The sequence below is a fragment of the Durio zibethinus genome, chromosome 9 (genome assembly GCF_047325235.1).
Source record: "Durio zibethinus cultivar Kanyao isolate XHJ-2024 chromosome 9, ASM4732523v1, whole genome shotgun sequence".
Lineage (NCBI taxonomy): Eukaryota > Viridiplantae > Streptophyta > Magnoliopsida > Malvales > Malvaceae > Durio > Durio zibethinus.
This window is the reverse complement of record NC_143170.1, coordinates 8,986,300-9,058,388: the sequence shown is the minus strand read 5'-3', so window position 1 is coordinate 9,058,388 and position 72,089 is coordinate 8,986,300. Positions and strand designations below refer to the sequence as shown.

At 29.5% G+C, this 72,089-nt stretch overlaps 2 protein-coding genes and 1 long non-coding RNA gene across 3 annotated transcripts; 1 reads left to right on the top strand and 2 right to left on the bottom strand.

Annotated features, from left to right (window-relative positions):
• Positions 1-21,642: 21,642 nt before the first annotated feature.
• LOC111303094 (lysM domain-containing GPI-anchored protein 1-like) lies at positions 21,643-61,558 on the bottom strand. The gene is made up of 5 exons (XM_022899126.2): positions 60,831-61,558; positions 40,612-40,726; positions 39,257-39,421; positions 24,794-24,825; positions 21,643-22,035 (listed from the first exon to the last, which is right to left on the bottom strand). Exons 1-5 carry the CDS (start codon positions 61,495-61,497, stop codon positions 21,773-21,775), a joined length of 1,242 nt encoding a protein of 413 aa, XP_022754861.2. The 5' UTR covers positions 61,498-61,558; the 3' UTR covers positions 21,643-21,772.
• A 272-nt stretch (positions 61,559-61,830) lies between these two features.
• LOC111316844 (uncharacterized) lies at positions 61,831-64,147 on the top strand. The gene is made up of 3 exons (XR_016345389.1): positions 61,831-62,590; positions 62,942-63,002; positions 63,103-64,147. It is a non-coding gene; the product is annotated as an uncharacterized LOC111316844 (long non-coding RNA).
• A 778-nt stretch (positions 64,148-64,925) lies between these two features.
• Positions 64,926-66,094, bottom strand: LOC111303086 (uncharacterized). The gene has a single exon (XM_022899113.2). The coding sequence runs from the start codon at positions 66,092-66,094 to the stop codon at positions 65,255-65,257; it is 840 nt and encodes a 279-aa protein (XP_022754848.2). The 3' UTR covers positions 64,926-65,254.
• Between the last annotated feature and the right edge of the window lie 5,995 nt (positions 66,095-72,089).

The following is a 72,089-nucleotide window of genomic DNA, read 5'->3' as shown; positions in this document are numbered from 1 at the left end:
TTTTTAAACATCATTATTGACTTCAATTTTAGGCTGCTAGACTAGGATCAAGCTATGCCCTTTAGGGTAACAACAAGGCCTTTAGACATCAGAGCTTCATCTACACCCTGTATCATCATATTAGTTTTATAGAGTTTTAGATTATCAAAAGGATCAGAACTACCATCATAAGTTTCTAAAGTCAGCATTTTAAATCCCTTTAGAGGTATAGCTCTGTCAATTTCTATAGTGAAAAGTGAGGTCTCTAAAAATTTGAGCTTATCTTCAAAAGCTACCGCATTTGATTTTAGTTCTTTTTTAATAGTTTGCATCCAAGCTTTTAAGTCTTTATTTGGTTGGGGTTTCAAGTTGATTTGTTTTGACTTTTAGGTTATGGCATGTGTAAAGTTGTGTAGTGATGAGCAATTGGAATATCATGCTCTTTTTCTCTGAAGGCCAAGAAGGCTTTTACCTCTTCATAGCTTGATTGTTTTTCCATGACTTATTGGCTAAGGGTGATAAGGTTAAACACCTTTAAGCCCTGTGGTGGGGTTATAGTCTGTAACATTTACTTAAGAGCTTGTATATGCTCGATTAGATCCTAGAATTACTCCATGGTTGGAACAACCTGTTATAGGGTAGGTTGATCTTAATGTTGGGTATTATGTATTTTTGTTTCAGTTGAGACAATCGTATTTCCTTTCTATGCGGCATTGTCTTATGCTCAGCTAATGAATAGAAAACCCCTACTTAGCACGCCAAATGTTGGTACTGAGCTTTAATATGAGGGTATTCCTAGAAGGATAAGAAAGGAAAGAAAATGATTAGGTGCAAAGGTAGGAAGTGTTCCTTGCGTTTGTACTTTGACACATAAATCAGAGATCAAAATGAGAGAGATTGGAAAGAGAAAAGAGTAAAAAGTAGGGGATAGGATGGAACTTACGATAATAATACTTGGATGTCCATATTTATAAATGAGAAGTAGGGGACCAATGGGGGACAACAATGACGTGACTGAATTGATGTGGTATTAAATGTGTCAGGCCAACTTGACAAATATGTAAAATGCTCTTGATTGTCAAGTAAAAGCCTCTAATAGGGAAATAGATCATCATACCCTTCGAACCACTAAATACCCTTAACAAGACTCATTTCATATCTCAACAAACAATCAACATCGAATAGAAAGATTTTCAACAATATACAAAATTTCATTACAAAAAAAAAAAAAAACCTTATCAGCTCATCCCTTTCTCAGTCATCCATTGTCAATTATGATTCCCATCCTTGCCTAGCTAACTAGTATCAAAACCCTTACTGCACCAACCTCATCAATCCTCTATCGCCATATGTGATTCCTATCCCTGCCTAGCCATCCAATATCTGAGCTTTTATCACACCAATCCCCTTAGTCATTGTTATTGCCTTTCCACTACCACTAACACCATATGCATTTGGCCTAACTCAAGAGTCACAGAACCAACAACACATCACAATATACAACAATAAAAAAAAAAAAAAACAACTAGAGAAAAGCCAAAGTCATTTCTACTTAAACCCAAACGTCATCAACCTTTCTATTAGAATTGTCATAACCATTACCATTACTAACTGCAATAATTACAATGCCACCATTATTGTACAATAGTAACCACCATCACCATTAATTGAGACACCACACCATTTAACACCAAATTTGAATGACCTTGCCTCATGAGCTTGTAAACAAAATAGGGGCCATTTTTTTAAGAATATCAAAAAAATGAAATAAACCCATATAATAATAATAACAAAACTTGGAAAAAGCAACTGTAAAACTAAAAAAAAGAATCAAGCCTTAAGATTCCTAATCTAAGTAGTCCAAAATGATTTTAGAACTTGAAATGAGGTAAATAGGCAACTAAAAGGAATGAGAGCAACATACCTTAAGGTAGTGGTTATCGGAGTAGCAAAAAAAAGTGACAAAATTATGACTTTGAATAAGATTTATGCGATTCTAATAAGTTTTTAAAGAGATCAACTTGATCATACAAAAGAGGAGACTAGGGTGAATTGTTAGGCAAATTTTGGGACCAAATTGGTGCTGGCAACAACAATCAATGATGGAAAGCATAACGGTGAGGTGATTCTTTGTCAGATTTTATGCTTTTCAGTTCTTGGGTTATTGTTTGAAAGAAAAAGTCAAAGATTTTATTAGTTAGAGATAGAAGAAAATATGGACAATGAAAGGCAAAGGTTGAAAATGGGAGTTTTATGGTAAGTTAAAAATGAAGTCATTTTAGCATTAAAAGGAATCAGGCCCTTTCATCTTGCGCCTAAGGACTCGGTTTAGGTATAGACTAATCACAACAATTTGCCTCAACTTGTGGTCCATATTGAAGAAATTCAAGCCTAATCATGTGCCCAATTCATCTAGCCCTTTTATTTCAAGCTTGGATTAGGATTTAGTTTAGGCTATTTAAAGCTCAATTTGTTTGGACTTCGAGTTGGATTTAGTCCAATCATTGGTACAATTTTTTTTACTTTTTGCTTTTATTTATCTTATTCTATTTTTATTATTTATTGACTTTGATTATTAATGTTTTAAAAATATATAAAAAAATTGTAATAATAAAATTTTAAAATTTAAATCCATAAAGTTATATTAAACTACTAGAGCATTTTCATCGATTTAGAAAATTTTAGTTTATAGATTCTACCAAACTATTGGAAGATTTCATAAATAATTTCAATTTAAAATGTTTTTAAATTAAATCATTTTGGAAATAAAATTTTAATACACTATTGGAAGATTTTATTAAGTTTTGGAAAATTTTATTGAATACGATAACACAGCCTTTTCAAGAATGATAATAGTCTCTCTAAATACTTTTTGAAGTGAGAAAATATTCTTAAATTGCTATCAAACTATTAGAATAATTTTAAGAATAATTTTTAAAATTAAATTATTTGGTAAATTTTATAAAAGTTTAAAGGCTTTAGACAACACGAAATCGACTAGTACCATCCTTTGAATGGGTGTTATAGGGTTAATTTAACCTTTCTTACATGTAATCATACTCCCAGACTTTATTTGGTTTCGTAGACTAAAATTTACCTTTATAAGGAACCTGAGTCAAATTTAGGATCCCTCTTTAAAAATAAGAAAGATTTAGTTAGATGGTCAATCACACAAACAAAAAGGATTGGTAACGACTCCTGAGGTTGTGTCTAGTGATAATAAATTCATAGGCTTATATGTTATAATAATTTGGTGACTCCATTGAGGACTATTGAGAGTGAATCTAGTAATAGATTCTATGTTATCCAACCTTTACCATATTTAATAAATTTTTTTTCATATTTTTTGTTTGTTTTACTTTTTGGCACTTATTATTTTGTCATTCATGTAGTATAAGCATAACATGAATTCTATACTCAAACTTCATTCCACTAAGAGGGAGTAAAGCACCTAAGTTTTCATGAGATTTCATGCATTCATATGAGTTAGCTAAATACTCTTGCTCATATTGATCTTTGTGCGCATTTAGCTTATGATAGGTGATGATTAGGGTGCCTTACTAGTTTATTATGGACAATTATGTGGATAACAATGTAAGAACCTTTAGATTGTGAAAATCCAAACCATTCATGTGGAGAACCATAAAAGACTTAACCTATAGGTAGAACCATGTTCTTCCATTTTGTAGAAATAACCCAAAAGTAGGTTACATAACTTTTACTATACATGTGTTGTGTACTAATTTGTGTTGTTTTATTTCTTTCTTTATATTGGACATTAACTTAGTGTTTGTTTATTTTTCCTTTTTTTTTTTTTGCATGAATCATGTTAACGTCAAGAAAATTGCAAGTACTTTTAAATCCATTTCATGCATCTCACTCATTCATATGTCATCATTTATACAAGCATTCACCATAGCATTACATAATAAAAAAGTCATTTGCTTTAATTTAGGGCAACAGTTTAGAAGAGATGGGAGATCAATTGGAAACATAGATTTAGGCCTTAGAACTCAACTTATAAGAATTTGGATGTGACTTTCAAGAAGTAAAGATGTAACTTACTAAACTGGTGAAGATGGTTGAAAATCTTAAAACGATCCATTCTCAAGAGTCCTTATCAGTCCCAACCTATTTGTGTATCAAGCAACCAGTGTGTCAAGACCCACAAATCTTTCACAATATTGATGCATACTAGTGCATCTAATGACCCAAGTAAAGACCAATCAGAAAAGGGGCAGAAAAGATAAGGCCTTCTAATTTCGCATAAACTTCACAAATTGATTCACACCCAAATTCCTTATTCCCATCCAATCATTCTTCAACAACCCTTTTTGGCATCTCAAACAAGACTTGCTCCTATCCAATCCCTACAAATTAGCCTAAATCCTTACTCTTATCCAGCCATGTACAATGTTTACCAAAATCCTAATGCTTATAAGCTAATCCAACAACTTAGTTTCCAAACGAGCCCTTAAGCATATGCACTTAATTTTGTTCTAATACTTGTATCTACTCAACCCAAAAAATAGTTAAGTAAAAAGAAAGAGCTATCATCAATCCAATCCTTATGATTTACATTAAGCTATTCTCATAACTCTTTAAAAATCATTTGATTGCACCACTTTCTATGGAGCCACTGAAACCTCCATATCTTAAGTCATATGAACCCGATGCTCGATATGATTATCACTTTGAGAATATAGGCCATTTGATAGAAAATTACCTTCCTTTTAAATATACAGTACAAGATTTAATCATGGCTGGCCTATTGAGTTTTAAAAATGAACAAAAGCCCAAAATTTCTAAGAATTCATTGCCAAATAATATTGGTTGAAGAACTTATCAATGGCAATACCATGATTTTGAAGCTAAAACATAAGACCAGGCAATAGTTTTTATAATTGTTTAGAAATGTTATTTGTGAATCTTGTCAAAATAATTTTTAATTTTTAATTAAGGACTTTTCTTTTTACCAATGCATGGTCCTATGTTTTAGCTTCAATGTCTGGTAATAAAGGTCCTATGTGATTTTGAAGAACTTATCAATACCAGTACCATGATTTTCTATATGTAATAGCACTCAGTGCATGCATCCATTTATTCATTCATATAGAAAATTTTCTTTTTACATCATCATCTTAATTCTTAATTATGATGATAAAGATTCAAGAGCTTGATTGCCAAAGGTTTCTCCTCATCACGCATGCAACACCCATAAAGCAAGAACAAAATAATCGAATTGAGAAAGTTGAGAAGGCTCAAGATGAAATAAAAGGAGACTAGGCTCAGATAATGGGCATGCTGAAAAATCTGAATAGTGGAAAAAAAGTAAAGGAAGCTGACATTGAAGGAATTGATACCTTTTATACCCTCTTGGTTTAGTTTATACCAAACCTAAGCATCCCAAGGGTCACAATCACAATAAGCACTACTTTGGGGCATACCCTTATCCTAGAATATCCTTATCTTGGAATACTCTAAACCATTTATTTCAATTGATCTAAAAAATAATAGAGACAAGTGAAAAGAGAAAAAAAAAATTGTTTAATCTTATCTTTTGGATATATTAAAATCAATTGTTAGAAAAAAGAATAATTTTTTTTTTTATATAAGTTGATCTTTTCCACATATATGTATGTGTGTGTGTGTGTATATATGTTAAAGATGTCACACTTATATATATATATATATATATATATATATATATATAGATATAAGTGTGACATCTTTAACATAAATGAAGCTCTTTAACCCAAATGAAGCGCATTGAGTTTATCTTACTCTAGAAAGGAATTTTCTTGCTATGTGATTTGATTGCTTTATCGGAAGTGGTATTTGTGTACATTAATGGTATTTAGGAACTAAAACATTGACTAACATTTTTTAAAAAAATGAAAATTGAGATTTTTATTTTCATAATCATAAAATTGAGATTTTTATTTCCATGATCATAGAGTCGTTAAAAATAACCAGTCAGAAGTAATTTCCATACAAATTAAGCAGCATAGAAAATCTTTTCTTATAGTTATCATAGCTTCCTATATCTATATATATATATATATATATATATAAATATATATATATTTTTATTTCTCTTCCCCTAATATTCCCTTTGGTTCTTTGACATGGATGGTGTTTTCACACACTAGACAGATATAGTTTTGTCTGCCAAGTCTCTGGTACTATCTACTACCGATATATTCATACAGATATATATATATATATATCTATATATGCCAACAACATTAAAAAAGGAATCAAAATCATAGTACGAAGCTGTTGTCAACTTGATGAAGATGTTATAATATCTAACACAAACTGTTGGAACAATTCATGTGCCCTGGCAAAAAGGCTGTGCATTTTCGTCGAATCGCGTATAGCTGTGGATTGTTTCGATGAATCATTTGGCTCAGCCTGATAAGTCCTTGATTTTTGGTAGCATACTGATGAGATAATTTCGGATATGAAATCATGTGGATGAGGCTGAAAAACAATACCTTTTCACAATTCCATATCATGAAAGAGATTTGTGTGGCTTTGTATATATATCAACACAGTCCTCAGGCTTACTCAATTTCTTAAGGGTAAATTACATAAAATCACTTGTGATTTAAGATAGATTGAAAGTGACTCTTGGAATTTAAAAGTTGATATTTAACTATTATGTGATTTATTTTATTATTTTTTTGTTCAAAATCTTAATTTTTTCCAATAACTTTTTCTCTTTTATTTTTTTCTTCTTCAAAAATTTACTCTTTTTCTCTCTCTAAATCTAGAAAAAATTTACGCTTTTTCTTTCTCTAAATCCAAAAAAATTTTAAACTCAAAAAAAAATAATTCTCAACCATTCAATTATTAATCCAAATGAACATCCCACATTAATTTATCAAATTTCTCCATTTTGCATAAATGATATAATTCAAAGCTCAACGCTAATTATTATCTTAAAAGCAAGACTAATAAAATAATAATAATAATAATAATAATTCAAACAATTAATTTTCGTATATCATAAAAAAGTTTCATAATTAGAATAGATGAATAATTTTATAAGAACAATTAGAAACTCAATCCTTAAAAATCTAAATAGCTAATATCATACTCAAATTCTTATTTAATTTATCTAAAAAAAACTAATAAAATCTCAATTTGAACAAAATCCCACATTCAGAATACACAAAAAATTTGCTTTCATCTAAATTTTAACTTAAAAAACATTATAATCATGATCTACTACAAACTCTATCCAAAAGAGAAAAAAATAAAGCCTGCATCCACATCCAAAAATTTAATTAAAAAACTTATTATTCAATCCGCCTCAAATCATAAGATAATTTTATGTAATTTACTCATTTTATAATTATACCCTAGAATTTTCAATGACAAAACTTCAAAATTGTATAGTTTCATTCCCTGGAATATTATTTTCCTCTGCATATGGTAATTTCCTTGGATGAAATGGGGTTTAAATATTTATTCTCTTTTTTTAGGAGGAGGATAGACGTTGAGGAGTGCCGAATTTGTAACTAAACTATTTTAAATACGACGCTTGTTATGTATTAAAAAAAATACGTATCATCTACAGTTATTATACTAAAATCTAAAATCGTAACATTTCAATTTCTTATTCACATCATATTGTCACTGTCACTGCCACTAATGTTATTGGTGTCCAATGCTGACTAGCAACAACTTCATTCATTATAACAATTAAATTTGCATAATTATCCCTGGCCACAACAATTATTCTAACTAGATAGCAGTCCGCACTTAGCAGCGGAAGTGTAATAAAAATGTATTTGACATATATATAAATATTTAGATATTCAACAGTGAAGAGGAGAAAAAGATTTTTTTTTTTGTTAATTTTTCATGCTATGTTCTATAAAATATTTAATATATTTTGACAAAAAATATTAAAATTAATAAAAATTTAGTATTTCATAAATTATAATTATATTTTTTTGTTAATTTTTATGCTACGTTATAACTATTGTATTTTTTTATTAATCATTTGATCATATGTCTATTTTTCAATTTATTGTAAAATATAAAAAAAAATTTGTAAAGTATTTTATAAATAAAAGTAACTTAAACCACAACTCACCTTATCTCAATGCAATCAAAATCCAATACACCATTACCTACCAAATCCAATAATTTATTTCACTTCTTTATCAGCTAATAGCTATCTGACAAATAAAAAGCAATTTAGTAGCTCACAATTCAAGAGTTCCCAACTTAGGGATAACTTTGTTGTATGTTATTAATTAATTTAGGTGTAGAGAAGGTATTAACAGTCTCACAACATCCATCCAAAAACAATATCAATTAATTTTATATTATTTTAAAAGGGTCCTAATTAAATGATAATTTCATTAATTAAAATATTTAAAAATTTTTAACTTTTCTACAATATTATGACAAAATTTTTAGAAAATTCTTTTATATCAAAAGTATTCAAAAAATTTATTTGTTCCAATTAAAGAGGCACTGTGTCGATTAATTTAAAATTTTATGAAAAATTTTTTTAAATTTATTTTGACTTTACCAACATTTATTTTTTACTAAATAATTTATTAAAAAATAAAAAATTTTATTGAAATATTTCCATAATCTTTCCAACTCTTTTGGTAACAAATTTGTTTTAATTTCATCATTAGAATAATTTTCATTTATTTTCAAAATTTTATAAAATTTACATGATATAAATAAATAAAAATAATTATAAAAATTATGAATTTATTTGTCTAACTCACATTTTAGCTTTTTATATTTTCAAATAATTAAAGTCATTCTTAAAATAAAATTTTAAATATTTATGCAAATAAAAATAAAAAAATCAATAAAAAATAAAACTAAAAAGAAAATGAGAAAAAAATAAAAGAAAAAAAAATGAGTTGACAACTTTTAATATACGACAAAGACAAGTATATCCATTTTTTTTTGTAAAAAACAATTATATCCTTAAATATAAGCATTAGCTCCAAAAATATTTCTCAAAATATTTTTTAAGACAAAATTGATGTGATTATAAAATTATATGTAGGGACAGCGTTAATTTGTTTGTATAAATTAGTTATCGAGAAATGTTACAATATTCCTCTACACACTTGTTGGAGTGACATTTATTATAAGGCAATAATTTTTTTTTTTGGTCATTCAGCGAACAGAATCTTATATTATGGGAAAGGGATAAGGCTCGAATTTCGATCTTGATGTCTTTTTTAAAATTATCTTGACTATTAAGCTAAGCAATTGAAGACAATAAATTTTTTTGTTTAGGACAATTACATAGACATTTACATGTACAACTTGTCTTCATGACACGAAAAACAATTCATTAATTTTAATTATTTATTAAGTAATTTTATTTAATTAATTATTTTTTCATTATAGTTTTATTAAATAATTTTATTCAATCAGTTATTCAAGCATAGAAAAATTCAACATTTAAAAATTTAGGCTTATCTAAATTTTAGACCTATCCATAAAAAATTATAATTTACTTTTTTATCCGTGTATGAAATTCATAATTCAAATAGTTTTAAAATTAATGAATTGGTATTTAATATATTATTAGTGTAAATTTTTAATCCACAAATGGTGTTAAGATATTAATACATGTATTATTTTTTTATTTTTTTAAATATACTCTAAGTTGTGTCACATTTAAATCCTACTTATGGAGTTTAAAAACTCTACTATCAATATATATAATAATTTCTTAAAATTAAATCTTTATCTCCAAATCTAAAGAACTATGAAATTCATATCCTATTTAAATTAATAATTTATAAATTTATTTAAATAAATAAAGTAAATGGTTATAAATAAATAAATAAATCATCAATCTAAAATCAAAGATTATACAATTCAAAAACTTTTAAAAATACAAATGGATTAAGATTTTGAAACTTAAAAAATTCATCTTATTTTATTCAAATTCACTAACTATTTAGGGGATCATATCACTTATAATAATTGTATTATAATTAATCAATTACATTTTAAAATTATGTAGGGTCTATCAAAATATTATGTGGAGTCCACTCTTATAATTGGTCGACCCTCACATAATTCTTGATTGTGATTGGAAAAGTATAATATTATAATAAAATAATTGTAGTTGAAATGTGCTCGCTATTTAGATATATCTCTTTTTAAATTTAAAAATCTCAAAAAGATATTTTTATCTTTATAAATTTTTTTATAATTCTTTAGATTTTTTAATTTTTTAAATTTAAAAACACAAATATCACTTGTTATATTATTTTTAAATTCAAAAGATATTTATCAATTTCAAAATTATCTAGACACTGTAATTCTCATCCAATAAGTCTATAATTGGAATGTGTTACATAATTTTTTTCAATTTATAATTTTTTTTAAATGGTATTCTATTACTTTTATGCTTTTATTCTTATAAAAATTATATTTGTTTGCAATTCATTTTCCCCTAATACGGACATTTACTTTTTAAATATTTTGTTCAAAAATTTAATCAAAATCAAGCGAAGGTAAGTGAATTTTTTTTTTTTTTAAGATTTAATTCGTTATTCAACCAGGTATTCTCTTTTCTTCTTAAAAAACAGTAATATTCTAATTTTTTTTAGTATTTGATCACAATCCTAATAGTGAAGACATGTCAATACTCTTTTTATGATTTAATTAATTTTTATTCAATTGTTTTGAGAGAAAAATCTGACCTGGGAATAAACTTTTCATATAATTGAATAGTGATACGATATTAAAATTTTACATAATATTAAAATTCATTTTTACCCTTTTGTCTATTTTTTTTTTTTGTTCTTATCATAATTTTATCATGTTATCTATTTCGTTTTTTTTTTTTTTTAACAAACTATGCACTTTTTAAAAAAATCGATTTGAATGGAGTAATCAAAATATAAAATTGAGCCCGCTATGTCAAAATGCATAACAAAGATTAACATTTGTTTTTAAAATCCTATCACCTTTGGAAAGTGTTTGAGGACAATGGTAGCTTTCAACAGTGTACCTAATGAGGAATAATTCCTTAGAAACAAACTGGCATGTCTCAAATTAACAATATTTTTAAGGGGGCATAAAATAGTTTCTCAAATGTATAATATATAATTGCAAAAAAATTAACAAAAAGATTATAATTGCAATATATAAAATACTATATATATATTTTAAATTTTAATACTTTTATAATATTTTTGTTTGTTTTATTTTTATTATTTTATAGTAAAAATAATTATAAATATATTAAAAATAATTTTAAAAATTATAAAAAAAATCCACCGCATTGTAACGGGGACCAATTCTAGTTAATTGGATAAACTAATACATCAAATTAGTTATGCCACACGTGTATTTAGTAGTTTAATCCTATTCATATTTCAAATTAATAAAAATTTCTTACAATTTACACTATTGGTCCTTAAATTATGACCGTCAAATTTTGCTAGAAAATAAATAAAAACATTGCATCTTTGTTTATTTTAGGATGGTTTTTTTTATCTTTTGTAAAAAATATCTTTTCTATTCTACATGTTTTTATCAATGTTTCCTCCATCTTTTCATAATTTTTTAATTTAACACAAAATAAACTTACATGTAGAGGTGTTTATGGATTAAGAAAATTTTGGGCCAGGTTTATATTTAATATTAATAACTTATATACTTGCTCTAATTCTATCTGATATTTCGGACCTCAAATTTTTCTTAAGCTCAACCCAACTTGAAAAAATAAATCTCAAATTCACCCATTAAACCTAACTTATATAATAAAAAATTAAAAAATAAAAATTCTCTTTTTTTAAAAAATAAAATATTAAAATAAAAATTCTCATATATATACTTATATAATTATAATATTTTAATTATATATTTTGTTCAAACCAAATCAAACCTGAACTTTTATTCTTTTGTCCAAAGCCTTGTTTGAAATTTAAATAAGTTTAAAAATTGTGCTCAAGCCCATTTAACGAGTCTTAATTTTTTGATCAAATTCTCTCAAAACTTAGATAGATCTTCGGGTTTAGACGGATAGCTTAGACTCTTAAATAGCTTTACTTATATGTCTATAAAAGATAAAGATGGTATAAATGGATGAAATTTAATTTTAGCCATTAAAAAATTTTATTTATTTTATCAGTATAATTTTGTTACAATAATTTTTTTATGGTTTGTTTATTGGATATTTATTTGGGTTTGTTTTTCTTCTTGCTCCATACCATAAAATTTAAAGACTTGGATATATAAATGTGTAAAAAATATGAATTTTTCTGTGTAGACACATTTAAATAGATAATGGTAGAAAATATTTTCAAAATATGAAAATATGATTAAGTAACAAACTTAATCAAAGAGAAATCAAAGTTAAGTTAATAAATTAAGGTTCAATATTCAATTAAGGATCTAACATTTGCGATTTTTTCAATTAAAGATATCATTTTTAATTTGATTCAATTTAAAACTAAATGTTTTCACTTTGATTCAAAATAGGATTATGTTACAGAGGTATATTACATGCACCATCAAATTTAATATCCATTAAATTTTGCCGTTAAAATCTTTTTTTATATAAAAAACCCTAATTACTTCAAATTTTTTAAAAAATAATTATGAAAGCAATGTACCTAAAAAGTTATGCTTTTTTACTAGTTAATTACATCAATACTTACGAAATTTGTTACTTATGGATTGAAAAAAATCTCTTTTTAACCATCGGTGATTCCTCGTCATGTTTTTTCTCTTGCTTTCTTTCTTTATGTTTTTTTTTTTTTTTTGTAAATGTGGGGACAAAAATAGAGCCATTAACTAAAGTTGAATATATTTTTTCAATTAAGTTAAGCTTTGATTTCTTAAACCTTAACAATAAAACTTGAAACTTGGTGGCTAATTTCAATAATGAAATGAGGAATCGAGGGGGCTTTAAGTAAAAAAAAAAAAAAAAGTTTGGCTCAATGGGTACAAGTCTTCTTTTAAGGAATAAATCATCAGAAAGAGATAAGGTTAAGTATAGATCAAAATGATAGTTGCTAAGGCCAAAAAAAAGTGTAAAATTGAACTTCCTTTCACCATCCAAGCCTTTTTCTTAATTTTTAGATTAATCTAATCTAGATCTTGATTTCAAGTTTGTTAAGGAGTAAATATTGATCAATCTCATCTTTTATTCCCCTAAATTTTCATTTTTTTCAAAATTTTTTATATAATTGTGTCTAATGGATGAATCTGAGGTGGGTTTTGTGATTTCCTGTTGATGGATAGTAGTGGACATTTCATGCTATGATTATGATTGCTTTGGCTCTGGGCAAATTTGGTTTTTATAGTTTTTGTGTGTAATTTTTCATGTTAGTAAAAAATGAATATGATAAAAAAAGTTTTTATAAAATTTAGAGATTTCAAGGTTTTTCAAAATCTCATGTTTTCTAAAAAATTAAACATTTAGCTTCTTCTTTTTTTTTCAAGTTTGATTCTTTAATAAGATTGATTACATAATACAATTTCATTTTTGGATTTGAAGTTCTTTTTTAGTTTTTTGATAAATTTTTAGGTGTTTAGATGTTGAAAAAGTGTAAGAAAATGATAGATTCGTAGAAATCTCTTAAGTATTAATCTTTATTATTTTCTTTCATATTAATTAGTTGAAATTTTAGAAATTTGATAATACCTAGGTAGGTTGCCTTTTAATGAAAGCTTCAATGTTTTTAAAAAATGTTGCCTTATCTATTCTTTGCTCATTGGGATGTCTTAGCTTAGCTTTTGGGAAAACAAAAATGGTAAATATTCATGTTAAAAAAATTTTAAGTTTTTACGATTTTTATGTTAAAAATACAATTATTTTTTATTTTAATCTTTGTTTTCAAAAAAAACATTTCACTTTTATATTCAAAATACAATTTTATCCTTGTTTTCTTTTCAACCAAAGACATAATTTGTTTCACTATATTTTTCACACATGTAATACACATCTGTGATGGAATCCTATTTTGAATCAAATCGAAAACATGTAGTCTTACATTGAATCAAATTAAAGATGATATATTTAATTATTAAGAAAACTCACAAATGTTAGATTCTTAATTAGGCATTTAGCCATAATTAAGGTAAACTCATAAAAGGTCAAATATATGATTTTAAACTAAAAAAAAAATCATATAAGAAGACTATATAAGAGAGTAATAGAGTGTATGAGTCATCTAGAAAGAGCAATCAATTGCCAAGAATATGAAGTCAACTGCTTTGACAAACAGAAACTAAATAAATATTTTCTGTAAGATAACAGCTGATTACCTTTATAAAAGCAATTGACTGCTATGGTTGAAAATGGGTGAAATTGGTTCCTAACAATAATGAATCAACTTCCAATGTGTAAAAGACTTCTTAAAAATTAATCAAGGCCATGGCAACCTATTGCTTTTGAGTATAAATCAATTGCTTGAAGAATTTCGAATGTGGAACCTTTTTTAAAAATTGAAAGGAATAATTAACTATTTATGAATAGTATTCATTCGAACATGTGAGATTAGTTTATTGCTCTTATGAAAAGTCAAATGCTTTGCTTCTAAAAGTATTTAAAATTGAATTTACAAAAAGGTAGTCGAGTGCCAACTTTAAGCAATTGCTGTTTTACTTGAAAAGTTATAATTTTCATAAATGTGAATGATTATCTCTCTTTTTTTTATTATTCAAATGAAAAAAAATGTTTATAATCTTTCAAAGAGACATTTATAACTAAAAGGAAATGATTTTTATTGAAATAATATAATCAAAGAGTCACAACTTTATGATTAAATCTTTATAAATATAGATTGATATGAGCTCATTTGAACATTTAATTCATTTCTGAATTACTCTTGTTTCTCTTATTTCTTTCTCACTTAAAGGTAAGTTGCTTTAGTGTTGTTTATAGCAAAAAACCTTGCAAAGACAAGGTATTTTTGTTCTTACTAAGGTGTGTTTAATGGTTTGTTATACTAATGTAAAGTACAAACAAACAAGACTTTATTATGTATTGGAGGAGTTTCATGTCACCCTTTTGCATACAATAACTAATTAGGGTGAAATAATCCTTAAGAAATGTGACATTTATGGTACGCCTTGAAACAATTTCATTTGTGATTGAAAGTTAATAATTGTTTAACTCTAATTATTCAACAAGGAGACTATATAAAGTTCACAAGACAATCAAGTATCAAGTTGTTTCTTAAACTTGTAATCCAATTATCTTTCTAATAGATAAAATTAATTCGTGCATGGTAGTTATTCAATAATTAATTTTGACCATAAAAATATATGGTAACATTAAAGAGTACAATTGGTACACTTGTTAATAAAATCCAAAAACTTTAACTAACTTAACAATAATAATCGGATCTTTTGTTATGCTATGCATACAAAGAATATCAAAAGAAATCAATTAGACCCCCAACCTTAGCATTATGAAATATGAGTTATAAAATATATATACATTAAAAACTACAACCGATATGCTTGTTAATAAAGTCCAAAAAATTTAACTAACTAAACACCATTAATCGGATCTTTTGTTATATTATACATACGAAGAACATCAAAACAAGTGAATTGGACCCTCAACCCTAGCCTTCTAAAATATTAGTTATAATATATATATATATATATATATAGTTAGCTAATGTTTAGGTTGGAGGTATGATTATTTAACTTTATTTGGAATACTATATATCTATAATATAATATGTATGATCAATAGTACATGACCAAAATCTATGCCACATGTCACCTCTTATGTTTTCTTTTTTTATTACTTGTTTTTTTTTTTTTTTGCTTTTTTCCCTTTTTTTTCAAAATTTTAAATATTTAATGAATTTTTTTAAAATGGGACTCACTTTACACTAAACTTTTTTTTATTTTTTTCTTTTCTTTTTATTCTTTTTAAGATTTTAAATTTATTTTTATGAGATTCAGTTTATATTTAAGGTGTGCTATGTGTTTTTTTCCCTATTATTTTATATTTTATATATTTAATAAATATTTTTTATATTTAAAAAAAAATTTCTCACCAATAATGGTGGTATGTCATGTGTTAAGTTATTTTTTTACCTTTTAATCTCTTTTTTGTTATTTTTTATTTACTTTTTCTTTCTTTTTTTTTTAAATATTTACACATTTTTATAATATTTTACTTTGAAATGGGTTAAGTGGGTACTTTGTCATTTTATTTTAAAAAAAATATACCTTGAGACAGGTTAGATTTTTTTTAAAAAAAATGAGCTTGGGTCAAAAGTATATTTAAAGTGCTTTATCTTAAGCTATTTTGAGATATAAATAAAATTTTATATTTTATATTTATTTAATTTTATACATAAATATGAATTATATTAATAAAGTTACTTTTTATCTTAATTTAATAAATTAATATTTTAAACTCAATCAAAAGTGTCAATATGGTATCTTCTGTGAGCTTTTTTTCTTTTTTTAAATTTTAAATTTTTCTTTTGCACTTTTTTCAATCTTTTTATTTTTATTTTTTTATTTGATAAATTAAAAAAATAAAATCAATTCAAATATTCACATGCCATTCTTGTTTGCTTTTTATCTTTCATCTTTTTTATTTAATTAGATCAATTTTATAAAATTATATGATGAATAGAGATGATAAAATAAAAAGTATTTTATTCACAGCAACACGCATGTATTTTTTTTTATTATTTATCCATAACATTAATTTTGATATTATACAGATCAACAATGTTTATCTATTATAGTGCCACATGTCAACTTATGATTGGTCCTTTTTTTTTTCTTTTTGTGTTGTTATTTTTGTGTTGTTTTTACTTGTTTCTTCTAAAAATAATAATTTTTTTTAAATTATAAAAAATATATATTTGCAAAGATTATATTTTTATGTATGGGACTCACTTATATCAAATTTTTTTTTGCTTTTTCTTGTTATACAAGTAATTAAATTTTTTTTTATTCTTTTGGGATGCACTTGAATGATATTCAATTTATAGTCTCATTTCCTTTGGTTATCATGTGTCATTTTCTGAGTTCTTTTTTATTTTTTTGTTGTTTCTTTGCTTTTCTTTAAAATTACTTAATAAGTACTTTTAGAAATTATAAAATTATATATTTTTTAAAATAATTTTTATATTTAAGACCCATTTATATCAAACATTTTTTTCTTTTTTATCTTTTTTCATATTAAAATTTTTTATTTAATTTTTTCATAAGACCCACTTGATACTAATTGTATGTTGTGTGGTTTTTTTTTTTTCCTTTTTCTCCCTGCCATAATTAATTAAAATTATTCTAATACCCCTCTTACCATAATTATGAAAATGCACCTCATATTATATTTTACTAAAATTACTATAATATCTTTTAGTCATATTTACAAAAAAGGCCATTTTGATTACTTTATCAAAATTATAAAAATACTCCTCATAATATCATTGACCGAAGTTACTATAATGTCCCCTAAGCATAATTATGAAAATATTTTTTATTTGCTTTATCATTACACATTAAATTTTAACATTCATACAATAATATGAAATTAATCCATTTAGAAATGATCATAATATATTTTTAATTACTTGATAATTGAATTAAATACATCTAAATTAACTATAATACCCCTCTTTTTATGATTAACTAAAATTATTGAAATGTCCCTCTTAATACAATTACTAAAATTTCCATCTTACTATAATTAGCCAAAATTACTATAATGCTCATACAACCATAATTATAAAAATGTTCTCCTACCAACATTTGTCAAAATTATTTTAATGCCCTTCCTATCATATTTACGAAAATTCTCTTCTTATTATAATTTACTGAAATTATTATAATATTCTCTAACCATAATTACAAAAATACCTTTTTACTCTAATTATAAAAATACCGCTTATATTATAATTGATAAAAATTATTATAATACCCTCTAACAATAATTATAAAAAAGACCCTTTTTGATTGTTCATATTATGACTTTCCAAGCATAATTAAGAAAATAACCTTCATATTATAATTGGCCAAAATTATTGTATACCCTCTAAGCATAATTACAAAAATACCCCTTTGATTGTTTCATAATTACTCATTAAATTTTGACATCCATATAATAATAATAAATGAATCCCTTTAGAAATGATTATAATACCTTTTAATTACTTGATACTTGAATTACATGCATCCAAATTAATTGTAATACCCATTTTCTTGATTAACTAAAATTACCATAATATCTTTCTTAACATAATTACTAAAATGCCCTTCTTACCATAATCGGTAAAAGTTACTATGTCTTTACAACAATAATTATGAAAATATACTCTTATCATAATTATGAAAATGTCCATCATATTATAATTTACCAAAATTACTATGATATCCTCTAACCATAATTATGAAAATATCTTCTTAACATAAATACGAAAATATCACTCATATTATAATTGACCAAAATTACTATAGTACCTTTTAAACATAATTATGAAAATATCTTTTTGATTGCTTCATAATTACGCATTAAGTTTTAACATTCATATAATAATCTAAAATTAATCCCTTCTAAAATCATCATAATACTTTTTTAATTACTTGACAATTGAATTACATACATTTAAATTGTGTATAATGGCCTAATATGTATGATTAACTAAAATTATTATAATGCTCATTTTAACATATTTACTAAAATATCCCTCTTACCATAATTGGCCTAAGTTAATATAATTCCCCTATAATCATACTTACATAAATGCCCTCCTACCATCATTTGCCTAAATTATTATAATCCACCTATTACCATAATTATGAAAATAACCATCATATTATAATTTGTTAAAATTACTATAACACCTTTTTATCATAATTATAAAAATATTTTTTTATTACTTTATAATTACATATCAAAATTTTAAATTTTTTTTTTTGTAACCCGAACGTAACCAGATAGTTTTTCTAGGGTTTTTAAAAAATAGGAAAAGACCATTTATTTTTCTAATACAAGAATTTCACAAACTCACATAAAATATCAATTTTTAAAATTCTATTATAAGTCATAAAAATTATATTACTTTTCACTTAAGTCCATAGAATAAGAAATAGAAATTTATCGAGTCATTTTGGATATAAAAAATAGAATAATTTTGAGTTTGAATTAAGTCAAGTTTGTATCAAGGAAATTTTTTACCATTTCAGATTTTTGGATTCGAGTCAAATCAGATCGATTGAATTTATTAGAATCCTTTTGGGTTATGATCAATTTGAGGACGAATCATTTCGAATTCAAAGAAATTGGGTTTGCCTCATGTTTTGTAAATCATGATGGAAGAAAGAATAAAAAGAGAGATTTTAATTGAATAAGCCTTTTTATTTAAAAAAAAAAAAACATATTTGTACTTTGCTCTTTGAATGAAAAGATTATATTTATTTAATCATTAAATCAAATACTCGAATATTTCACTTAAATTAACTTACATATTTGAGTAAGGGTTAAATTAAAATTTAAAAGTTTTTCCAACAAATTGCTAGAAATATTAAATAAATTTCAAAAGATTTGGTGATTTGTTTAGATTTTTTTGGATTCGTTAAAAATTTTGGAAATAACAATATTCTAGTATATTATTGTTAAAAAATCATTTTTTAAGAGTTGAAAGTACTATAAATATGTAATTATAGACCAGTACAAATATGCAATGTCTGCCAAAATTTCATTAGAAATTACTAGTATGAAAAATTGCAAATGCATTGCCGTTAATATCCACTAAAGAAAGGATTTAACCTTAAATAATAGCAGAATAAAATTGTTCGTCCAAATGAACATTGCATTCTAAAGTAATAGAAATTAAAGTTATTCGTCCAGTCCTGTTCAGGGACCCGCGCTCCAACCCACTTGAAGATCTTCTTACCTACGTCGGCCCAGTTACAACAGCCCGCTCCAGCTTTCTTTTGCAGAACCCAGGCTCATTCTTGAGCCTAATTCCTTCGGCCTTTTTTTTTTTTTATTTAAAGCATAGATCAAGATTTTGAGCCATTCAAGTTCAATCTTTTGGACTTCAATTTGGACTGGATCCAAGAATTGGCATAGATTTTTTATATTTTCTGTTTGTATTTATCCTATATTACTGTTTATTATTTATTTTGATTATAGATGTTTTAAAATATATAAAAATAATAATAATATTTTTTTAAAAAATTAATCCATGATGTCTTACCAAATTATTAAAAATTTTTTGTGAATTTAAAAAAAATATTTTTTAGTATGAATTCTATCAAACTATTAGAAAATCTTATTCAATTAAAAAATAAAATTTTCAATCCTACTAAATAATTAAAAAATTTAAATCTCAAATTAAGTGCTACTAAATGATTAGAGGACTTAATAAATTTTTTTAAAAATTAATTTTCAATATTACCTAACGGTTGGATAATTTAAAATTTTAAATTAAATATTACTAAACTATCAAAAGATTTAATGACTTTTTATTTTTTAATTTTCATAAAAAAATTTCGAATAAAATCTTACTAAATTATTGAAAAATATGTATCGATATAAAATCTTACCAAAAGGTTGGAAGATTTTATTAATTTTTTCAAAAATAATTTCTTGGAAAATACATTCATGGATCCAACAAAAGAGCCTCTTTAAAGTAAGACATTAATCTCCATAATATTTTTGAGATGATAAAATTATCTTAAATTATTATCAAATTATTTGAGTAATTTTAAGATTAATTTTTAATAATTAAATTATTTGGTAAACTATAAAAATAATTTAAGATTTAGATAACTTGAAATCAATCTAATATCATCTTTTGGGTTGACGTTGTGAGAGTATTATAATTTTTCTCACATGTAATTATACTCTCGAACCTAAATGAGATTCTGTAAACTTGAATTTATCATTTAAAGATACCTAATCAAACTTGAGATTTTTTTAAAAAATAAAATGGATTCAATTAGGAGACAAATCATATCTAAATAAAAAAAAAGTTAGTGATGCTACTTAAATCTATATCTAACGATAAGTACACAAATTTATACATTATAATAATAATTTTAATCTAAGGTTTCAAAAAATATATAAGAGTTACCTTAGAGTAAGTGCATCCCTCCTATATATATTTTTGTATGTAAAAATATGAACTTCAAAAATATCAAAACTGAATTAAAGGGATTCAATAGGTTTAGGTGGCATTACCTCCAATCCTTTTCATTATCCATAGATCGTGACCTCTTTTGTAAAAAAAAAATTAAAATCAACTTGACTTAAATACCTCTTTATATTAACTTAGGTTCCAACCAATTTATGTTATATACTTATATTTATTATTTTTAATTATATTATTATATAGAGTAAAATTAAATTATTTTAATTTTAGATTATTTCAATTAAGTATTTTAAGTTCAAATTAATTCAAATTCGAATCAATTTAAGTTAATTAAATTTGATAAAATTTAAAGCAAAACAAATTTGAATAAATTTGGATTCAAATTCAAATTAATATTATTGATTTTTTTATCGACTCAAATAAATAAAATGTGAATTAGAATGGATTAGACAAATATTTCAAATTGAATCAATTTTTGTCGCCTCTATGTAATTACATCCTTTGAATGCAATGCTTTAGTGCAAGTAACAGTGTCCTAAATTATAACAAGAATCTCAAATTGCTAATTCCGGATGTGTATATTGTATAATTATCAGGATTAATTCTACTAAACATAATCCAAGACCACGTATTGCTAATTAACTTCAGAAGAAAATTATTACACAAACAAGAAAAATAAATACCAAGAATTACAAGAAAAATGAAAGGGCCAGTGCCAACCCCAAGGGCAGTAGTAAACTGTAAAATGAAGCTCCATGAGCATGAGTGAGCAATAGTAATATTGTTCCTTGGCTAGAAACGTTAAACAAGTTTTGTACGGTTGTAGTATTTGATTTGGTGGGATTACTGGACCCAGCAGCCGGATTGGAGGGCGATGGTGAGGAACATATATTAATATTAACGAATGAAGAGGGAGATGGACTTGGTGACGCCGTGTTGTAACTTTGATTACCTGAAATAAAAGTGAGATTTTTCTTATCTGAAAGAATTAATTAATTAATTAATTAACTAAACAATAAATTTTATTAGTGTATTATACACTACATTTCTTTAGATGTGCCACGTGGCAACATTCCTTCTTTTCTTTTTTTTTTTTATTTTGTTTTTATGGGTTTTTTTTTTGCTTAATTAAAATTTGTAATTTTTATCAAATCTTTTAAAAATTTTTTGCAGATTTTTAAAAAATTTTGCAAAATTTTTTTCAAAGATTTAAAATATTTTTAAAATGGGATCCACTTTATCAAGTTTTATTTCTTTTCTTCATTTTTTTAAGATCTACTCATTGGGTAAATTTTATTCTTTACGGAGTTTAATCCGGGTGTCATGTGCACACCCCAATTTTAATTTTTTTAAAATTTTTATGTTAAAACTCTTTTTTACTTTTCTTTTACAGATTTTTTTAAAATTCTACAATTTTTTTTTTAAATTTTAAGATTTTAAAGTGAGACCCACTTTATCAATTTTTTTTCATTTTTGTAAATCTATCCGTTAGATAATTTTCGCTTTCCATGAAGGTTAACCCGGGTGCAACATGCACACCCTCAAATTTATTTTGTTTTTTACTTTTTATTTCCAAACTTTTTTTAATATTTTATTACTTTTTATTTTTATTTTCTTTTTTAAAGATTTTTTATATTTAATAAATATTTTTATTTAAAATTTTAAAGGTGGAAAGTTTGTAATAATCCATTTTTTTCTTTTCTTTTTCTTTTTTTCTTTTTTGCTTTTTCTTTTTAAACTTTTTTAGCAATATTATTTAAAAGATTTTAAATTCTTTTTTTGAGATCTACTCAATACCAAGGGTATGCCACATGTTTACTGTTTTTTCCCTTTTTTTTAAACTTTTTCTTATTTATATTATTTTTCTTTTTTTAAATTTAATAAATATTTTAAGATTTTAAATTCTTTTTTTTTACTTGTTTGATATCAAAGGTATGTCATGAGTCAGGTCATTTGCTTCATTTTTCTTTTTTCTTTTTTTATCTTTTTTATATTTATATTTTCTTTCTTTTTTTAATATTTAATAAAATTTTAATTAAATTCAATTAATTTAAACTTCTATTTGATATTTTTAATTAAATTTTTTATTTTTTATTTGATCTTTTTTTTTTAAATATTATGAAAGTATTGTCGTAATATAGGATTTTGATTTTTCAATCTTTTTTATATTTTATATTTTTTTCTTTTTTAAATTTATGATGTAAATATATGTTTTACTTCTTCATTTATTTTATATTTATATATATTATATAATAAGATAATTAGTTAATACTTTAATTTAATAAATTCACGTAACATTTTCATTTGACTTCTATTTTTTTATTATTTTTCATCATTTCTTTGTTTATACTTTCAATCATGCATATGTACAAAGATTCTATATACGAAGCATCAAGTGCCAAGTTAATACATTTTTTTTCTTTTTTTTAATATTTAATCAATATTTTATATTTTTAAGCTTTTTATGTATGAACCCATTTAATATTATTGAGTAATGATGTATATTTTCCTTTTCATTCTTTTTTAATTTTTATCTATGGTGTTTCAATTTCTCTGAATTCAATAAGTGCATTTTTTAATTTGAGATTAAAATAAAGTTTTTTTTGAAAATTTACGTCAAGTCGGATGTGAGTTTAAGATATTTCGCCTTTCGAGACATATAAAAATATATATTTTGTTATTTATTTTAATTATATATATATGTATTATATTAGTTAAACTATTATTTAATATTTCAATTTAATAAATCTACATTGCATCCCATTTGGCTTCTTTTTTATTTTTTTGCCATTTTCACGTGACACTCGATAATATCTTTTTTACTTTTTCTTTTTTTTCTTAGTTTATTTTTTTCCTTTTCTTCTTTATTTTTTTTTATTTTTTAATTAATAAAATTATTATTTGTACTTTAATTTAATAGATTAACATTTTAAGCTCAATTTGGATGTCATTTTGCACCCCAATAAACCCGTTTTTCCCTTTTTTTTATTTTCATTATTTTTATTTTTATTTTTTTAATTTAAATTAATTTTTTTGAAAAAAAAGGGTCAATGATAATTTTGCATAGCATCTCTATTTGAACTTTTTACTTTTTACTTTTTAATTTTTAACTGGATAATTTGCAATAGAAGGTTTCTATTGATATAGATGCTAAAACAATTCTTGATAAGTTTTGATCTATCTTAATCCAATGATGGGTGATTTTTTCAAATCAAGATTGAGTTGGGATTGATCATGTTTTATCAAGATGAAAGTGTGTTTAGGGTGCTTTGTCTTGCGTTATTTCATGGTACATATAAAAAGGTATATGCTTTATTATTAATTTCATTTTATATATTATATTAATAAAATTATTATTTGACACATTAATTTAAAAAATTAATATTTTAGGCTCAATAAGAGTGTCAATATGACTCCCTCAGTGAGCTTTTTTATTTTTTTCTTTTATTTTTCGTTTGTCTTTTTCACTTTTTTACTTTTTTCATTTTTTTTAATTAGATAAAATTTATAAGAAAATAAGGCAATTGAAATATTCATGTGTCACTTTTATTTGGCTTTTTTTACTTTTTTTCGTTTTTATTTTTAATTAGATAAATTTTGTGATAATGAATCAATAAATAAAATGACAAAATAATTTTTTTTTGACAAATGATAATGCACAGTAATCATGCTAGTATATATAATAAATTCTACAAGTTTAAACTCCTTACCTGGGCAAGTAGCCTGCCAAGCATGAGTTAAACTGCAAAATCAAGCATATATACAAATTGCATTAACCCCGTGACACAATATTAATTCTTATAATTGTCACTTTAAAAAATTAATATTTTATCAATTAATGTTAATTTTTATAATGCATCACATATTGAGTTAAAAAAAAAAAAAACAAAATAATAAAAGGTAAAAACACAAGCAAAAAGAGCCTTAGCTTTCCTTTCAAAGATTATATATTAAAGAGAAGCTTTAACTTGAACCATCAACCTTTGAATCGATAAATTTTTCGTTTGCTTTTTACGTAGTTTAAAATGACATGATAAAATTTAAGCTAGTATGTACTAATATTTTGGGAGATAAAATATTTTTTGGTAGAACTATATTTTGTTGATCACCATATAATTGGAGGCCAAAAGTATATTCAATTTAATATTGAAAATCTTCTCAACAATGAAAGCGCACACTTTGATTTTATCTTATTTTTTAAATACATTAAATACGAAATATGATGTTATTATTTAAATTAATTCTATTCATAACATCATCAAATCTTACTCTATCATAATTTTATATATCAAATATGATCTAAATATATATTAATCATTAAAAAAAAAACGCGTGGCAAGTCTCCTTACGGTTTGACTCTATAGGAGGAGTTTTAGTTTCGGTTGAGTATAAAGTTTCCATCTTCGAGATCTTTTCACTGAGTTATCTTGGGGGTGGCTTAGTTACCTTAGTAACTAATGGTCATTAGTTTGTTTACCATTAGCGATGGCGAACGAGCTAGAAGGGGCGTGGAATAACTTAACGCTCATAGAAGAAGAAAATAATTGGTTTGATGTAAGGGAATAACCGAGCATGATAGATATGGTGGAAGGGGAGAGATGCCTAGTGGGTAAACAACTAACCAACCGTTCTTTTTCAACATAGAAGCCATGATAGGGACGTTTAGAGTCATCTGGAAGTTTGGAACAAAGAAGGATAAGCTAAGGGTTACGGATGGTTCTATTTGGTCCTTCAAAAGAACCTCTTAGTCCTTGCTGAGTTTGATGGAAATTTGAGGCCATCAGAATACAATTCAATGGCGCTATCTTAGGTAAAGATTTATGATCTACCTTTAAAATGGATTGACAGAAATGTCACGGAGAGCATGGGAAAAAGATCGATAACTATAATGGAGTTGACTCAAACATGGACTACTCGGAGTGAGGAAGGTTTCTCAAGGTGAAAGTTGAATTGAACATAAGGAAACCCCTGAGGAGATTTGTGATGCTAGGAGCTCAGGGTGATGGAAAAGTGAAAAGGGGAAGGCTTAAGTATGAGCGGTTAACACTGGGTCATACAGTCGCTTAGTGCGAGCTGATGGACAATAAAGAAGATGCGGCAGTGGTTGAACCTCAATATGGCGCTTGCTTGCATTCATCACTTGTAAAAAAAAGTATATGCTTCCTTTATGGTGAATACAAGAACTGACAAGAAGAACTTTGGCACTGGAACTAGCCACAGGTATTCAAAGGAAGAAAGGGATGGCAGCAACAATGGATCAACAGTGAATGCACCACAAAGGGGAGACGCTCATTGACTATTGAATTCCGAACAAACTGCTAGTGATACGGACAGTCAAATTGAAGCGGGAAATCAGCTAGATAATCGTGAAACAGTTAAGGATAGTCAAAAAAGTTTGACATTTGGAGGAGATAAAGCTCATGACATTTGCGGAGCAGATGAGCGGAAAATAGACTTTAAATCGATGACAAAACCAAGTGCAGTGGCCCAATAGATAACACTGGCAAGCACGGAGGCAGAAAAGACGGGGCTAAACTAAGTAAAAGAGAGAAAATTCGGTGTGGGAACCAGTAAACAATAATGATATGCATGGGAACCGTGGAACTAATGGAACAAAAGCGACTAACAACGATTATAGGGCTATGGAGGCTGACGTAGACACAACCAAAACAGGAACCAACAACCAACTCAATGCATGCATGAGATGTACTGTTGGGAAAAACAACAATACCCACGCGCAGCAATCACACACAAAATAACAAGCTCAAATCAATAATAAGAAAACACAAATATATTTGGTTCAGCCCAACTCAAAATGGCCTACTCCAAATCTAATCCACTATCAAATAAATCTTTACAATTGTGAGACTTTTAGAATGAGAAAAGTCTCCTAAAACTCCTTACTCAAAACTTAACCCAAAACCCAATTACACCCTTTAATAGCCTACTCACTTAGCTATTCTCTTGGTGTCTAACTCTCTGGGGTTACTAAACTAAAACCAAAACATCTTATTTATAGGGGTGAAACCCTTTATACCTTTACTAAACTCCCGATGTGGGATACAAGACAAATTCAAACTTACTTAACTTTCGATGTGGGATTCTGAGATTCAAGGCAAATCCCAACAAATCCTCCCTTGACTTGAATCTCCAAACACTTCAACAGTATCTGCAAAGCTAACATGCTTACCTTTCTTCTTTTCTTTCATCACAGGCATTCCAGCAACTGAGCTTCCATCAAACATGTACAAGTGATTGACCCTATTCCCTTGTAGAATCACACTACCATTCTTATACACTTTCAACCAATCATTACTACCATAAAATGTGTATCCCCGAGAAGATAACTCACCTAAAGCAATCAAATTGTAGTGACAATTTGGTACATACCTTACATGACGAAGTGTCCTAATAACACCATTGTGAGATCTAAGGCGAACACTCCCAATGCCTTGAATCTGCACCTTTTCTTTGTTAGCAATCACAATATCCCCATACTTTTCATTCTCATTCAACTCCACAAAGCAGCTCCTATCATTGCAAACATGAACTGTAGCAGCTGAATCTAAAACCCAACCTTTATCACTTTTCAAAGTCTGGGTCTCATCCACACAAGTTGTCAAAACAACATCATCATCATCATCAGACACAACAGCAGCAGTATCACTCTTTTCTTCATCTGATTTCTTCTCATCATTCGCCCTTTTGAAAGCAGCCATATCCCTTCTCAGCTTCCTGCAGCGCACTTGGATATGTCCCTTCTCACCACAATAATAACATTCTACATCACTGTAATCTCTGTCTCTTGACTTGGATCTCCATCTTGATCCATCAATCCTCTTTTGAGTCCTCCCTCGATCAAAACCCTCTACAGCTAGTGTACTCCCCCCTGGTGATGAGTTCTGAGCTCCCATAAACCTTTCATTCTCACGCAACAGGGCAGTCACATCATCCAACTTCAAAGTAGACCTGCCTACCAACACAGTCTGAACTAAAGGCCTATAAGACTTGGGCAAAGATGATAGCAAAATTAAAGCCTTCTCTTCATCTTTTAACTCATCAACAGAAATCGCTAACAATTGAGAAACCAATTTATTAAATTCATTCAGGTGATTATGAAGACTCATACCTTCTTCCATCTTCAGAGAATACAGATCCATCTTCAAACATAATCTATTAGTCAACGACTTCGAAGCATAAATACCTTCAAGCTTATCCCACAAACTCTTCGGAGTACTCTCAGTCAACACACTGTACTTTACTTCTGAAGCTAACGCCAATCTAATAGTACTAACAGCCTTCTTCTGAATCCTATTCCAATTAGCATCAGACATTCCTTCAGGCTTACTACTCTCCAATGCCTGATCCAATCCTTGTTGTACTAACAGATCTTGAATCGTACTTTGCCATAACATAAAATTACTCTTTCCATCAAATAACGGAATCTCAAACTTAGGCATAGACATACCAGACATACCTTCTTCAGATATCTTCAAACACTGCTTCACGATCTCTTGGACCCACGAACCTAGAACCTCGAACCTGGAACCTCGCTCTGATACCACTTGTTGGGAAAAACAACAATACCCACGCGCAGCAATCACACACAAAATAACAAGCTCAAATCAATAATAAGAAAACACAAATATATTTGGTTCAGCCCAACTCAAAATGGCCTACTCCAAATCTAATCCACTATCAAATAAATCTTTACAATTGTGAGACTTTTAGAATGAGAAAAGTCTCCTAAAACTCCTTACTCAAAACTTAACCCAAAACCCAATTACACCCTTTAATAGCCTACTCACTTAGCTATTCTCTTGGTGTCTAACTCTCTGGGGTTACTAAACTAAAACCAAAACATCTTATTTATAGGGGTGAAACCCTTTATACCTTTACTAAACTCCCGATGTGGGATACAAGACAAATTCAAACTTACTTAACTTTCGATGTGGGATTCTGAGATTCAAGGCAAATCCCAACATGTACTACTGCAGTGGAGGAAAACGAAACAGTGATAAAGGATCAAAGTGTGAGAATGACATGAAAAAAAAAAAAAAAAGCTGCAGTAGCAAACAAGGCAGAAGAGTCTCTATCGATAAATCTGGGAAAAAGAAGAATGGGCGATAGGACTGGATTAAACGAGGTAGAGCTGATGGAAGGATGAAGCGAGGAATCAATTGAATAGAGGAAAGATTGAAGCAGAGGCTAACGTGAAGAACTGTATTTCAACGACGGAGACTGGTAACCAGTCCTGTCGAGAGCAATGAAGTGTCTCGCGTGGAATTACTGTGGGCTTGGGAACCCATGAGCAATTCTAATGGTTCAACAATTGTTAAAGAAAGAAGACTCCCATGTAGTTTTTCTCAGTGAAACAAGCTACATGCAAGTAAATTAGACAGAATAAAGAGAAAGTGTAAATTAAGTTCTTGCTTTGGAGTGAGTGCACTAGGAAGAAACGGGGGCTTAGCAATGATGTGGAAGATAGACATTAAGCTCAAACTTTTTAGTTTCTCCAAGAACCGTATAGATATAGAGGTGGAAAAAGGAAAGGGAATAGAAGAATGAGGAAGTACGAGTTTCTATGGGGGAGCCAAATGCTCGGTCGAGACCGTACTTATAGGAGCTATTAACGAGGCTATGCTCCCAATCTTCTATGCCATGTGTCATGAGCCAATCTTGTATAGGGTCATGATCGGAACTTAAGTTACCATGAGCCACTCATGTATAGGGTCATGGTCGGGTAGATCCTTGTGCTAGAAAAAGTGTCTCCATTTCAAACATTGTAATGGTTACTAGTAGCATAGCTCTAAAATCTCTAAGGCTCTTTAGAGAGGGTGAGCCGGCAGCGTAGTGTTGGGCTATCTCACCGGGTGCTATGCGAGCTTAGGCCATCCACCAAGGGCTGCCTCCCTGGCCCTGGTGATGGTGGGAAGTCTCGATGTATGATTCTCGATTATAATAAAATTCACCCCGATTGAATGTCCCAAATGTCGCCTCGATTTTTTTTTTCTCGATGTAAATGTGCCTTATTGTGTGTGTGTTTGAGATTGATCTCGATATATTGTGTCTTATTGTGAATGCTTGGGACTAACCATGACTTATGGTTATTTGTTCAATTATCGATCTATTGAAGGCTGACTTGGGTGGGAACGTCTATTCAAGTGTCGCACGGTCTATTGCTTGTTGAGAGAAAGTGTAGTCCGTGACACATGGTATCAGAGCACGGTTGAGAAGTGCTACAAAATGGATGAGATGGCCACAAGTGGTGGACCCAATCATCAACAGAGAATTGAGGAACTTGAGGCCGCAGTGGCTGCAATGAAAACTCATATGACGACTAAAGACCGAGTGAGGGAGATCGAAACAACCTAGCGGGAGTTGTCCAATACTCTCCACAACGTGAGCGAGGAGGCTAGAGATGCCTTGAATATTCTTCAAAAAGAGTTTGAGGAGCTCAAAGCACAGGTGAGCATCTTGCAAATGACTGTAGCTAGATCGGGTTCGAGCTCGATGGAAAGGAGAAAAAGGCCCAAGGTGCTAGAGCCTCGTTGTTATGAGGGGGCAAGGGATGTTAAGGAACTTGAAAATTTCTTGTTTGACATGGAGCAGTACTTTCGAGTTGTACACACAGATTCAGAGGAAGATAAGGTAGCAATGGCGTTGATGTACCTTACAGGGGATGTCGAGCTATGGTGGCGTTCCAAGTTTGTCAATGAAGACTTGGACGGACCTGAAGCAAGAATTGAAAAACCAGTTTTTTTCTGAGAATATGGAGTATATGGCTTGAAGGAGACTCCGAGAATTGGTGCAAACAAGAACAGTGCGAGAGTTTGTAAGGAGCTTTTCTACCTTGATGTTGGATATTCGAGACATGTTCGAAAAGGACAAGATGTTCTATTTTCTTGAGGGCCTCAAGCCTTGGGCCAAGACAGAACTACAAAGACAAAAAGTGCAAGACGTGGCCACGCCCATGGCTGCAGCTGATCGTCTCTACGATTACAATGATGGCTCTTCAAAACGAAAAAATCCTCCATCAGCTGGCAGTAGCTTCAACTTTGGGAGTGAGGAAAAGATGACTAGATTGGACCGACCCTTCAGTGGGGGATCAAATAGGAGGTCCTTTGGTCGAGATAGCACCCAACCCAAAACAAGCAACGCAGTGATTTTCAAGCCTAGGCAACTGCTAGCTTGCTTTCTTTGCAAGGGGCCGCATCAGATGGCTGAATGCTCGCACAGAGGAGCCCTTAATGCCTTAAGAACCTCGTCGCAAGAGTCCGTAAAAGCATCAGAAAGGGTTGAAGAAGCTGAAGAGAAGCCAACCATGATGGGTTCAATAAGGTTCCTCAATGCCCTCCACACCCAACTGAACACTATAAAAAAAGAGCAGAGTAAAGGCTTGATGTATGTGAACTTAATGATCAATGAGAAGGCCATTAAGGCCATGGTGGATACGGGTGCAACTGATACTTTCATCACACTAAAAAAATCAAAAAGGTGTGGTCTCTAAGTTAGCAAAGACTACAGACGAATGAAGGCGATCAATTCGCCAGCCTTTGTGATCAGTGAAAGCTCCAAGAGTGTGACAACCAAACTGAGGCCATGAAAAGGGAAGGTAGACTTTACCATTTCCCTCATGGATGACTTTGATGTCATTCTCGGATTGAACTTCATGATGTTGGCTCAGGTGATCCCTATCCCCGTCGCTAGCTGCTTGTTGTTCTTAGGGGAACACCCATGTGTGGTGCCAGCCAATATCTTACCAAAAAATGAGAAGAAAATGATTTCAGCTTTACAGTTCAAGAAAGGGGTAAAGAGAAGGAAACCCTATTTTGTGGCCATGTCGATCTACAAAGAAGGGTCTGGAGTAGAACCAATACCTGATGGTGTGAAAAAAATATTGGAAAAATTTGAAGAGGTGATGCTAGAGATGTTGCCTAAGGTTCTACCCCCTCGACGAGCAGTGGACCATAAAATTAAGCTCTTCCCATGAGCGAAACCTCCTGCTAGAGCCCCTTATCGCATGACCCCACCAGAGTTGGCTAAACTAAGAAAATAGTTAGATGAGCTTCTACAAGTCGGGTTCATCAGACCATCAAAGGCTCCTTTCGGAACATTAGTGCTATTTCAAAAGAAGCATGATGAAAGTTTGTGATTATGTGTTGACTACAGGGCCCTGAACAAAGTCACCGTAAGAAATAAATATCATATCCCTCTTATAGCAGACTTGTTTGTCAATTGAGCCGGATCAAGTACTTCTCCAAATTGGACCTAAGATCTAGCTATCATCAGGTCAGAATCGTTGAGGGAGATGAGCCAAAAACTACTTGTGTAGCACGGTATGATGCATTTGAATTTCTTGTTATGCCTTTTGAACTGACCAATGCTCTTGCCACATTTTGTACATTGATGAATCAAGTGTTCCATGACTACCTAGACAAATTTGTAGTCATCTATTTAGACGACATAGTGGTATATAGCTCCACCTTGAAAGAACATCAAGAACACCTGCGCCAGGCGCTTCGAAGGTTACAGGACCACCAGTTATATGTAAAAAGGGAAAAGTATGCATTTGCTCATACCCAAATCCATTTTTTTGGTCATATTATCGAACGTAGCCACATTCGAATGGACATGGAAAAAGTTAGGGCCATCAAGGAGTGGACAACACCGAAAAATGTTAGTGAGCTCCGTTCATTTTTGGGACTAGTCAACTATTATGGAAGGTTTGTGGAAGTGTACTCTCGTAAGACCATGGCCCTCACGGAGCTATTGAAGAAGGAGCATAAATAGTGTTGGATGAGTGAGTGCCAAGAGGCTTTTGAGGGATTGAAGAATGCTATTATGAAATATCCCATCTTAGCTCTCCTTGATATTAAAAAGCCTTTCGAAGTTCAGACGGATGCATTTGATTTTGCTATTAGATGAATGCTTTTACAACAACATCACCCGATAGCATTTGAAAGTAGGAAGCTAAATGAAGCTGAGAGGAAATATACGACTTAGGAAAAAGAGCTCCTGGCGGTGGTTCACTGCTTGAGGGCTTGGCAACATTACTTGTTGGGTTTACACTTTGTCGTGAAGATAGACAATGTGGCCGTTAGCCATTTTCTCACCCAACCAAGGCTTATGGCGAAACAAGCTAGGTGGCAGGAATTTTTAGCGGAGTTTGACTTTTGTTTTGAGCACACCGTTGGAAAGACCAATCAAGTGGCGGATGCATTGAGCAGGCAAACATATTTAACGACCCTTAGAAGAATTGCCTAATGACGGCTAGCAGAGCCACTACAGACATTCGTAAGTTGATTGGAGATCATTTAGGGAAGGACTCGCAAGCCTGTCCCATCCTGAAACTAGTGGAAGAAGGGAAGTCCAAGTACTTCTGACAAGAAAATAGGGTCTTATGGAACAAGGGGCCTCGAGTGTTTATGTTAAGAGCAGGAAGTCTGAGACAGATGCTGATGAGAGAATGTCATGACACACCATGGGTCGGACACCCGAGCTGGCAACGTATTTTGGCGTTATTAAAATAGGGATACTATTGGCCTCACATACGACAAGATGTGATGGATTATACGAAGACTTGCCTCATCTGCCAACAAGACAAGGTCGAAAAGAGAAAACCTGCAGGCATGCTTGAACCATTATCGATACCCATCAAATCGTGGGAAAGCATCTCTTTCGATTTCATTTCGAGCCTACCCAAGGTTGGTGATCTTGGAGCTATCTTGATGGTGATTGATCAGTTCTCTAAGTACGCCATATTCATTCCCACTCACAAGTATTGTACAACGAAAGACACAGCTCGACTATTGTTCAACCATGTGGTCAAATATTGGGGCCTCCCTCAAAACATTGTCAGCGATAGAGATCCGAGATTCACGGGGTCCTTCTAGAGAGAACTTTTTAAGATATTGGGATCTCAACTCAACATCTTCTTAAGCTATCACCCTCAAACTGATGGTCAAATGAAACGGTTCAACGGATTACTAGAGAAATACTTAAGGTACTTTGTTCAAGCCAATCAGAAGAACTGGCTTTCATTATTGGACGTTGCTCAACTCTGCTTTAATTTCAACAAAAGCTCTTCCACCAACAAAAGTCCATTTAAGGTGGTCACTTGACAATTACCAAGGCTACCCCACACTTCCTTGGAACAATATGGAGGAAAGAATCCGCGAGCCTTCAACCTCAGCAAAGAGTGGAAATAAAACACGGAGATTGCACAAGCCTACCTGGAGAAAACATCAAAGCGGATGAAGAAATGGGCAGACAAGGGTCACAGGGCTCAACAATTCCAAGTTGGTGATTTGGTTCTTGTCCGACTAGTTCCTGAACAAACCAGGTTCTTAAGAAAGAGAGATCGTAGACTGGTACGTAAATATGAGGGTCCAGTAAGGATCCTTTCCAAGGTGGAGAATGCTTCTTACAAAATCGACCCACCAAAGTGGATGAAGGTGCACCTAGTATTTCATGTAAGCAACCTGAAACCTTTTCATGCAGATCCTATAGATGCTAGCCGAAGGGAGCCAACCAGAGCCGCCATCACCATGAAGTCACCCTCAGAGCATCGAGTCGAAGAGATCTTAGCTGACAGGGAAATCAAGATATCTCGAAGACTAGTTCGAGAATACTTAGTGAAGTGGGAGGGATTAAGACTAGAAGAAACCAGTTGGGAAGGAGAACACGACCTCTAGAGATTTCAAAAGAAGATTGAAGAATTTCAAACCAGCAAGTCGACGAGGACATCGATAGAATAGGTGGGGGAGGATGTCATGAGCCAACCTTGTATAGGGCCATGAACGGGACTTAGGTTGCCATGAGCCACCCATGTATAGGGCCATGGCCGGGTAGATCCCTTGTGCTAGAAAAAGTGTTCCCATTTCAAACATTGTAATAGTTACTGGTAGCATAGCTCTAAAATCTCTAAGGCTTTTTAGGGGGTGAACCGGCAGCGTAGTGTTGGGCTGTCTCACCGGGTGCTATGCGAGCTTAGGCCATCCACCAAGGGCTGCCCCCTGGCTCTAGTGATGGTGGGAAGTCCCGATGTATGATTCCCGATTATAATAAAATTCACCCTAATTGAATGTCCCGAATGTCGCCTCGATGTGTTTTTCTTTTTCTCGATGTGAATGTGTCTTGTTGTGTGTGTGCTTGAGATTGATCTCGATATATTGTGTCTTATTGTGAATGCTTGGGACTAACCATGGCTTATGGTTGTTTGTTCAGATATCGATCTATTGAAGGCTGACTTGGGTGGGAACGTCCATTCAAGTGCCGCACGGTCTATTGCTTGTTGAGAGAAAGCGTAGTCCGTGACACCATGGCTGTGCATATGAGATTTTAATGAAATACTATGGTCTCATGAAAATTTCAGACATTGCTTAAGGAGGGAAAGAAAAATAGAAGATTTTCGAGAAGCATTGGATAAAGCTAGACTAGAAAACTTAGGATTCAATGGAGTGTAGTATGTGTGGGAGAGAGGAAATGATCCTGGAAATACTGTAAGAGAAAGACTTGACAGAGGCGTTGCTATTCAAAGATGGTGGGAGAGATTTCCTTTGTATGCAGTTCACCATCACATGACGTTAGTTTCAGACCACAGTCCACTACTAGTGAATATAGAAGGGAAACAAAAAGTGAGATAACATAGGAGAAAAGATAAAAAGTTTCTTTTTGGAGCTATATGGGTAAAAAAACTGACTGTGAGTAGGAGGTAAGCAACACATGGCCCGGAGATCACGACAACCACAATGATAATATACTGAAAGAACTGAAGCACACGGGTTCACGGCTTTCAAAACGGCGTAAGGACAAATTCATGAATATGCACAATGAGGTAGAGAAGCTTACTAAAGATCTTCAGCAGTTGAAAAGTTTACCTGTCAGCGAAGAAAATTTACAAAAAGGAAAGATATCCAAGAAAATCTGAACACAGCCTTAGATAGAGAGGAAACATTTTGGGCGTAAAGATCTTGGGTCGAATGGCTTAGAGAGGGTGATCGAAACACTGTATTTTTCCATGCCAAGGTTTCTCAAAGAAAAAGGGTGAATGCAATCACTGGCTGGAAAATGAAGATGGAAAGTGTTGCGAAACCGTTAAAGATATCTAAGAAATAACCACTAGTTACTTCAAACTACTCTTTCAGTCCTAAGGAAACGTTTAGACTGAAGATATTCCTAAGGCCACTGGGAACTGAGTTTTAGAGATGAATGATTTCTTGCTAATGGAGTTCAAAGTTAAGGAGGTTTGTACAATTGCACCTTACAAAAACACCAAGACCCGATGGTATTTCTGCTTACTTTTACCAAAAATTTTGGCATATAGTAGGTAGTAATGTAGTTAATTTCTGTTTGCCTTTCTTGAATGGAAATGGAGACCTTAGTGAGATAAACCATACGAAGATTGTCTTGATCCCCAAAATCAAGCAACCAAAAAATGTTACCCAATTTAGACCAATTAGCTTCTGCAATGTTCTATAAAATCATTGCAAAAGTACTTCCTAATATAGTCAAACTCGCCCTGCCCCACACATTAATGAAACCCAGAGTGCTGTTGTCCCAAGAAGATTAATCACAGATAATGTATTGGTTGCCTATGAACTCTTACGTTCCATGAAAAATAAAAAGACAGGTCGAACATGCTAGTTTGCCTTCAAATTAGATATGCATAAAGCACATGACAGGGTCAAGTGGCATTTTTTGGAATCAATGATGCAGAAGCTAAGCTTCAGTTCAAGATGGGTGTCTCTTGTAATGAACTGCGTTAAATCAGTATCTTACTCAATTATTTAAATGGCCAGGTTACTAAAAAGTTTTATCCAGGGAGAAGACTCAAACAAGGTGACCCATTATCACATTACCTATTTCTATTTTGTTGTGAGGGATTGTCAGCAGTTCTTGCAAAAGCCCAAAGAGAAGGATTGGTGTATAATGTTCAAGCTAGCCGTAATGGGCCCCGATTTACTCATCTATTTTTTACAGATGACAGCTTGATTTTTGCCAAGGGAAATCAGAACGAAGGCGAAAGGGTGAAGGACATGCTATGGAAATAAGAATAAGGTTTGAGTCAAAAAATCAACTATGCAAAGTCAGCTTTATTCTTTAGTAGTAACACAAATGATGAGCACAAAGAAACAGTAAAGAATCTATTTGGCAACCAAGCAACAGAAAGTCCAGAAAAATACCTAGGATTACCTTCCAAGGTAGAGTACAGTCAGGGGACAAATAAAGGCCTTTAGAGAACTGAAATGTAGAATACAGTCAAGGTTACGAGGGTGGAGCAATAGAAGACTATCAATTGGGGGCAAGGAGATATTTATTAAAGCCATACTCCAAGCAATTCCTGCTTAATCCATGAACTGCTTCATGTTGCCGAAAGGCTTATGCAAGGAACTAAATGAAATCTTCAGCAAGTATTGTTGGCGGCAAGGAGAATGATCAAAAGGTATCCACTGGAGGAAATGGAAAAATATGTACATCCTGAAGTCCCGTAGGGGAATGGGGTTTTGAGACATCGAGCTTTTCAATAAATCAATGCTGGCAAAGTAGGTTCGGAGGCTGTTAACACAAACAAATAGTCTTACGCACCAAGTTCTTAAAGCCAAATACTTTCCAAAATGCTCTTTTCTGGAAGCGAGACTTGGAAACAACTCATCCTATACTTGGAAAAACATATGGGAAGCTTGTGAGGTTTTGGAGATGGGTGTGAGATGGAAAGTTGGCAATGAGCTGTCAATTCAAATCTGGAAAGATAAGTTGGTCCCAACAACGAACTATTTCAAGGTGAAATCACCGAGAGTAATGCTAGAGGAAGAAAGTCTCGTGGGAAAGCTTATAGACAGCTCAACCATGTAGTGGAAGAGGGAGATTATCTATGAAATATTCTCACATGGTTAAACGAAAGCTATATGCCCCCTGCCAATAAGTAAGCTGGGTGCCCAGGATATGTTAGAGTGGCATCATCACAAAAAAAGGGGTCTACAGAGTCAGGAGTGGCTATAGATTATTATAAAACACATTGAATGAGGAATGGCTTTCCCTGCAGCAATAAGAGGAAACAATGCACAGGTTTGGAGGGCACCGTGGTCGGCAGAAGCACCAAGCAAGATCAAATCATTGTTCTGGAGAATATACCATGGCTTTCTCCCGATCATGGCGAATCTACATAATAGAAGCTAAATGTGGGTAAGACATCCTTCAAATGTCAGAAACAGAACTAGCGGTACATGCCATTAGAAGATGTCCGACTGTTGTTCAAGTCTGGAATTTACTAAATGCAAACAAGGAGTTTCACGACAAGGACGCTGGGCATGCTTCATGGGTGGAACAAATCTGTGTGTCTTCTGATAAAGAACAACTATACATGAGCATGATAATAGTCTTTGGCTATATGGAATGAGAGAACCAACATTTTGTATGGGGAGAATAAGAGGGGCTCATAGGAACTAGTACACTTCATCGGGAAGTATGTGACAAATTATAATGCTACTCACGCAAAGGACATGGCTCAAACTAATGCCCTAGTTGGATGGAAACCTCCTAGCAATGAGCTTGTCGAAGTCAATTATGATGGAGCAATATATACTAGCCAAAAAATGGGGTGAGGGCATCGTCCTAAGGGACTCCATAGGCGAAGTGCTAGCAACTGCTCCATAACTATACCATACGTAAGAGAACCCTTCCATGCAGAAGCTAATGCAATTGTCCAAGCATTAGAGTTTGCGTCTGATACGAGCTTCAGGAGGATAGCACTGGAAGGAGATGCCCTGGGAATTGTCAAGCTTCTTAACACAACAGAGATAGACCTATCGCCAATAGGAGTAATCATAGAAGAAACTAGGCAATAAAAGACCAATTCCAAACTTGCCTCATTATGCACACACAGAGAAAAAGGTAACATTGCTGCTTATTTGTTAGCAAAGAATGGCTTTAATCTAGTAGAGAATAGCTTTTGGATTGAGGAGTACCCTGCTGTTATAACTCAAGTCATCCTTGAAGATTGTAATTCAGCTAATGAATGAAATTCCCACATTTCTCTTCAAAAAAAATTAATCATTAAATCAAATGCTTAGATTTTAATTTATAGGCATATATACTCCATTTTTAATGGTTAGAAAGAACTGTTCTAATTCTTAAATCATTTTTTTTTAAATGAAAAACTGTTGTGTTACCTTCTATAAATTTTGCCTCCATTATGACCACGATAAATGCAAGAAGTAACCTTACAACCAAATGGCGTTTTGTGGACAAGGGAGTCGCCTATAAAAAGATCAGAGTCCTTGCACCGCAACTGATCATAGCATAAAGGTGCAATACCAGATGGCCAACATCTCAAACTGTTTGCCAAAAGAAACAAAGCCAATTAAGGCCAATTAAGGCCAAAAAAGGAAATTAATCATATTTTTCTGCAAAGAAAAAAAAAAACGAAAGACAAATTAATACTCTTGCTGTCCAAAAAAAAGTTGTAACAATCTGATTTTTTTTTCATTTTAAATATTTTCAACTTTGGTTTTTATCTTTTAAACCTTTTATCAAATTAAATTTCTTAAAATATAATCTAAAAAATATTAGTTCATTCCAAGTTTTGAATTAAGAGGCCTTTGTTTCATGTTTCAATTAATACATAATAAAAAATTTTTAGAAAAAGCAATCATAAGCTAAAAATTGGATCCTAGAAAAAAAAAAAACTATTACAACATTTAACTTGCATAATTTGGATAGGAATACATATGTAGATAGAGACATATACCAATTCAAATATGATAAGGCTTGAACGCATACGTTGAAGTAAAAAATACAATTTATTTGTTCGTTGAAGTGAGTTTTTTATTTTAATTAAAATTTTTATAAAAAAAAAAAAACTGTACTTTTTTGCACCAAAAAAAAAACCATTGTACTTAATTTAGTAAATAATAGAAACAGAAAGAAAACATAATATAAAGGCATAGTAAAAATAAAAAGGCATAATATGAAGACATAGTAAAATAACAACTAAATGACTAAAATAAAAACTTATCCGAGCGGGTAAAATGTTAAATTTCATAATTAAGTAATCAAAATAAAAAGTCACCTAAAATTGGATGACCTTCCGTGTATTTTACTAAAAAATTAGACCCATTTTAATCATTTTATCCTAAAAAAATCAACCCTATATCCCACCTTACAACCAAAATCTTTCACTTCCTTGCTCTTTGTTTGGTGGGATAAAAAAATGGGAAAGTGAAAATAATTTCAACTCTAGATTCCTCCACAATGCTGTCTTATCCAACACTAGCCTCTCTCATTTGCAAAAACCCATTAAATAAAAATCTATAAAAAGATCAAATTTTCTTCATGATTTAAATCTCAAGCTCTAACATTCTCAGCAATACTACCAACACCTTTAGACAAATAAAAATTTAAAATCGACGTCCCAATATAAGAAAAAAAAACAATTGAATCATAATTGAAAAGAAAAACTAATTTTATCATTATGCCAAACATAAATTGTATATTAATCATGCAACACTATAGGCTTTTAGCTTACTTGAAATCATTCGGTCCGCAAACACATTTAATGCAGCTACTGGCAGTTAAAGCATATGAACCATTTGCTACTATTAAGCTCTCCTTATACCACTTCAAGTTGGCAGATGAACATGCTGCACCATCACCATGCATGGAAGATTAATATATGTGTCATTGAGTAGTGTCATCATTTGAAACATGAAATTGTTATATTTTGATGAAACAAGAAATATATTACTATATGAGATTAATATTTTTTAACGCCATGTTATATGATGAAAATTGTACATCATACATTTGAAACAATTATGTAAGTATATGATTTATTAATTGAATTGTTCTTCTTGGAAGGAGGAGTTTCATATTTTATCCTTTTCATCACTACTTTCACTCGCTACTTATATGATTCAAAAATAGGTTACATATATTGTTGGAATCACTTTGGACCATTATATTCTTATTGTTCGTTGTCTTGCAAGTTAGTAATTCATGAGCTTTATCAACTAGTTTTTTATATTTAACATTGGAGAAGCTAAATAATTTGCATTTTTTGAGCATAAAGTTGAATTGATGATTGATTATCCTAAACTTAAGTTCCTAAAATATTTATTTAACTATTATATTTAAATTCTAGCATGTCTGATATGCAAATCGAATGAATGATTAATAGGGTTGTACGTGAACCCATACGAAGTATAGAAAAAATGTGCAAATTGAAGAAGGATGAAAGAAGTATTGCGCATAAACAACTAGATAAAGGATTAAAAGAGAAAAATATTTTGTAATATTTGAATTTGGAAGCTTTGATACAATGTTAATTTAGTGATCAATTATCCTAAAGACTTGGACTGATAGGAAAATGTTCAATATATTTAGGTCCTAACAATGTTAAGTACTATGTGTTCAATATGTACTTATGTTTTGTTTCAATTTCTTCCATTGGGGGCTTTTGTTGAGGGTTTATGGATTTTTTTTTTTTGGATGAAAAGAGACTATAGGACCTAAAATGCGATCATAGGCATGGAGAACTAACCTACTATCTATCCTTTTAAAAGGAAATGGAAGGGGAGCATATAAATTCCAGCACCAAGATAAAAAGGACTATTCACTATATATAGACATTTTTTGAGAGAAATAAAAAAGAATTAGAGACGTAAAATAAATATAAATAAATATATATATATATATATATATATACACTATAAAGCAAATTCCACGCTTAGACATTTTGTTCATATGATTTTTTTTATTGGAATTTACCCAAATCTCTATAGCATTAGATATATAAAAATGTAAAAGAGTAGTAAGATTTTATTGGATAGACACCTATAGGAATAAAGAAAATTAAAAAAGGTTTTATGGATATGTATGTTTGAGTAAACTAAAATAGAATAAGAAATTTTATATAGGAATAGTGAGCCATATGAGTATGTATTTATTTCAATTGAGAATACTTCATAAGATTAAAAGAAAATGAGAGGGATCATGGATATTAATTATCATTACTTGTCATAACATATAAATTTGGGGGCTAATCGTTAAACAGACTTTAGGAATCACCGCTAATCTTTTTTACTTAAATGCGATTGACTACCTAAGTGAATCTTATCCATTCTAAAAAGGAGTCTTAACTTTAATTTAGATATTTTCAAAAGGTAAATTATAGTTTATAAAATCAGATTAGGTTCGAGAGTGCAGTTATGTATGAATAAAGTTATAGCATCCTCATAGTGTCTATTAAAAGAATGGTACCAGTATAATTTCAAATTATCCAAGCCTTAAAATAGTTTTATAATTTACCAAATAGCTTAATTATTAGAAATTGCTCTTAAAATTACTCCAATAATTTGGTAGTAATTTAAGATAATTTTTTTACCTCAAGAGTATTCATGAAAACTAGTATCCCACTCTAAAAAGGCTTCGTCGTTAGATTCATGTAATTTTTTTTTGTAAAAAAATTTATTTGTGATAGTGAAGTTTAGAACCTTGGTATTAAAAATTCTTATCTAAATTCTCCAATATGTTAGTAAAATTTTAAAAAAATTTCTCACCTAAAAATTTACATAGAAATTGCTATTTGCAACTCTCTTAGTAATTCCATCATTGAAAATTCAAAATCTAATTTTTATAAAAATAATTTATTTTCAAAACTATCTTCCAATATGTTGATAAGATTTGCTATTAAAAATTATCCTCCAATATATTGGTAAGATTTTATGAAAATTATATTTTTCACAACATTGGTTATGAAATTCTCTAATAGTTTAGTAGAATTCATAAAAAAAAATTTAAATTCATGAAAAATCTTCTAATAATTTGGTATGACTCATGCATTTATTTTGAAGATCCTTTTTTCTTTTTAGAAAATTTTTTTTATAAAAGTATCTTACAAAAATAAATTTTTTTTCTCACCATATTAATTCAATCAACAATTTAAAATAATAAATAAATAACCCAAATAATATAAAAAACCTAAATAATATAAAAAACCCAAATAATCTAAAATAAAACCAAAAATAAAATAAAATAATAAAAGGAAAAAGAAAAGAAGAAACCGACTATGCGGGTCGAGTAAAAAATGTGTAGATCCATTCAGGTTCATATGTGTCATGGGCTATTCAAAGCATCGTTTTGGCTCACTATAAAAGGCACTTTTCAACCATTTTTCCTTAAACTCTCTTTGTTGCTTCTCTTTCTAACAAAAAAATTCTCTAGCCTTTTTTTAAACCTTCAACCAAGAAATTCAACCGATAAGCCAAACTCCAGAAATTGATGTTGAAAAATTCAACCAAAACCCAAAAACCTAAAAAACCAAAATCCAACCATCGTAAAAACCTTTCGCCTATTGTGAACCTCGTCAGACTCTTCAAACTTTCGCCAGAAAATTCAACAAAAAAAATACAAAAAACCTCCCAAAAATCCCATTAACTTTCTCTAAAAATTCAAAAATCTCAAAAATCACAAACAAATTTCAGAAATTTAACATAGAATCCAAACCCAAGAATCAAATCCAACAATCTTAAGAACTTTTAAGATTCAAACAAAACACCAAACGTAGAGATCTAACTAAAGCCCAAAAAATCAAAAAGGAAAAAAATTCAAGAAATTCAACTTAAAACCCATAATTCAAAACCAAACCTAAATCTAGAAATTAAAATTCCCCAAATCCCAGAATCATCCATAGACCTAACCCAAAACCCAAATTTAGAACAATTCCCATAAACCTAAAAAAAAATCGACTTAGAACAAAAAAATTTCAATTACTTTGAATGCTAGATATTGCTTCCATTTCATTGCTTTTGTTACTCATTCTTTTCCCCATTTTGTTTACCGATTGCTTATTTGTTTTATAGGGATTGAATCCATTCAATTTAGAAAATAAATAAATTCCCCCAAATATATGATTATGTTTTATTAATTTTCTATGATTTGGTTTTGCATGAATTAAGCCACAAACATTCCAAAATCATCAAATCATGAATTCCTAAATTTGATCCAAGATCTTCACACATTTTTCTTTTAGGTTTTCAAACTTATTTCTCTTTTTTCAATTTTTTTTTACTTTAACTAAAAATTAAACAAAAAAAAAACCAAATCAAATTAAAATCAAAATTAAATTAAAAATTTTTGGGTTTTTATCCTATTAGGCCCAAAGCTTTCCAATCGAACCCAATTTACAATCGAAGGCCCATTTCAATTTTGAACAATTTTTTCAGACAAAATAGAGTGTCTATAGTTGCATCTCTTTAAAAGACATCCATTTAGTTATGGTCCAAAAAAATTAAAAATTTTTAACTTGCAATCAAAGATTCACAATTTAAAAATTTAAGGGTTCATTATTAAATTCAAAGGTTCACAAAATTTAAAAAATTTGCAAGGTTTTATAATTAGAATTGAAAGATTTCAAGAATCCAAGATTCACAAAAAATTCAAAATTTGTAAAATGCTTAAGATTCGCAAAGATTCAGAGATTCAAAATTTCATCAAATGATTCAAGTTTCACAATGGTTTCAAGATTTACAAAGGTTTCAAAATTTGCAAAGGTTTGTAAAGGTTTCAAGATTCATAAAAGTTTTAGGATTTGCAAAGGTCTTAGGATTAGCAAAAGTTTGTAAAGGTTTCAAGGTTTGCAAAGGTTTGTAAAGGTTCCAAAATTCAAGATTTCCAAGATTTCTAAAGGTTCCCAGATTCAAGTTTCTCAAAGATTTTCAAATTCGTAAAGGTTTGTAGATTTGTAAAAGTCATTATATTTGCAAAGATTTCATATTCGCAAAAATTATAAGATTCTTAAAGATTCCAAAATTTGTAAAGATTCCTAAGATTCACCAGGGTTCCAAGATTCACAAAGGTTCCAAAAGTCACAAAGATACCGAGATTCGTAGAGGTTCTAATGTTGGCCTTAAATTGATTAAAAGTTTTGAATTGACAAAACAAAAATTTACCTAACTTGAATCAATCTCTCTTAATATTAAATTGAATATTTTTTTAACTTTCTATCTTGCCAAAATTTATTTTGGAACTAAAACAAAGTAAATTCTCAAAACAAAATGGGTTAAGGCATTTTGTAGATAGAAGGGATCGATCCCCTCCTTTACCTGATCGATCTTTTGGCCAAAGGGATCGATCCATATTTCTTTCAGAAGCTAAATTCGTAAAATTTTGGCAAAAACCAATCAATCTCCTCCTTATATAGATTGATTGAATGGAGTTTTAAGTCTATCTGATCAATCCCTCCTTTAAAGGGATCGATCCCCTACATAGGGGATCAATCACCTGCACATGAGATCGATCTATTTTTTTGGCAGAATGATATCGTGGTTTAAAAATCTAGAAAAGTGATTGATTCCCCCACATAAAGGATCGATCACCCAAGGAATGGATCAATTAGATATGTTACCTGATCGATCGGATAAGGCTTTTTCATGCATGATTTGGGCTATTTCATAACTGACCCGATCGATCCCCTACATGAGGGGATCGATCCCCTAATGCACAGAAAGCCCTAATGGCTATTTTTTTTATCTAATATTTTACAAGTTTGAAGCATTAAATGCAAAGCAATAGCTTTCAACTCATTTCTACATATAAATGAAGCCTTCCACTATAGATTAAGAGTATCAAGAGCTAAAAAAAACTTATTACCTTCACCAACTATCTTGTTCAAGCATTCAAACCAGTTCAAAAGAGAGAAAAATGTAAAAAATCCTTATTGTATCAATTTTTCTCTAAATTTTCTTGTCAATATTGTTTTGTACTTCAAGCTAGCAAACATCCAACCTTAAAGAGGTTCTTTCAATTTTTTAGAGAATGTTTGTGAGCTCAAAGGAAAGGATAATCTTTAAGAGTTTGTGGTGTTGATTGTGTAAAGCTTTGAGAAGCTAGGTTGTATCTTTCAACACATAGTAGATTGAATTTCTTGGCAAGTGAGGCTAAAAGAGAGAACGTAGGTGCCTAAACAAAAGGTTGAACCTTTAGAAATTTTGGTGTCTAATTCTTTATCTCTATCTCTTGTTTACTCTCATTTATTATGTTTATTTGCTTAGATAAATTATTTTACAAAATTTTTGCTTATTAAGTATTGATTTTAAAAATTTTATTATAACCAATTCACCCCCCTCTTGATTTATTTCAAGTCTTTAAGCTAACAATTGGTATAAGAGTTAGTACTCTTTTTTGTAGGTCTAACAATCCAAAAGTGATTCTGAAAATGGATCAAAGAAATATAATGATCAATGTGGAACAACCATCTTCAAGCTACAACAAATATAGTAGGCAACAAAAAGTGTTTCATGACAAATGAAATAGTTACTACATCTCTTAAAAGTGAAAGCCATTCAATTGTAAGACCTCATCTCTTTGTTGGTGACAACCACTCATATTGAAAGACTAGGAGCTAATGATTATGAAGTTTAGAAGGTCATTGTAAATGATCTTCAAATTCCAATAAAGATGGTGAATGATAGGGAGGTGATCAAGAAAGAAAGTGAATGGGATATCAATTATATAAAGATGGCTCCACTCAATGTCAAAGCAATGCATACACTCTTTTGTACATTAAGGTCGAATGAGTACAATCGAGTTTTTTTGTGTGAAAATGTAAAAAAATTTTGGGATAAATTAGCTGTCACTCATAAAGGTACAAATCAAGTGAAGAAGATAAAAATTGGCATGCTCACTCATGATTATGAGTTATTCAAGATAAAACCAAATGAAACCATTAATGAAATATCAAACCGCTTCACCAACATCATTAATGGTTTAAAGGCTCTTAGAAAGACTTACTCAAATATAGAATGGTGAAAAAAATTTTTAATAGTCTACCAAAGAGTTGCGAGGCTAAAGTGATAGCCATTGAAGAGTCCAAAAATTCTTACACATTTTTTTTGGATGAACTAATGGGTTCTCTCTTTACCTATGAGATGAAGCTCAATAGGGGATAAGAACCAATCAAGAAAGGTGGCATTGCTTTCAAATCAACCTTTCAAGAAGATGAAAAAAAATCTTAGACAAGAAGAGGATGATGAAGATGAAGAAATAGCCATGTTTATAAAAAGATTCAAGAAGTTCATGAGGATGAACAAGTTTTCAAGTAGAAAAATACCACAAAGAAGGGAAATGATTAAAGGAAAATCAAGTAAAAGAGAAAGAGATCAGATTATTTACTCTAAATGCAACGAATCAAATCATATTAAATTTGATTATCCTTTGTGAAAGAAGCAAAACATGACAAAGCCAAATAAGAAAACAATGGTTGCAACATGTAGTGATAGTGACTTTTTCGATGATGAATCAAATGAGAATAAAGTAGCCAATTTATGTCTCGTGGCTCTTGATGAGCTCAAGATAACTTCTAATCCATATGATTTAAATTCATACACATTTAATGAATTACAAGATGATTATGGTGAATTAGCCATAGAATTTGAGAACATGAACATGAAATATAAAAAAATAATCTCTAAGTTAAAACTAAAAAAATAAACTCTTGACTAAAGCAAAGTATGATTTACAAAAAGAAATTGAGCTCTTAAAGTTGAATGTTAATGATTTAACTAAGAAAAATAAAAATTTGCATAATTCATTTTTTAGATTTTATATGGGACATCAAAAGCTCAATGACATGCTTGAAACACAAAGAGCATTCTTTGATAAAGATGGATTAGGCTATAATGGTGGCAACAAATAGACTCATTTAAAAAATTTCCTTGTTAAGCCAAATGATTCATCTAGCATATGTGCATATTATCATAAATTAGGTTATTCTATACAATATTATTCCATGAAAAAAGTCATTTATAAAGGTAAGCTTATTATGAGAGTGAGAATTTTAAAAGGAGTTAGCACATCTCAAGATGAGATTACTAAAATGAAGTGGATTCTAAAAAACACAAAAATTATTAGTATTAACATTCAAGGACCCAAGAAAGTTTGGATACCCAAAATAAAAATTTAATTGTGTTTTTATAGATGATGAGCATTGCTTCAAAGCAAATTCAAGCAAGAACAATCCATGATACCTTGATAGTGGATGCTCTAAACACATAACCAAAGATAAAACTCTTTTTAAGGATTTAAAAGCTAAAAGTGGAGGAGATATTATATTTGGTGACAACTCTAAAGGCCAAATTGAAAGGATTGACTCATTGGTAACAATTGTTCTACTACTATTGAAAATGTTTTACTTCTAAAAGGACTCAAGCATAACTTACTTAGTATTAGTCAATTATGTGACAAAGGACTTAGAGTTGTGTTTGAATCCATGTGTTGTCAAGTGATTGATATCAAAACTAACAAACTTGTTTTTGTTAGATATCATCAAGAAAACATTTATGTAGTGCATCTAGATGATCTTTCCTCTAAAAATGTTTGTTTTATGGCTTAAAAAGAAAATAAAAGTTGGATTTGGCATAGAAAACTTGAACATGCAAGTATGCATGTAATTTCAAAACTTTCTCTAAATGATTTGGTTGTTGGTTTGCCAAAATTAAAATATGAAAATGATAAGATTTGATATGCATGTGCTCAAGAAAAATATAAAAAAATCTCTTTCAAACCTAAGAATTGCATTTCAATTACTAAGCCTCATCAACTACTTCATATTGACCTTTTTTGTCTTACTAGGACAATAAATCTTAGTGAAAAACAATCTGGGTTTGTTATTGCTGATGTCTTTACTAGATTCACATGGGTTTTCTTTTTGCATTTAAAGAATAAAGCTTTGAAAAAATTCATCACTTTTAGCAAACAAATACAAAATAGAAAAGGTTATTCAATTTCTAGTATTAGAAGTAATCATGGAAAAGAATTTGAAAATCTTGGCTTTAATGTATTTTGTAGTGAAAATGGTGTTAGCCATAATTTTTTTGCTCTTAGAACTCTTCAACAAAATGGGATAGTAGAAAGGAGAAGTAAAACTTCAGAAAAAATGGGATAGTAGAAAGGAGAAGTAAAACTTCAAAAAAAATGGCTAGAACCATGTTTTGTGAAAATAATTTATCTAGATATTTTTGGAAGAAAGCTATAAATACCTCTTGTTATATTATAAATAAAGCTACGATCAAGCCAATTTAAAAAAAAAACTCCCTATGAACTTTTTAAAGGAAAAAGGCCTAACATAAGTTATTTTCATACTTTTGGTTGCAAATGTTTTGTTTTGAATAATGAAAAAGATGATCTTGAAAAATTTGATGTAAAAAGTGATAAAGGGATTTTCCTAGGATTTTTTTTGAATTCAAAAGCCTATAGAGTGTTTGGTAAAAGAACATTGGATGTTGAAGAGTTTATACATGTTATCTTTGATGAATCTAATCCACCTCTAAGAAAGGTGCCTCTTGATGATGATGATATAGGTATACTTCAAAAAAATATCAATGATGCATCGCTTGACATTGAGGAGAACATTCAAAATAAGGATGATGAGTTTCTAAAAGAGGCACAACATATAAAGAAAGAGTCAAATCACCATAGAAAAATGAGATACGTTAAAGACAGTGAGATTATTGGTGATCTAACTCAAAAGGTAAGAACTAGATCTTCTTATAATATGTGTAATTATGTTACTTTCCTATCTCATACTGAACCCAAAAATATAGATGAAGCCTTAGGAGATGATCATTGGATATTGGCCATGCAAGAATGATGGAACCAATTTAAAAGAAGCTAAGTATGAAATCTTATACCTAGTCCTAGTGATCATCATACTATAGGCACCAAATGGGCTTTTAGAAAAAAAATAGATTAGCATGGGAATATTGTTAGAAATAAAGCTAAATTGATAGCTCAAGGGTATAGTCAATAAGAAGGAATTGATTTTGATAAAACCTATGCCCTAGTTGCAAAGTTAGAAGCCATTAGAATGTTACTTGCATTTGTATGTTTCAAAAATTTCAAGCTTTTTCAAATGGATGTCAAGAGTGCATTTCTAAATGGTTTTATATTTATATGTTTCAAAAATTTCAAGCTTTTTCAAATGGATGTCAAGAGTGCATTTCTAAATGGTTTTATAAATGAAGAAGTGTATGTAGAGCAACCTTTCAGTTTTGAAAATCCTAAATTTCCAAATTATGTTTATAAATTGACAAAAGCTTTATATGGTTTAAAACAAACTCCTAGAGCTTGGTATGAAAGATTGTCAAAATTTTTAATTGAAAATGATTTTAATAGAGGGAAGGTTGATACTACACTTTTTATTAAAACAAAAGAAAATGACATTCTCATAGTACAAGTTTATGTTGATGATATTATATTTGGTGCTACTAATGAGGTTTTTTGTCAATAATTTGCTAAGACCATGCAAGGTGAATTTGAAATGAGCATGATGGAAGAACTTACATTCTTTTTGGGATTACAAGTAAAGTAAACAAAAGATGGTACCTTCATCAATCAAGCCAAATACATCAAGATTTGTTCATAAAGTTTGGATTGGGAGAATCAAAGCCTTGCTCAACACTTATGAGGGCTTCAACAAAACTTGACAAAGATGAATGAGGTAAATATGTTGACTCTAAACTATATAGGTCTATGATTGGTTCATTACTATATCTCACTACAAGTAGACCAAATATAATGTTTAGTGTATATTTGTGTGCCAAATTTCAATCATCATCTAGAGAATCATATTTATCTATTGTCAAAAAAATTTTTAGATACCTTAAGGACACCCATAATTTAGGATTATGGTATTCAAAATGTTTATCTTTTGCTTTATATGCCTATTCCGATGCGAATTTTAGTGGTTGCAAAATTGACAGAAAGAACACTTTCAGTACTTGTCAATTATTTGAAAATATGCTCATATCATGGTCCTTTAAGAAACAAAATAGTATTGCTCAATCCACAACTGAAGTCGAATATGTAGTGGCCGGTAGTTTTTATGCTCACGTTTTATGGATTAAGCAATAATTGAAGGATTTTGAAATTACCATGGATCATATTCCCATTAAATATGATAATACTAATGCCATCAATCTCACCAAAAATCCAATTCAACATTCTAGAACCAAACATATTGAAATTAGGCATCACTTTATTAAAGATCATGTTTAAAAAGGTAATATTGTGCTTGAATATGTTGATACATTTCATCAACTAGCTAATATTTTCACAAAACCTCTTGATAAGGATAGATTTTATGCAATTAGAGGTGAACTTGGTATAATGAATGCTCTTTGAAATGAATTTGATAGTATGATGAATGTTGCTACCTTGGTTGATCAAATGTATGTTTATCTTGATTTTTTTTAATCTTGTATATGATTGTATGATGCATATTTGAATGTTCATGTTGCATGGCTTTTAAATTATTTTAAAAAAATGCTACAGCCAAAATTGATCGTTCCCCTTTGGATTGGATCGATTGGTTGTTCTTCCAACAGCAAAATTAATGAAAAATATTGAGGAACCAATCGATCCCCTTTGGACCGGATCAATCGGCTCTCCATCCAGTAGCTAAATGGCATGAAAAATATGAGGAACCGATCGATCGGGTCATGCATAATTGACACTATGTGCACCATTTTGGCTTGTCAAAATCGGGTCCCACTTCCTTTGACCAATCATTCCAGCCTTTTTATCTATTTTTCTTCTTCTCTAAACATATTTTCTTCAAACCCTAGGAATTCTTACTCCATTTTCACTCAAAATTAATCTCTCTTAACCAAAATCTTTTGCAAATTGCTTCATTTTCACAATTTCCTCATCAATTTCACAAAAGCCTACCTATTTCAATTCCATTATTCTCATAGCTCCAAAGACAAGGAGAAATCCTCTAAGGGAGGCTTCTAGTTCATCAATGAGGCTTTCATTCAACCAGAATTTTACTAATCCAGATGTAAAAGCAAGATATGAGACACATTTTACTTATAAAGAAGTCAAGCATAAAAGGATAATCTCACTTGAATTCCTATAATCTATAAAATTTTCTTATTTACATGCATTTGAGAGATTTGGATAGATGAATTACTTGTGCATAAATTAACTTTTGTTTGAGAATCTAGTTAAGGTGTTTTATAGCAATGCAACTTGTTTTGAAATTGAAGGGTCATATAGATATTATTCTAATAGATTTAGAACATATGTGATGTGCAAAGAAATTATAGTTACCAAGTGTAGACACCCCAATCCATCTAAGATTCTATTTGAATTAATTTTGTTAATAAAAAATTAAAAAAAATAAAAATAAAAAATAGGTAGTTGAGTTTGTGTGAAATTATTGGAATTGATTTGTAAAGTTGGAGTTGGGTTTAAGGTTGAAATTCAAAGAAAATTAGGATTCCTTTATGGATTGGAGTTCTTAGATTCAAAACCCTATAAATAAATACATGCCGACACATATCACATAAACATACATAAAAAAAAATTAGGGAAAGAGGCAGAAATTAGAGAAAATAGTCAACAAAATTTTTCGAAGATTTTTTGGGGTTTTAAAAAAAATTTTCAAAAAAATCTAAAAAATTTCCAGATTTTAACGACTTTTTTCAGTCTTTGTCTTAAGCCGAGCCAAGCAAAGTCACTTTTTAAGCCATTCCAGCTTTTCTTCCTATAGTCGAGTCGCACTGTAGCCATTAGAGTCGAGCCGCCTCCTGTTTTGGGTAATTTTTTTTCACTTTATTTATTTTTTAAGTATTTTTGCATGATTAAATTTTAGAAAAATAAAAATAAAAAAGGTAAAAAATAAAATAAATTTTGGGAATAAATATTAATTATCCAATGATGGAATTTATAGAAATTTCAAATGGTAAATTTCTATAAAATTCCTAGGTAAGAAATTTTTTCTAAATTTGTCCCAAATGGTAGAATAATTTAGATAAAATTTTAATAACAATAATTAATATTTATTTTCAAAACAAAAAAAAAAGAAGAAAAAAATAAAAAATATTGATAAAAATTTTGGAATTAAGTACAAATTACCTAAGGATGAGATTCTTAGAAATTTCAAATAGTAAATTTTTAAGAAATCTCTAAGTGAGAAATTTTCTCTAAATTTGTCCCAAATGCTGGAATAATTTAGATGAAATTTCAATAAAAGTAATTGTATTCTTTTCCAAATTTGGTTTAAAATATTTGATAATTATTCAATGATAAGATTCTTAGAAATTTCAAATGGTAAATTCATAAGAAATCTCTATATGAGAAATTTCTTTAAATTTTTCCCAAATTGTGGAAAAATTTAAATGAAATTTTAATAAAAAATAATTGTCATTATTTTCCTTTTAAAGAAAAAAAAATAAATAAAGAGAAAATATTTCTAAATTGACCCAAATTGTAGAAAATTTAAAAATCCAACAAAAAAAAGAGAGAATTTCTAAATAAACCCAAATTGTGAAAATTTTAAAAATTTCAAAAGAGAAAATATTTCTAATTTGGCCCAAATTGTGGAATAATTATATGTATTTTCAATAAAAAATAATAATAAATAAATTTTTTTCGATGACGGAGCCTCTTCAAGGAAACAAATGAGATCCTTGAATACTCTTGAGAAAAAAAATATTTTTAAGAGTTCTACCAGATTGATGGAGAATCTTAAAAATTATTTTTAATATTTAACATAAAAAATTTGAAACCATTAGACACAAACCTAAGATAAATTTAAAACAATATGGTACCATCATTCGGATGGACATGTGTGGGTGTTATAACTTTTCTCACATGTAACTAAACTCTTAAACTCTGTTCTGGTTAGTAGATCCGAACATATTCTTTTATGGACCTTTAATCAAGCTTAAAAGCTCTTTAAGATGATAGATTCTTTAGGTGGCTAATCACACCTAGATAAAAAAAATTGATGGTGACTCAATTTTGTTAAGTCTAACTATAGATTTATGGATCTATATGTTATGACACCAAGCAGTTGTTAGCTGAAGTGTTCATGCTAGATGCTGAGGGAGACACTAACACTAGGTGTGACATGTTGGAATTAGTTCAAAATATCTTTAGAAATAACAATTTAAGAGTTGCTCCTACTCAAACCTCTAGACTGTCAATGCATGATAGGTTGTTACACTTTATTGTCACTCATGTATTGGCATCTTTTGGCACTTAATACTCATCCATTAGGAAGCAAGATTACTAGTGGATGCATAAGATCAAACATCAGAAAAAAATTTAATTTGGTGCATTTTATTTTCAATGATATGAAGAGGGTAGTGCAAAATAAAAACTACACATTAGTTTATGGGTTTGCAATCAGTAATATTTTGAGAAAATTGAATGTTAATACTAAAAGAGATAAATAAATGGTGTTTAATGATCCATTTAACATTCTTGGTGCTTCTATTCTACATAGTATCCTACTTTACATAGTATGGGATACATTCAAAATGCAGCAGGTCTATAAGTTAGAAAAACTAATATTAGGGCTGAGCAAAAAAAGGGGAAAGAGCATGAAATTTCAGATAACCCAGGAGCTTCTACCCCATAATTTCAAGAAGAACCTTTTACCCTACCATTTGATACCCAAAGAGCCTTAGAAATGTTTATGCTTCAAATAAACAGTCTACATTCAATGGTTGAGATTATAAACTCTTGATTGGTAAACATGGAAAAGACTCAAAATGAGTTAATTTCCCAAGTTCGCTAAGTTAAAGTTGATATTGAACAAATCCAGCCTGCACAGCAGCAAATGGGGTAACACTTCCCTTATTTTTCTCATTTTCCTCATTCTCTACCTCATTCTTAATGATCTTTTCTATTGTCATTCCTCATATGTTTTCCCATATTATTTTTGTGTTGTAAATTTGTCTTTAAAAACACTTTGCATGGTTTGTTATCAAACTTTTGTATTTCATGTTTATATTAATGAAATCTATATTTTCTTTTCATTATGATATTTGTTATATAACTTTGAAATTTGTCTTGTGAAATTGATATATTGCTTGATGATTGGTATATTGTTTGACATTGAGATTGATATGAACTTAAGTTGTCAAATCGAGTGGTATGGCCTTGAATTAATTACTATCCCCCTTTGATTGATTTTATCCTTTTTGCTATGACAAAAAAAGGGGGAGAGACAATGGTATGAAAATTTTCTATTTGATTAATGATCTTGATGGTATGAACAAATTCCCACTTAATGATATTGACATTATTTTTTATTTTTAGTTGTTTTTAAATCTTTTTATTTTTTTTTATGCTTAAATTCAGAGGGAGTTTGTTTTTCAAATGAAAAAATAATTTTAAGTAAACTTTTTCACTAGGTTTTGTCATATCAAAAAGGGAGAGATTGTTGGCCTTGAATTGATTAAAAGTTTTGAATTGACAAAACAAAAATTTGCCTAACTTGAATCAATCTCTCTTAATCTAAAATTGAACATTTTTACAGCCTTTTATCTTACCAAAATTCATTTAGGAACTAAAACAAAGTAAATTCTCAAAACAAAATGGGTCAAGGCATTTTATGGATAGAAGAGATCGATCCCCTCCCTTACTTGACGATCCCTTGGCCAAAAGGATCGATCCATATTTCTTTCAAAAGTTAAATTCATAAAATTTTGGCAAAAACCAATCGATCCCCTCCCTGTAGAGATCGATTGGATAAGGTTTTAAGTCTACTCGATCGATCCTTCCCTTAAAGGGATTGATTTGTTTTTTATACAGAATGTTATCTCGTTGAAAAATCCACAAAATGATCAATCCCCCACATAGGGGATCGATCACCTAAGCATGGGATCGATCCCTTCATAAAAAAGATCGATTTTTTTTCTTGGCAGAATGATGTCATGGTTTAAAAATCTAGAAAAGTGATCGATCCCCCCATCTAGAGGATCGATCACCTAAGGAATGGATCGATCAAGTGTGTTACCCGAGTAAGGCTTTTTCACGCACAATTTGAGCTATTTCATAACTGACCTAATCGATCCCCTACATGAGGGGATTGATCCTTTGATGCCTAAAAAACCCTAACGGCTATTTTTTTTGTCTGATATTTTACAGGTTTGAAGCATTAAATGTAAGGCAACGGGTCGTAACTCCTTCCTACATATAAATAAATTTTTTTACTACAGATTAAGAGTATCAAGAGCTAAGAAAACTTATTGCCTTCACCAACTATCTTGTTCAAGCATTCAAATTAGTTCAAAAGAAAGAAAAATGCAAAAAATCCTTCTTGTATCAGTTTTTCTCTAAATTCTCTTGTTAATATTGTTTTGTACTTCAAGCTAGCAAACACCCAATCTTAGAGAGGTTCTTTAAGTTTGCATAACACTTCAAAAACTTTGTATTGTGAGTTTGTGAGCTTAAGGGGGAGGATAACCCTTAAGAGTTTGTGGTGTTGATTGTGTAAAGCTTTGAGAAGCTAGGTTGTATCTTTCAACACATAGTGGATTGAACTCCTTGACAAGTGAGGCTAAGGGAGAGGACATAAGTACCTAAAGAAAAGACCGAACCTCTATAAATCTTGGTGTCTAATTTTCTATCTCTATCTCTTGTTTACTCTCATTTATTATGATTATTTGCTTAAAAAAATTATTTTATAGAATTTGTGCTTATTAAGTATTGATTATAAATATTTTATTATAACCAATTCACCCCCATTTTGGTTTATTTCAAGTATTTAAGCTAACATCCAATATTCACAAAGATTTTAGGTTCACAAGAATTTCAAGATTTACAAAGGGTCCAAGATTCACAAAGATTTCGAATTTAGAAAAATTTCAAATTCCCAATAATTCATATTCCCAAGAATTTCAGATTCTTAGGAATTCAAATTCACAAGAATTTTAGTTTCGCAAAAATTTAGATTTGTAAGAATTTCAATTTTGCAAGAATTTAGATTGATAAGAATTTCAGATTTCGTCATTATAAAAAATTCGTAATGATAATTTCTAGGAATCCACATTCAAAATTTTTAAATTCACATACAAGATTCAAAGATTCACATTCAAAAGATTTCTAGAGTGATATTTATGAAACCATCCAATTATACATGAGATTGAATTTAGGAATGTAGGAATGTATGAATGCAATAAGGAGGATTTACCACATAATAATTGTTAACACAGAAAATCTTTATGGAATTAAAAGTTAATTCTTACGAAATCAAATATTACATCCATAAAAAGTCTAAAATTTATTGAGGAAAAAAAATCTCTAATTTTTTTATATTGACTTTGCACTTTATTAAAGAAATCTAATAGTTCTTGGCTATGTTATCCCACTAGTGACAGCCTTGTCTTCCATTCTTCAACATTTTTCTACCATGTCTTTGATTTGTAAATAGGTATAGTGATTTGGTCAAATAAGTACTCCAACTGGCCATGCTTTCTCACATATACTTCCTTTACTTGCTCACATTTTTCATTCACAATCTCTATTTGTATTCCAATTTCAACCACAAGAAATATTTAGCTTTTAGATGTGCCTTTGTGCCTCAAAGAGTGCTTCATCACTTTCTTACAACTTTGCTTGCCATTGTCCATTTTCTTTTAAATGTTGGACCAATTCTCAAGTGGTGGATGATTGTGTTATGTTAAAATCAATGAACAAACTCTTTCATTCATCCTTTTTCATGTTTGAGTGCTTGAACTTATTTTTTAGCCTTTTGTTTGTGAGTTTCAACTCTTCAGGTTTCCTTTTCAGGCTAGTAAAAGACTTTACTAGGCCCTTTATAAATGTAACTAAGATTCTTGTTGTTAAAATTATTTTATGATAATCACTCCTTATGATAAATCTAATGATCTAAATGCAAATTAGTATACACATAATATATACAAAATACAATCAGATTAATAATAAATGTCACATCATTATCCTTTTTAGGATTGTGTAACACAAGGAAAATTTGGGCTCTAACATAGGTTCGTGCCCTTGGAGTTTATTTACATGCCAGGTTCAAAGGTTTGATAGTCTATAAGTTTCTAAATTGTTTCTTACATCATTATCCATTATAAATTAGTAAGGCACCATAATTCTTATCCATTATAGACTACAAGCAGAAATGGTTCAATTTGAGTAGGAATAATTCGCTAGCTCATGCAAAAACATGAAATCTCAATAAGATGTAGGTACTTTACTCCCTTCTAAGGGACAAAACTCAGGTGTAGAGCTCATATTATTCACATACAAGTGAATAACATATGTGACTAAAAAAGATAAAACACAGATAAGAAGAAAATTTCTTAAGTTTATTAAATTAGCCTTAGATAATAAAAAATCATTTACTAGCTTGACTCTCAAAATTCCCAATAAAGTCACCAAACTATAATAAAGTATAGATCCAATGACCTATCCCTAAACATATACTTTAAGAGTTACCATTAATCTTTTTTGTGTAAGTGCAATTTATCACCTAACTTAATATTGTCCCATTCAAAAAAAATGTATTAAGCTTGACTTAGGTATTTTCAAATGGTAAATTTTAGTCTATAAAACTATATTTAGGTTTATTAATGTAGTTATGCGTGAGGAAGATTATATCACCCTCATAACACCAATCCAAAGGATAGTACCAGTTTAATTGCAAATTATCTAAGCCTTAAAACATTTTTATAATTGACCAAATAGCTTAATTATTGAAAATTGATCTTAAAATTACTCCAATGGTTTGGTAGTAATGTAAGATAATTTTCTTACTTTTGAAGTATTCATGGAGACTAGTAATCTACTCTGAAAAGGCTTCATCATCGGATTTATTTATATTTTTTATAAAAAAATATTTATTTGTGTTAACGAGATTTAGAACTTTAGTATAAAAAATTTTTCTCTAAATTTTTCAATATGTTGGTCAAATTTAGAAAAGATTTTTTCACCTAAGAATTTATATAGATATTGCTATTTGCAATATTCTTAGTAATTTCATCATCAAAGATTCAAAATCTAATTTTTATATTTTCTAATATGTTGGTAAAATTTTCTGTCAAAAATTATCCTCCAATATGTTGGTAGGATTTTATGAAAATTATTTTTTTCACAAAAATAGGTTATGAAATTTTTTAATAGTTTAATAGAATTCATAAAAAAATTTAAATCCATGAAAAATCTTCTAATAGTTTGGTAAAACTCATAAATTCATTTTGAAGACTCCTTTTTTCTATTTAGAAATATATATATTCTTAAAAACATATTGCAAAAACAAATTATTTTTTTTCTTTTTCTTTTTCTCGCTATATTAAATCAATCAACAAATTAAAATAATAAATAATAAATAAAATAAAATAATCTAAAATAAAACAAAAAATCAATTAAATTCAAATCAAAAATAAAAAAGAAAAAGAAAATAAAAAGAAAATGAAAAGAAGAAATTGTGTTACGAGTCGAGTTAAAAATGGGTTCATACGTGAATCCACTCAAGTTCACGCAAGTCAGAGGCTCTTCAAAACAGTGTTATTTTAGCTCAGTATAAAATACATTTTTCAACCCTTTTCCTCAGATTGTCCCTGTTGCTTCTCTACTTGACAAAAAAATTTATCTAGCTTCTCTCTAAATCTTTAACCTAGAAATTCAATTGGCTAGCCAAATTCCAAAAATCGACACTAGAAAATTCAATCGGCTGCCATAAAATTCAACAAAAATCTAGAAACCTATAAAACCCATAATCCAACCGTCATAAAAACCTTCTAACCATTATGAACCTAGATGGAATCTTTAAACTTTTGCTGAAAATTTCAACAAAAAAAACACCAAAAAACCTCCCAAAAACCCAAAAATCCAATCTAAACCCAAAAAAAAAAAAAATTTCCCAAAAATTCAAAAGCAAAAATCTTAAATAAATTTCAAAAATTCAACGTAGAATCCAAACCCAAAAATCAAATCTAACAATTCTAGGAAGTTCTAAGATTCAAACAAAACACCAAACCTAGAGATCTAACTAAAACTCAAAAAGGAAAAAAATTTCAATAAATTCAACTTAAAACCCAGAAATCAAAACCAAACCTAAATCTAGAAATTAAAATTGCCCAAATCCCAAAATCATCCACAAACCTAACCCAAAACCCAAATTTAGAATGATTAAGAGAAACCCATAAAAAAAAATCAACTTAAAACCTAAAAAATTTCAATAACTTTGAATTGTTTAATATTGCTTCCTTTTTGGTTGTTTCTATTACTCATTTCTTTCCACCCCTTTTTGTTTGCCAATTGCTTGTCTGTTTTATAAGGATTGAATTTCTTTCAATTTGAAAAATAAATCAATTCCCTCAAATCTATGATTTTATTTTATTAATTTTTTGTTATTTGGTTTTGCATGAATTATGCTCCAAACTTTCTAAAATCATCAAATCATGAATTCCCAAATTTGATCCAAGATCTTCACACATTTTTCTTTTGAGTTTTTAAACTTTCCATTTCTTTTTTTTTTTTTTTTTGATTTTCTGATTTTTTTTACTTTAACTAAAAATTAAACTAAAAATAAAATTAAATCAAAATCAAAATAATTTGTGGGCTTTTATTTCATTGGCCCTAAGCTTTCCAATTGGCCCAATTTATAATTGAAGGTCCATTTCAATTCTAAACAATTTTTTCGGACAAAATGGGGAGTTTATATTACTAATTGATATAATTGTGTGTTTGTAATTTTTTACATTTAGTGAATTTTTTTTTTATCTATGCACATACATTGATTTAGTTTAATTATGTTAAATTATTATTTTTTGTGGCTAATTAATTTTTTTATTTTATTTCTGATGACTTAGATATTTAATTGACTGGAAACTTTTTACTTGAACATTTTTATCTAAATAAATAAATGTTGCAAATTAATAGCTAGCAAAAATGTGAAGTAGGATACATAATGAATCAACTAACCTGAAATTGGAATAGAGAGTATATCTCCTGGATTTACCACAGGTTGTCCTAACCCATTAATACCCTCCAACTCCATAGTAGTTGTGCCAAATTCTGTCGCAATATTATCCAAACTCTCTCCAATTTTCACCACATATGACATATAGACTGCAGGAATACCATTGTTAACATTGCCAAAACATGTGCATGGCAATTGTATTACAAGGCTCTGCCCACTCATTAACGGATTCGTAGCATTAATCCCATTACTACTCTTAATCTGTTCTGCACTCACAAACCCACCAAAACCTTCTGATATTGAATCAGCTGTGTCAGCTGGCCGGACAGTGTAAGTTGTCGACATGTACCTTCGGATACCATCCACGCATGAGCAGGAAACAGGGACTTTGAAAATGGATTTGGTCTCAAATATTTGGTCACCAAGAGTTGTGGGAGCAATGGAGTTAGCACCTAAGATATCAGAGATGTTGGCTTGGAAGCGGTAGGCTATCTCGGAGAGCTTTGAATCATAAGGTAGGATGTAATAGAGAAGAGAGAGGCAAGAATCAGAAGAGTTGCAGGGTTCAATAGTGGATTTTGGATGAGTTAATGGAATGAATATGTGGAGCAAGAGACTTGGGAGGAGAAGAATGGGCAGAGGAACTTGTACAACTTGGGGTTGCATCATTCTTTTTTTTTTTTTTTTGGTGGTGAAACTACCAAAAACATTAAAGAAATGAATCCAAGTGGTGAAAGAGATCTTTATTTCTTTTTATGTCAATCATTTAAGGCAAGTGTGGTAGGTGTAGACGACGTTAATGTGATAGTAATGGATTACTGGTCTTGGTTCTTGAGTCTTTGAATGGTAGGAGGGTGTTCGTGATCGAATCCGCTGCTAAATGGCTTTACCTTCTAATCCGAACATAAAGAGATAGAATTAGTAGTATCCGGGCCTGATATATAATTTTAGGTCGGAATCGGGTTAAGATTTTCAAGCCCAGCCTGCTCGATCCAGTCCAATATTTATATTCTATTTTATTAAACATATAAAGTATATATTTTTATTTTAAAGTTAATTCAAGTTTTTATGAAATATAGATAAGGAAAAAGGAATCCCAACAACTTCCGGAGAAGTCACGCGCCAGCGTTAAGCGGAAGCATGCTTACTTTGAACAATTTCTCTATAACAAACAAAGAGGCAAAAAAGGGTGTCGTCTGAAACTGAAACCAAGACCCTAACGCTAAAACCAGACCCAATGCGAAATCTGCCGCTAACCGTTTCCAAGCCATTCGTCTTTGCTGATGATCATCTTCATCTTCGTCGTCTTTGCGGGCACAAAAGAGGCAAAAGAGAAGCAATTAGAGAAGCTCAGGAGCTTCTCGTAAATAAGTCCTCTCTTCCTATGATTGTTATAATTATAAAGGTGTCAAATTTTCAACTATAAATGATAATCTTGATGACAACTGAATTTGTATTATTGTGTTTTGGTTTGTTAAAGAGTTTGACAGCTGAAAATGTTATCATACAATCATGTAATTGAGTGTGCAGAGGTTAAATTTCGAATTATACTTTTTTAGATGCTATAAATGACATAGCTTTCATTTGTTTTATTCGCTTTAACTAGTGGGTTTGGTATATCAGGCGCCGTGTTTGGATGCCTGTCTCCAGGCGGTTAATGTATACATGGAGTGATGAAGAATTAGTGCTTGTTACAGGCAATATAGGTGTCACTCATCTGCGGCATAAATTGAAACTTTGCAGTGCTTATCTTGGGGGTCCTGTAAGTTCTTTTTTGAAGCTTCTTGTGCTCTCTGGTATAGTTTTGGCTGGGCCTTCAAGAAAGCCATGATGGTTTTTCCTTTCGGGCCCTTTTTGGGCCAGGGGTGAGGGTTGGAACCTATGCTTGAGTTGGCAGCTTCTAAGGGAACATGTTTTACGATGCTAAATGTTCCTACACATGATAGAGGCAAAATACCGGTTCAAACAGATTGAGACATATATGTTGATACCTGTTTCTTTTTTGTTTTTCAATAAATTTGGATATGTACATCAGTGTACAGAAATGTTTTTTCTTTTATGATTCCAGTTAATAATTTTGATTCTAGTTAAACAGTGGTTATACTTTTTCTAGGGGGAGCCGCAGAGCAAGAGATGGTCATGGACAGCCCCTGGCAACATTACACAACTCCAAGGTTATGAGAACTGTAGATTATATTTGGTAGATTGATTACATCGTAAAAATGCGTATTTATTTCATAAACTTTTAGTTTTTAACTCGAGTGTTTGATACAGGCATACAGGGGAACGCGTTCCTCTGAGAATTCTCGGGACATTACCCATTGTTGTATTGAGGAGAAATGCAGGCCTTAGTGAGGTACCTTCCAATAAATTTAGTGAGCTTCATCGAGCACATAGTATTGTATTAACATCCCATGTTCAGGATCCAAATTATTATGCAAGGATAATATCGTAGCAATGAATATTTGACCTTTTTTTTATAAAAAGAAAATAAAAAATTGGCATAACTATATCACTTAAAAATATTCATTATATCCTAGTCATGTTCCTTCAAATAAAGTAGCTGCCTGTCTCTTCATTTTCTCCCAAGTCTTGGTATAGCAATCAAGAATTTGTGCCTTGGCAGAGATGGGATAGAGACCATTTTGCTCTTGTATGTGAACTGGCATATGCGGACGATCACAAGGGACCCTCATTATTCTGTTCTGTGGAGTCTACTTCTTAAGGTTGCGGTTGCTTGGGGATCTTAAAATTATGTAGATATATCGTCTTTAACATTTAGAGAGGGCAATAAATTATGAGGAAATATATTGCAGCCCAAGCCACTTTTCATATTTCAACTGATTATGATTGATTAAACCAACAGATTTATTGGTTGATTTTAAGGCCTCGCCGGTGGATTGAGACAGAGAAGTCTGATTTATCGGTGGATTTATTGATTGGAGCTGCTGATGATTTTGCACCTAACATCTTCAACCGGTCAAAAAGGGTTCCTATTTCTTCGTGTCTAATGAAATTGATAGGAAAAAAATGGAAGAAAGTCATTGGAGATATTTAATATCCAGAAAAGTAGAAAGAGAAAGGCATGAATGGAGTTACTATTTGGTTGAGAAATTACGGAACAGAGTGAAGGAGGGAGTCCCAAAGTCAAATGGAATTGAGGGCAGATATGTTAACATCACAAGAAAATAATATAAAAATACAGAAACGATAAAATTTAAAATTAAAAAATAAATATGAATTTAGTAAAAAAAATGTATCAATTTTTATATATTAACACATTATAATACACACATATTTAATCTGAAATAAACACCATATTAACACACAAATTGTCCCATCTAATAAAAGGTTAATCAGGTAAGAGTAACACAAGTAGTCTCTTCTGAGCGGCCTTTAACTTTACAGACAGTTTCCTATATATCATGTACTGTTTTCTCCGTCTTTTGTCTTTCTTTAGTTATCTCTTCCTTAATGGACATTCTCCGTATTTTATTTACAGAAAAAAGTAAGTTAGTGTAAAATTTTAGGAGAGGGGTTCTTTTTCGTGTACTTTGATAAGAGATCATAGTTTAATATATAGATGTTTTACTCTCGTAAAATGTTTGAACCCTTCATGACTACTAAAGGCTAGCAACAAGAATTTAATTTTGAATTTTCTTTAAATATCTTTTTGCCTTTTGTTGGAATTAATTATTTTAGTGGTCATGTTCTTAAGTTTAAAGAACATCTTAACAGTTAAAATTTAAAATTCTTTATTCGAATATTGAGATTGATAGAATAAAATTTATCGGTAAAAAAATATCATTTTGATATTATGTAATCAAATATCATTTGTTTCCTTCCCTAAATATTTATATATATATATATATAAACAAAGATAATAACAATTAATAGTTATGTGATTTATTAATAATTTTATTCTATAACTAATAGTTATGTGATATACATATATATATAAACAAGGATAAAAATAATTAATAGTTATGTGATTTATTAATAGAATATTGGATTATTAGTTACAATAATTAAGGTACAAATACTTATAACCTTAAATATATATATATATATATAATAAAGACAACATCAAACTAAAATTGAGATAATCAAGACTGAAGTCATATTACACTTAGCAAAACCAACAAAATTGCCAATATCCTTTTCCTATGAAAATTGCATATGCAAAAATATAAATACCGACAGCAGGTAACAAAACTTTGGAGGCTTTCTATTGGAAGAACGAGAGGGCTACTCATCACCATCCAATAAAACCTCTTCACGGTTGATCCCATAGAAACAACCCAACTCTGCCCTGCTGTAAACAAGCTCAGGAGTTTTTGTTACAAACTTGAAAAAAAAAAAAAAACCAAATAACAATAACTACTATTATCTCTGCAAAATTTACTTCACTTCGCAGGTAAAGAATTTAATCCACCCAAGCTCTATCCTCATTGTCTATTTTAATGTCAGGCAGATCAATTAACTTATCCTTTGTATTTTCCGGTAGGGGCGGCGGGTAATCGACAGCATTGTCAGTCAAACGAAGATCGTGACGAAAACTAGGCATATGATTCCCAAGGCCAGACGGGCTGAAAAGTTCATCCCATGAGTCAGAAGCTGATGGAGGTTCCCAAAACTCCATAATGGATTGCTCATCCTTCCACAAATCTTTAATCGATACCTCTTTCACGGTAGTTTTGCATTCTTGGACAACTTTGTATTCCTTCACAATTTTTTGGACTGTGTTTTCTTTTATTGTTTTCTCCCCATTGTTTGCTTCCTCTTCAATGGGATTAACAAAAACATCGAGCACCGACGAAGGAGATCGTTGGGTGTAGAGCTCATTGATATCTATTGAAACTGTGGATGAGTTCTTATTCTCCTCAGCCACCATCATAATTTCAAACTCACGCTTCTTTGCCTGATAAACAGCAGCAGCCTCCTCTTCAGTACAATAAGTACCAAGCCATAGCCGTTTTTTGTTGAAAGGATCTCTAATTTCTGAAGCAAACTTGCCCCAAGGCCTTCTGCGAACACCCTTAGACATGGTAGAAGATTTTCGAAGTCTTTTAGAACCGGTAACGTCATTGTCTTTTGATGACTCGAACGGGACAGCTAACCAAGAAATGTCCTTGACAACACGCTTAATACCCACAATTTGATTCCTCTGCTTGTTCATCTCTTCTTCATCGCTTGATGAATCTGTGGCATCAGGATCACTGTATATGATTCGAAGCTTCTTCGACAAATTCAAAATTGGCTCCATGATTTTCTGGTCTTTAAAAGCTCTTCACTCAAACACGGTTTTTGCTGATAGGCTAAGACCTCCAAACCCTTGAAAATAAGTAAATTTAAATTGAGGGAAAGAAAAAGATTTGGCGTATATTTGACAGACTTGATTCTCAAGAAAAATAAAAGCTCCTTAAAACCACATAAAAGAATGAAAAGGAAAGAAAATATATAACCTCATAAATTCATAAACTTGCTTATTAATTGTGATCCCAATTGAAATTTTATTTTATTTTTTTTACTATTTTAGATTGTGAAGGATTAAATCTTTATCACATCAACAGTATTTGGTTTTAGAACCCCTAATGGAAACCAATTTGGTTTTAGATATAGTACATATATGTTTTTGATTTTGGGTAAGGGGAATTCAAACTTCATAGGGATTCCTGTATCTACTATTAAGGGATTCATGTATCTTGTATTAAGTCATTTATGATCGACGATAAGTCAAGAGTTATAATCTTAATAACTTATGTACAATATATTTTTGTTTCTACATAGTCAATAGATAGGAGCAAAAAAATTTAATGAATGAAAATAATAATATTTTAGGTTCGGGAAACTATCTAATTCATGTAATAAAAATAGAATATGAAAGCATTTTCAACAATTTTGACATCAAAATCCTCCCTGTCTAATAGTAATTTTTTGGTAACAAAACCAAATTATATTTAGTGAGAACGCTTCTTATCAAACTAATAAATTTTATTGAAACTCAAAATCAACAAATGAAGATTTATATAATTGTTAAATAAAAAAATATAATATGCAGTAGAACTTAAGTCAATAATTAGACAGTAGCAAATCTTAATATATAGTATTGAGGGACAAATTAAAATTATATATATTTGTAATTTGCTATATTATTTGAATTGAAGAGTGACTATTAAATAAGAGTATATGTTCAACATGGAATGCTCATTTCTTTTAAAAAAAATTATATATTTGAATTATTCAACTTCTATATTTATGTTTACCCTATATATGTCAAATATTGATACTTTAAAAAAATGAATCTAAACAATTAACATAATTCATTTAAGGTTTTATCAAATGGAAAAAAAAAATTTTAAAGCTAACAAAGATATCAAAAGATAAATGCAGTTGATAACTTAAAAAAAAAAGAAAAAGATAAATACAGTTAATTTAAAATTTTATAAATTTTGGTACTTGGTTGAAAATTTGAAATCTTGTTTAAAAAACTAAAAATATTAATTTTTTATTTGACATCTTGTTTAAAACACTAAAAAAATTAATTTTTTTTAAGTTTACATGATTGTGCTTTTATATTTGTGACAACTTTATGATAAAAATGAGTTTTCTAGTACTTTCCATAACTCTTTATCCTTTGGCGTTTAATTAATTTTATATTGTTTTCTACTATTTAGTTTATACTTATTATTGATGAGATTATTAAATCACAAGACTTATAAAATATTCATTCAAGAGATAATGAACCTACTTATTTAAATTACAATACATGGAAAGAAGATAAACGCATCTTTACGAAATGGATTTGATAATTTCAAGTATAATACAATGACTCAATACAAAATTATTTGAAAAAGCACAAAAGTGACATAACAAAAATCATATAAATTTGAAAAAATTCAAAAAATATGTTTCATGTTTAATATATTAAGACAAATTGTAACATATTAATTTTCATATTTTAGATATATTTAACATAAAACAAGTAAAATAATTAATACACAAATTGTCAATACAATAAGTTTTCTTTTGTAAGTATCAAATAAATCAATTTTATATATGTAGCTATAATATATTAAAAATTATAAATAAATATTTATATTAAATTTGTCTCTCTAAAATAAAAATCCTATATTCATCCTACAAAATTAAAATACATTTATATATAAAATATAGTATAAAACTCATTAAAACCCAAAATATAAACAAATTAAAAAAATAGTATCACAAATCATAAAACTAATTGAAGTGAGTAGAATTAACATACCGTTGAAAAGGAAGAGATTGCATGCAAATGGTGTTAAAGAAGTAGCTTGTAATAAAATGAGAATGACAGGAGTTGCAGAGCTTTCCTTCAAGCTTGATTGATTACTTTATCAATTCCGGATAATATATATACTCTATTTTTTTCTCTCTTTTCTCCTTTCTTTTGTTTTCTCCACGAAATCGTATAGCAATTAAAAGAACGAGGAAAAATGAATCTGAAACAATATAAACAAATGAATTTTAGAAGATTGTGACAAAATGGCTAAAAAAGGAATTCTATCTATATTTTGTTTATCAAAGGGAAAGAAAATCTATATAATAAATGAAATGAAGAAAATAGAATAATATAAACAGGGAAAGAAAAAAACCCATATTGATATAAATAATTAAATATGAAACATTTCTTTTTTTGCTGAAATCAATTAAGAAATATTTCTCTATTTGTTTCCTCTGTTTTCTTCTAATTTCTTCTTTATGTTTTTTAGAATAATCGTCTTGATATATGTTTGAATTCGTCCAATAAGATATCACGTGGTACATCCAAGTCTGATTGCGCCACAACATCCAACTCCATTTTTAGGGCCACAAGCACAAAATAATTTTATAATTTAATTTTAAATTTTTTTAAAAAATTTAATAAAAATATATGGGTCCGGTAAGATGTAAAGTTGTCACTAATGGAACTCAATTATCCCACTGTTGACTTGTGGTAAATAATGAATTAATATATAATATAAATATTTTTACATTGTATTTTTCAAAAAGATTTTGTTTGAAATTAAATAATTTTAAATATTTAAAAAAGTTTACATTTAATAAAAAAATTACGTTATTATCTCATACAGTTACAACTTTAATATAAGTATCTTTAAATTTATAAATTGAACGGGAATCGTTATAGTTTACTTTGTAAAATATATATTTATAAGATATATAGAGTAAAAATATTTTTAAATAAATAAGAAATAAAAATTAATATTATATACAGGCAAAGAACTGAAAGAAGATCGTCCAGGCTTCGTCTCCTTCATTGCTTACTTTGTTGTGAAAAAAGTACAACTTCTCTAGAATAGGCTTTTATTCTTTCTTTTTTTTTTTTTTCGTTTGTTTGGTTTTAGTAGTTTCTTCCTTTCTTCTATTTAATTTGCTTCTTAATTTTTGTTTGAATGTTTGAAGCTTTATGCTAACTATATATCTTTGTTTCTTTTCAAATTCAGATGTCTGGTTGCCCTGTAACAAAAAGAAAAGAAATTTACTTTTACACAACATCAAGTGTATTAATCTTCGGATTCTAAGTTTATCTTCTACTTTTTCTCAATTTGGAATTTCCAACCAAGATTGTGTGTTTTGTGTGTTTATTTTTTATTTTTTATTGTTTTTTTCACAGAAGAAACTGCATTCTTGGATAAAAAATTTAGGGCTAGCAAGTTTTAAAATTTAAACTTTGGGATTCTAGATGACTACATGAATGTACTAAGTTAAGATTTGGGTTTGTATTTTCTTTTTCTTTAAAAAGCCTCTTTTTCTTTGGTTTCCCTTGAGTTGGGCGCTTAGCGAAAATGTAATTCATGGCAAATATAACTAATCCTCTGCATAGGGTTGTTAAGTTTATAAAGGAAGATATGTTAGGCTGGCAAGGCCTAAGGTCTCTAGGTTGTAAGTGGTTCAACAACTCCTTTGCACAAAAAAAAAAAAAAAAAAAGGCTCAATCGGCTTAAAAAGTTCAACGCATTTCCTTAACAAATCAGCTGGCTGAAGCACTTGCAAAAGGTTGTTTGCAGTTTTTTTCTTCCAAAATTGATGTCACCAATGGATCCACGTCCGACGAGGGTGTTGGGAGGAAATCAGATTTGAAATCCAAACATCACAGATAAAAATTATCTTGGACATGATCGGATCAAATTTTTTTAAATAGCATTAGATGATGTTATTCAAATAAGTATACATATCATGTATTTAAATCTTATCAATTTACTTGCACAATCTATAAATACATATGAATGAAACTTTCGCAGCATACCATTTATTGTCCAAATTCTATTTGCTTCCATTTTTTTGATACATTGACTATATCATGTCAACGCATATGCTTAAACTATTCATTAATGTGAAGATATTATTATTTTAACTTGCGAAATCATATGAAAATTTTTAATGATTTGTTGTTACTTGAATTGTGTGGGTTTACTGTTGACATGATAAAATAATTTATTTAATATATATTTTTAAAAAACTAAATTTAAGATCATCTTTTTATCTTACCAACAAAATATCTGATTTAATTATTGAATACATATCATCTTAAAATGTGCCACGTTATTTATGTAGGCTTGTCAAATAATAAAGTGTCACATTAATGTCATGCCATAAAAAAAATGCCATGCCATATTGATGGGCATAAATTGCTTCTAAACCCTTGTTAATTTAGGGATCATTTAAATGATGGAAGATAGATTTTAAAAAGATTAAAAACAACAGTGAATATGATATTAGTTATTGTAATAGAAAAATTAAAATTAATGACAAAGATATGTATTTAGATGTAAGTGTAATAGTGACAATGCACTATAATAAGAAAATTTATTATTAAAGATATTAAACTAAAATTTATATATAATAATAAAATTTTAATTTAATTAATATTTACCAAATTTATTTATTATATAAAATTAGTTGAGAAATAATAAAATTTATTAGTAAAAAATAATATTTATTTAATTTATTTATTAATGTATTATAAAATAAAATTAATTCATTATATTAAATTAATAAATTTACTTTTATAAATTTCAAAGAAAAAAATAAAAATGTTACGGTCAAAAACAATAAAATCAAAATGAGATAAAAAAACATTGGTTCAATTAGCATTAGAACAAGATGTAGGGGGCAAAAATGATAAAATAAATAAATAAAACTCACCGACACCACACTACACCAAAAATGGTCAATCAGTGACCAGCCTTCGTTGCCTCGTGTCGGCCACTCATTTGGGTGTTTGATCAGGCAATGAGCACAAAAAATGTGACAACCAACCTCCCATCGAAGATTTGATTTCATCCAAACGAAGCCTCAATTGTTTGAATTTTTTTGGTTAAAAATGATGAGATTTTGAATGATTGAATATCTTAGGTTGATGTTATCATTTGAATTTTTTTTAAAATTAATTTTTTTAAAAAAAAATTAAAGATATAATTAAATCAAATTAAATTGATATAATATTAAATTTGAATTATATTTTAATTCAAAAATTCAAGATTTAAAATTTAATTAAACTTCATTTTTTATGTCCTAAAATTATAAATACTAATATTTAACATTATATTTTATCATTTATTTATATATTAAATATATTAAAAAAAATTTTTGATTATACTTACAAATCTCTCAAATTAAATATTTAATTACTCTAACGTTACTCGACTCGGTAGCTCCAACTTAACAATAAAAAAATTAAAGTTTAAGTTTTTTAAATTAAATTCAAATAGCTCACAAATGCCTTAATTTGTTATCACTCTTATTAAAAACTAAATTGAAATCAAACTTAAAATACTATGATTTGATGGAAGGAAGAAAAAAAGAAAGAAAGAAAAATTGAATCTTAAATTTTTTACAAAGATACATATTACAAATAAAAATTACATCACAATTAAATAACTTTTAATATTTATTAAATAACACATTCATAAAAAAATAATTATTTTTTATAGACGAGTTAATGAGAAATTTTTTTAAGGTTCCATTTGTTTTGTTAAAATTGACTTTCAAAAAAAATTTTTTAGAAAATGTTTACATTTTCTAAAAAAATAGAGATTTTATATTATTTAGATAAATTAATGAAAAACATTTTATGTTATTTGATTGTTTTCTGAAAAATATATTTCTTTTTTCAAATAATTTAATATAACTATTCAAATATTAAAAATTATTTATTAATAAGTATTTTGAAATTATTTATTATTAAAAATACTAATATTCAAGAATAATTATATTTTAAT

Bases quoted from the DNA above. Each gene is read 5' to 3' on its own strand.
- LOC111303094 (XM_022899126.2), bottom strand. From the start codon at position 61,497: ATGATGCAACCCCAAGTTGTACAAGTTCCTCTGCCCATTCTTCTCCTC. The intron at 40,727-60,830 runs GTTAGTTGATTC...GTGATGGTGCAG, and splicing joins ACTCTCTATTCCAATTTCAG to CATGTTCATCTGCCAACTTG. The intron at 24,826-39,256 runs GTAACACAACAG...TTGATTTTGCAG, and splicing joins GGAGGCAAAATTTATAGAAG to TTTAACTCATGCTTGGCAGG.
- LOC111303086 (XM_022899113.2), bottom strand. From the start codon at position 66,094: ATGGAGCCAATTTTGAATTTGTCGAAGAAGCTTCGAATCATATACAGT.